Source organism: Mixophyes fleayi, chromosome 10 (genome assembly GCF_038048845.1).
Source record: "Mixophyes fleayi isolate aMixFle1 chromosome 10, aMixFle1.hap1, whole genome shotgun sequence".
NCBI lineage: Eukaryota > Metazoa > Chordata > Amphibia > Anura > Limnodynastidae > Mixophyes > Mixophyes fleayi.
The window spans coordinates 42,025,193-42,097,281 of NC_134411.1; the positions used below are offsets into that span (position 1 = coordinate 42,025,193).

Consider the following 72,089-nt stretch of genomic DNA (forward strand, 5'->3'; position numbering starts at 1 on the left):
TATTTTTTAGTAATTTTATTAGTTGTAGTAGTTGTAGTAGTAGTATATTGTTCTGGCATATTGCACAGTCCTGTACATTATGGAAAGTGATGCAAATAAATAACATACACTGACTTGAAACAGAAGGGGAAAGATGACCTTGTCCTGTGAGCTTACAGTCTAACAGTGGGAGTGGCTACTGTGAACCAGCAGAATTATCAGTCACCAATCATAAAGCAGCAATTGGTGGCTGGTATTTCTGAGCTCCTATATGTCGGAATGAGGAGACAGTGGGAGGTGAAGACACAAAACATTAATCAGACACTGGAGAAATCTTTAGACAGTCAAACATTAAGATTTTTTGATGAATGTTATAGAATATGTGGACTGCAGATATGTTACAGAAGGAAGAGTGGGGTTGGAAATCTGGTGGTGGAGGTTAAGAATAGATATACAGACCCGGCTTCTTGGAAAATCCACCAAGGGGCTCTGTGTGGCGTTTGTATGTTCTCCCCGTGTTTCTGCTTCTCCCACAGCTCAAAGTCACACTAGTAGGTTAATTGGCTTCTGACATATGTCATGACCCTGTGTGGTAGGTTTTATAGATTGTAAGCTCCACTGAGGCAGGGACTGAACTGATTGATAAAAATATTATCTGTAAAGCGCTCAATCATATGTAGGTGCTATGTAAATAGCTGTTAATAATAAAGGATATTAAAAAAGAAAAGGTTTGAGATTTGGCTAAATTCTTCAATAGCGGAATCAGTACATCCCTACATTCTAGGTGGGGATAAAGTTGTATCTACTGCTCATCCTATATAGTCTTCTTTACAACTTGAACTGGACCCATAATCTGATCTGCTCCTCTAGCCACGAACATTCAAGTGCTGTTTCCATGTACAAAGAGAAATGTCCTATGGTGTAAGGATGGACAAGATTCTCACAGCTTCTCAGAAGCAATAATGTGATATGGCAGCATGCAGCCACGAAAACTCCAAAACAAGACTCTCCATGAAACGCGTGATGTGTCTATTAAGAGGAACTTCCCCCACGTACATCCTTCCTAGTATCCACCAAACAGCACACAGCATACCTTCTTTGTCTGAAAATCATTTTATTTAGGTATAATATCAGCATCACAGCTGCACAGTGCCAGAACGAGCCGATGCCCGTTCCCTTCTAGTTGTGCTCTGCCGCCCTCTGAATCATGCCCAGGGCCTCCCACAGGCACTCCTTCTGGTAGCTAAGCAGAGGCATCTGTGCCACGAGTTCTTTGGTCTTGGCTACTCTCTCCGGGACACTGGCACAGCGTCGCAGCTGTTTCAAACCGTCCTCACAGGCCCGCACATCCGTCTCATTCCCCTCAGTGTCCTGGGCAGCACACCGGCTTTTGGGCAATTCCCGATATATAGTTTCTTCTTCTGTGTCATAACTGGACAGAATATACAGGTGGTCTCTGGTGGAGCAGATACGCCGGGCACAGACGGGAACCTGGCAGGAGATATACATGTGAACATTTCATGTACTGGCCACAAAGCTGCCTGACTCTTACCAATAATACAACTCTCACAGGGCCTGATTCATTAAGGCACGCAAGACTAATTTATTGTGGGTTTGTAAAAACACACGTAAATCTGGTATACACATGTCCGTCCGTATTCAACAAGGAATGGAAGTAAAGATACATCTGTTGGTGAATTCGGGTCTAGGAGTGGTCTGGTCTAACAGATAATACATTGCAGGATATGTCCAATACATGTGTGGATTATAATGTCCCAAAAGAACGCGCAGAAAAAAATATATATTAATATCACCTGTTAATAATAAAGTCATTAATAAAAAAACATTTAGAAATAGAAGAGAAAAAGTTTTTTCTTATTTTCATTTAAATATATTTATTAGGATGTTATGAATGTCTGCAGTGCATAAAATGCATTTTTACAGTTGCTCCTGATTGCAAACACATCTTCTACCATGCATACATGAGCGTCATCACAATCAATCAGCATTTACACCTGACTTGTAGCTGGTGCAAGTAAAACAGCAGAAAAACACGAATCTTAGAAATGCTATGCTGTCTCATGTACTACAGACAGCCCCCATGTCCCTTCACTCTCAGGACACATGTAATACAGACAATCCCAATGTCCCCTCACTCTCAGGACACATATAATACAGCAGCGTCGGACTGGCCCAGCGGGCTACCGGTGAAATCATCGGTAGGCCCGGCTACCTTACAGCCACACCCCCTTTTACACATGGGCGGAGCTTACCTGGAGGCCCGTTGTCCTCACCAGGGTCCTCTCCGGCGTCCCCGCTGCTCAATTGCGATCCCGCCACCTCTCCCTGTCAGCTGATGTTCCCGCCGCCGGCTGAAGGGAGAAGGAGCAGAGAGGCTGCAGCAATCACCATATGGGTAAGTAGACTCTTTAACCATCTGTTTATATTGTTCGTGCTATCACTACATATATATATATATATATATATATATATATATATATGTGTGTGTGTGTGTGTGTGTGTGAATTGGGGGGACACTTGCGTGGCATAACATTGGGGGCACTACTGTGTGGCATAACATTGGGGGCACTAATGTATGGCATAACATTGGGGGCACTACTGTATGGCATAACATTGGGGCACTACTGTGTGGCATAACATGGGGGGGGCACTACTGTGTGGCATAACATTGGGGCACTACTGTGTGGCATAACATTGTTTTGGGGGCACTACTGTGTGGCATAACAATGTTTTGGGGGCACTACTTTGTGGCATAGGGGGGCTGCCTATCTATACTAAACTATAGGGGGGCTGACTATACTAAATTATAGTGACGGGGCTGCCTATGCTAAACTATAGTGAGGGGCAGCTGCACAGAGAACACTATAGGGAGGGGGTGATGGGACCTTTAATGCTGTGGTGGTTTGGGTCTATAATTGAATGTGGGGCTGAGTGTGGGGAGGAGGGCTATCTATTAAATGTGAATATTAATTATTTAATGCTAGGAATGGTCGTGGGAAATGGATATATTAAACGTAAATGCTATTAATTTATTGCTGGGGCTGTTTGGAGGGAGGGTAATAGGTTTATTTATTAAATGGGAATATTATTAATTTAATGTTGGGGTTGGTTGGAGGGAAATAGATCTATTTTTCAAATGTGAGCACTATTACTTTAATGTTGAGGCTGGAGAGAGGCCTAATTATTAAATGTGAGTGCTGTTGATTTAATGGCAGGGATGGTTGGCGTTTCTAAATGTACCCATTATTTTTTCCAAATAGGGCCCTCAACATTCCAGGAACCAGACCAGCCGCAACTAAAGAAACCAGCAGCCACAGGTGGTAAAAGTGACAACAACAGGTAGGACAGTCTGTCAAATGTTCTGAGTCTAATCCAGGCTTGGCTAACCTGTGGTACTCCAAGTGTTGTGAAACTACAAGTCTCAGCATACCTATACAGCAATAAGCTGCTATATATTGGCAAAGCATGCTGGGGCTTGTAGTTTTGCAACACCTGGAGTGCCACAGGTTAGCCAAGCCTGGTCTAGTGGGACAATCCTGATTTTTGGTGACTGTTCTGCCCAATCTAAGGGGCAGGTCAAAACTGTGTATTCTTTATACACACACTGTATGCTTTATATACTACACTAAGGTGCTAACTGTCTTTCGTGGACTGACTACTCCCCCTCTAGTGTCAGTTCCCGCCTCTATGATGGCTGACCACACCCACTCTGGTGGGCCCCTAGTGTTGCAGTCCCCCGGTGGACCCTTCATGCCACAGTCCGACACTGTAATACAGACAGTCCCGATGTCCCCTCACTCTCAGGACACATGTAATACAGACAATCACAATGTCCCCTCACTCTCAGGACACATGTAATACAGACAGTCCCGATGTCCGCTCACTCTCAGGACACATGTAATACAGACAGTCCCGATGTCCGCTCACTCTCTGGACACATGTAATACAGACAGTCCCGATGTCCCCTCACTCTCAGGACACATGTAATACAGACAGTCCCGATGTCCCCTTACTCTCAGGACACATGTAATACAGACAGTCCTGATGTCACTTCACTCTAAGGATTAATTTAGGAAAAAAATGAGGATAAGCCCAACAGATTTTCAATTGAATAACGTGTGTTGGTCCTAAGGTAGACCTAGGTCGGACTTCAAGGTTGCGTTTCAGAGATTTCCAACATGCACATTTTCAGGTCTATACACAAACCCATAAGGCTGGGTATAGATTTACTCTCTGGCTGCTGTTCCAAGAACTGTGAATTGGGGGTGAACTTTGAAATCCACTACAGGCAGACTTGTGAACGTAAGCTTTGCGGGTCCACTCTACTTGCAGTTTGTAAATTACCCTTACTGAGTCATTGGGCTCATTTACCAGCATTCCATTTAGACAATTATAGGAACCACCACCAAATCAGACAATTGCTTTCATTCTCCAACTTTCATTAGACAGATATAGGCTAGCTGCTGATTGGTTGTTGTGAGTCTATATATATTGCGAATGAATAAGGCTTATTGTCTCCAAATGGTGGTAAAGATCTATGGACAGAGAGAGTTAGTTGGGACACTGGAGGTAAAACCTGATAACAAAATGACCCCTCAGAAGTTCCTCACCTTCATCAGCAATTTAACAAACAAGGGGCTCCCTTTGGGCCATCCTGGAAGGCGTCCCCCAGCTCCACATCCACAGCCATATATCTCCTTCACAAAGTCTGCACTGTGCATGAGCACTAACGTATGGTTGAGGCCACAAAAAATATCAACCGGATTCTTTAAATAATGGACCTACAGAGGGTAGAGAGTGGTGTGAGAGGAAGGATCTTCTTGCATGTTGTGTACACATCATGATAACATTATTATTGGCCACTCTTCAATTCTTGGACAATTCTAAACATAATACATTATAGGTGATGTCCATCCACGTCTCTTATGTTTAGATGTTTAGACGGTCTCCTCCTTCTGAAGCCATTCAATTCAATGAGACAAATCCCGCCACTTATAAATTGAGAATTCTATGTTTGGGGGTGGCCCATTTTAGAACAGTATGGATTCTATATATGTTATCCTTATCTTTCTATAGAGAGGAAACAGGAATTGTAGGTGGACATCCCCACTGTGAAGGAGTCTTCAACATGATTGTAAATCCCAAAGACATTCACCAATTACCAGCACTATGAAACACGGTTGTGGTATGGGCAGTCTGGAGAAAGATAATTTATTTACAGTTTTGTGGTGTTTTAGATATCCACAGTCCAAGCTATAAAAAGGAGACCTCAAATACCTTCTAGGTTACTCAGAGAACAGAAGTACAATTAGTATGTCAGGATCTCCATTGATCCCTGTTTTTACCTGGCTTGGCTCTGCTCTATCTTGTCCCCAGTTCCCAGTTGTCCAAAGCGGTTATTTCCTTGCATGAATATTCTCCCAAACTCATCTACCATGGCCATGTGATTGTACCCGACCGAGCAGAGCACCACCTGGAAGACAGATAGAGCTCATTGACCAATGGAAACAACATCTAATGCAGCCTCCATGGGGAAAAATTCCATAAATGTGGAGGTAAATGGTCTTTGAATTGGAGGTAAAATAAGTCAAACAACCTTTTCTTTATAAGTTTCAGATAAATGTTGGTATTTTTACTTATTTCTTCATAAAAGCACAGATGTGTTCATTGTATAATGACTGAGTACCAGCGGTCAAAGTGGAAATTAAAAGTGTTGCTATAGACAATAATTTTGCCCAGCCAGGCAGCAAACACCTATGACTACTGGAAGTACTGAGACAGTCAATTAGTTACATGTCTGTTTAGCAGACTTATATCAAATTTAGATGTCACTCTACTGAGATTTAAATGTAGCTTTAGTATTACATGAGTGATAGCACAATATAACCAGGAGCAGGCTGGGCATATGCCCCCCAGGGTGGTCCCATAGTGCACTACCTTGGGCTGGGTCACTGGGCCACCTGCATTTTTTTCCTTTTAAAATAGGCTGCTGAGTCATGTCTTGCCCCCAGGGCGTAAATTTGCCAGCCCTCCCCTGAATGTAACCAGACATAAATCGTAAACAGAAGTGCATATCTTATCTAAGGGTGTGCACCGGGCACTTTTAGTGTTTTGGGTTTTGGGTTCTGATTAGCTTGAGGTTTTGGGTTCTGATTTGTTTTGCCAAAACACCTGACAAAAGGTTTTGGTTCTGATTTCGGGTTTTGGGTTCTGATTTATATTTAAAAAAGCATAAAAAGCACTAAAATCCAGTTTTTTGGTTTTTTTCCACTCCTACGCTATTATTAACCTCAATAACATTCAATAACAATCATTTCCACTAATTTCCAGTCTATTCTGAGCACCTCACACCTCACAATATTGTTTTTAGTCCAAAACATTGCACCGAGGTAGCTTTCTGGACTGCGTAGTGGAGTGGGCCCGGTACCCAATTTGGTACCGGGGCCACAATACCTCCTCCAACCATGGTACAGAGCATTCATCATTGAGATCCCATCAAGTATGTAAAAGACAGACAGGGTCGAAGTGTTATTTGTTGACTTTGTGAACAAAAAAACTGTCCCTGTTGCAAATCTTCGTGCAATGAAGAGTGACTTTTTCATTTAAAGGCTCAAGCTTTCAAGTGTAGTGTTTATAAGTTATAAACACTACAGTAGTTCTAGCATGTCAATACCTCTTGTTTTCGACGACCATGGTACAGAGCATTCATCATTGAGATCCCATCAAGTATGTCAAAGACAGACAGGGTCGAAGTGTTATTTGTTGACTTTGTGAACAAAAAAACTGTCCCTGTTGCAAATCTTCGTGCAATGAAGAGTGACTTTTTCATTTAAAGGCTCAAGCTTTCAAGTGTAGTGTTTATAAGTTATAAACACTACAGTAGTTCTAGCATGTCAATACCTCTTGTTTTCGACGACCATGGTACAGAGCATTCATCATTGAGATCCCATCAAGTATGTCAAAGACAGACAGGGTCGAAGTGTTATTTGTTGACTTTGTGAACAAAAAAACTGTCCCTGTTGCAAATCTTCGTGCAATGAAGAGTGACTTTTTCATTTAAAGGCTCAAGCTTTCAAGTGTAGTGTTTATAAGTTATATTATACTTTTGGTTTAATTTGTTTAATTTGTTTTCAGAGGACAATTTCCTGACCAGCAGGTCTTTGCACCTATGTAGACTTGTGTCTGCCGGAAACAGAGACACAACATACGCTTTAAACCGAGGATCGAGCACGGTGGCCAGAATGTATTCCTCTGAATTTAAAAGAGTGACCACCCTCAGATCCTGGCAAAGCGTACGAAGGGCTTCATCCACAAGAGCTACATGCTTGGTGGAATCGCAATGGTTTACCAGCTCCTCCCTCACTTTCTCCAACTGCTTCTGCAACAGCCTGATCAGGGGAATCACCTGACTCAAGCTGGCAGTGTCGTAACTGACTTCTCGTGTGGCAAGTTCAAATGGCTGGAGAACCTTGCACAACACGGAAATCAGTCTCCACTGCGCTTGACTCAGGCGCATCCCCACTCCTTTTCCTATGTCGTAGGTGGCTGTGTAGGCTTGAATGGCCTTTTGCTGCTCCTCCATCCTCTGCAGCATATAGAGGGTGGAGTTCCAGCGCGTCACAACCTCTTGTTTGAGGTGATGGCAGGGCAGGTTCAGACTTTTTTGATGTTGCTTGAGTCTGCGGTAGGCACTGGCATAATGCCAAAAGTGTCCAGCAATTTTGCGGGCCACTGCAAGCATCTCCTGCACACCCCTGTCACTCTTGAGGTAATGCTGCACCACCAAATTAACGGTGTGGGCAAAACATGGGACGTGCTGGAAATTGCCCATATGTAATGCCCGCACAATGTTACTGGCGTTGTCTGACACCACAAATCCCCTGGAGAGTCTAAGTGGGGTAAGCCACTCCGAGATTATTTCCCTCAGTTTTTCTAAGAGGTTGTCAGCGTTGTGCCTCTTACTAAAACCTGTGATACACAACGTTGCCTGCCTTGGCACGAGCAGCCGTTGTGGAGATGCTGCTACTGATGCAGCTGCTGCTGTTGATGCAGAAGGCGATGCATCTACCCAGTGGGCTGTCACAGTCATATAGTCCTTAGTTTGCCCTGAACCACTTGTCCACATGTCCGTGGTTAAGTGGACAGTGGGTACAACCGCATTTTTCAGAGCACTGAGGACACTTGTTCTTACTTCTCTGTACATCCCGGGTATCGCCTGCCTAGTGAAGTGGAATCTCGGCGGGATTTGGTACCGGGGACACAATACCTCCATCAACCGTCTAAATCCCACTCCACTGATGGCGGCCACCGGACGCACATCTAACACCAACATTGCTGTTATTGACGCTGTTATCCGCTTTGCCATATGATGACTAGTGTCGTACTTGGTGCTCATGGCAAATGACTGTTGGACAGTCAATTGTTTGGTGAAAGACGTAGCGGTCTTACGACTTCCCCTCTGGGAAGATGACCGACTACCAGCAGCAACAGCAGCAGTGGCAGTAGTAGGCGTATCGCTGCAGGATTCCTCGGATGAATCCCGCATTGAAGAGGACTCTGGCTGGTGACATGGCCTGCAGGACTAAATCTGATGGAGATCGTGGAGGAAGTTGACGAGGAGGGTGTTGGTGGTATGTATCCAACAGGACCAAGGGATTTAGGTGTCCCTGGACTGCTGACGGTCCTAGCCACAGGTCCTGAACTAAACACTGAATTATGAAGGTTCTTCAGGTGACGTATAAGTGAGGATGTCCCTAGGTGGCCAAGATCCTTACCCCTGCTTATTTGAGCTTTACATAAGCTACATATGGCCATACATATGTTGTCCGGATTCGGATAAAAATAACTCCAGACAGAAGAGGTGGATTTTTTGGTCTTCTGACCAGGCATGACGATGGGCTTTTTCATCCCATGGACAACAACTGTTTCCCCCCTGGTGGCTCATTTATGATAACCACATCAGCATCCTCCTCGTCAAGTTCCTCCTCAGCGCCAGCTACATCAATATCCTCCTCCCGGTGTACAACATTCACACTTTTATTAGCCAAATTTGTAACTGGACTGTGGATGATCCTTCCAGCATATGCAGAGGGCGTGCTGCAAATGAAGGAAGGAGCCACCTCTTCCCGTACAGAGATGGGAAGGTCACGCTTCGCAACCACCAACACCCTTGGACTTGCCTTGGGGATTTGTGATGTCATCTGTTTAGAAGGCAGAGTTGTTTACTGTGTTATTGATGACAGCTTAAGTCTCTTAAATTTTTTAGAGGGGGGGGGGAGGAGGAGGAGGGCTTAGATCCTTGGGTGAAGCTGAACCACTAGTCCTGAACACGGGCCAGGGCCTAAGCCGTTCCTTGCCACTACGTGTCGTAAATGGCATATTGGCAAGTTTTCGTTTCTCCTCAGATGTTTTTAATTTTCTTTTTTTGGTAATTTTAGTCAACTTTGGGTTTTTGGATTTTACATGCCCTGTACTAGGAGATTGGGAATCGGCCTTGGCAGACGACGTTGATGGCATTTCATCATCTATGTCATGACTAGTGGCAGCAGCTTTAGCACTAGGAGGAAGTAGGTCTTGCTCTTTCCCTACTTTATCCTCCAAATTTTTGTACTCCATTATATGCAGCACTAATGAGTGTACCCCTAAACCACACACACTTTGGAAATGCTTAAAAATTGAACGTAGTAAATGTAATATAGCTTGCAGTACCTATTCTCTGGAACTGCTTAAAGAATGAACGTAGTAAATGTAATATAGATTGCAGTACCTATTCTCTTGCACTGCTTAAAAATTGAATGTATTAAATGTAATATAGATTGCAGTACCTATTCTCTTGCACTGCTTAAAAATTGAACGTAGTAAATGTAATATAGATTGCAGTACCTATTCTCTGGAACTGCTTAAAGAATTACCGTAGTAAATGTAATATAGATTGCAGTACCTATTCTCTGGAACTGCTTAAAGAATGAACGTAGTAAATGTAATATAGATTGCAGTACCTATTCTCTTGCACTGCTTAAAAATTGAACGTAGTAAATGTAATATAGATTGCAGTACCTATTCTCTGGAACTGCTTAAAGAATGAACGTAGTAAATGTAATATAGATTGCAGTACCTATTCTCTGGAACTGCTTAAAGAATTACCGTACTAAATGTAATATAGATTGCAGTACCTATTCTCTGGAACTGCTTAAAGAATGAACGTAGTAAATGTAATATAGATTGCAGTACCTATTCTCTTGCACTGCTTAAAAATTGAACGTAGTAAATGTAATATAGATTGCAGTACCTATTCTCTGGAACTGCTTAAAGAATGAACGTAGTAAATGTAATATAGATTGCAGTACCTATTCTCTTGCACTGCTTAAAAATTGAACGTATTAAATGTAATATAGATTGCAGTACCTATTCTCTGGAACTGCTTAAAGAATGAACGTAGTAAATGTAATATAGATTGCAGTTCCTATTTTTTGGACTGCTGAAACAGTGAACGTAGTAATATAGATTGCAGTTCCTATTTTTTGGACTGCAGAAACAGTAAATGTAGGTATTGCAGTACTAATATTTCAGGACTGCAATAATATATTGCTCTAGAATTTTTTTATACTTTTTAAATTATTTTTTAATATTTTTTTTTTACTTTTTTTTGTATCATTTTTTTTTATTTTTATTTTTAATTTTTTTTGGGAGTTTTTAATAATTAGACAATTACTATGGACTTAGCACAAAAATGCACAGGACTAAAGCACCACTGGACTCAGCAGGACAGACACTGGCCAAAGCACCACTGGACTCAGCAGGACAGAGCACAGGACAAAAGGACCACTGGACTCAGCAAGGACAGAGCACTGGACACAAGCATAAAGCACAACTGGACTGATCACGCAGGAGTACCACTACCCTACAACCTCCCTCTACCCTGATCACAGCCCAAATGAAAATGGCGGCCGCTAGCTAGTCTCGCGAGATCCGACGCGAGACTTGGACGTCAGAGCCTCAGTTTCATTTTTTTTTGGTGCCGGAAATACCCAAACAGTGCTCGGATCTTTTACATAATTGTTGATTAACCTCATATATAGGAAAATTGAGACTGTATATTTTGCTTTATGTGAAGTATTATGTATTACCTTGCTTTGCAGTGATATCGTCAGCGGCATCTGAAGGTTCAGGGAGTCAAAGGCTTGGACTGTCCCAAATAAATATCTATAGACACCAGAGGAATGAACCTCAAGATCTGGGGACAGAACAATAGTAAAACATGAACTTATCTCCCCCATCACCCTGAGGTGTAAGATCCATAAATGTTTTCTACCAATGTCATAGCTAAGAATTGGAGTGGTGTATAGGAAAAGCTATTGTGGCATCATAGCTAAGAATTGGAGTGGTGTATAGGAAAAGCTATTGTGGCATCACTAAACAACCAATACACCATATGTGAAGAGTTATACACACATAAAACGAAATACCACTCAAAGAACAGACCCACCTGTTCTATATTAATAGAACAAACACACTTAACACACCCATAATCCACAACCCTCCCCCCACGTAGACACACCACAGACACACCAGAGCTATAAATGTTTCATACCCACATACAGACCACAGCTATAAACATTAGCTCCCACTAGCAACAAGAACAACTACCAAGAGCTATATTTCAAGAGCTATAAACTCCGCTATAAACACCTTGCTTTTCTCTCTAAGGGAAAAACAGGGAGCTAAAAACCATATACCCCCTATACATTGCAGCCAATATACACCGCAATAGAGCTATAAATGTTTTAGCAAAAGAGCTTTAACATTAAATATCCGCAAAAGCTATAATCACCCGGGTGCAATACATAGCACGCCAGTATATTGTCTGTACCGCAACTATTCTATACCTGGTTTTTTTTTTTCCACCCACCTCCTATCTCTCTTCCCCTCCTACACCCTCTTTTCTGCACCCCCAGGACCACCAAGTTGCGCCACGGCAGAACCAACAAAACACAAGACTCCATCCAACCGTGACACCCGTAACGGCAGCAACAACAACCAAAACACCAAGAAGAAGCGCAGACTTCCAAGGTAAACCCCCTAAAAAGGTTCCCTACAACCTCCAGGTATTTTTTACATGTCACTGTGTTCAGTTTTGTAACAATTATGTAGCTGTAAACACTGTCGGTGTTTACAGCATCGTGAATACCACTGCCACCGGACTGATCATCTCAACTGTTAGAAATAGGATTTTGCTATTCTTTAAGGTATTCCCTGAGAGTAAGACCTTTTGTTACTGATGTTATCATTTACTTTCAATGGGACAATGTTTGCTCCTTCCAGCTGCAGCAAGTGCATTATAAGACACATGACAATATATGATGCCAACTTACTATTGTACATTATATTATCTTAAATTACTCTTCAACGACCACTACAAGGCCAAGGCTTACATTAATGAACAGGGCTCTCAGGAGACTTTTTATCTTTGTAACACATTGAACCTTTAATTTCTGAGCCATAATAGCTTTTTAGTTACTGCATTTTATTTGTAGATTTGTGAACATGACTTTTTTATTGAAACTCACTTCAGTTCTCTCAATGTGCAGAGATAATGCTAAAGAACCTGATTGACCTGCTCCATTTGTCCATAAAAACTGGGGGTGTTACACAGAAATAAAATACAGTATTATCTCCAACTGTGTACAGAGCCCCTTTCACAATGTAGAAATAAATTGCACTCCCTAATCAGATACAATATGGAGGGTTAGACTATGTAAATGATAGATATCTTTCACAAAAAGTTGTTTGAGAAAAGGTAGACTTAGTAACCCCTTGATGGAAATAAAGCGAGACATTTAAGAAAATCGATCTACCATAACCTAGATGACTGAAATCCTTTAAAAAGTGGAAAAGGAAGATACAATCCATGGAAATGTGGGTTCAGGTAGTAGAAGATAATGGACAGTAATTACCTTATTAAGGAACTTAATTTTCAGTGCAAAATGGACAGGATGAAACCAAAATTGGTTACATCCTGCTTTAAAATGAGCCATCGATGAGCTCTGGTGGGAGGTCCCAGTGTTTTCTTGATAACCAAATTGTAATGAAGTTTTGAAGCACAATATGGGAAGGTTCAATGACATGATAGGGTTCCTGCAGACATGAAGAATGGCTGGCATACCATGTATTTCATCTCTGATATAAGACTGTCCCTACTTTAATCAAACATACATTTACCTACACAAAGTAAGGTGCTATAGGCAACATCTCCACTTTTCAAACCCACCTGAAAAATCTCAGCTTGATACATTTACCCTCATGTCTTTTAGCCAGACACAAGAGTTTCCTGCTTCTTGGTGAGGGCCATGATGGGACTGATAATTGAAGAATAGTTTTTGATAAATTTGCAAAAGTGTTGTGTGGCTTTAAGGCAAATTTCTTGTGGCCAATTCAGAATAAAATATGCCTTTTCTGGATCAATTGCAATATTGTGGCACCCTGAAAATAAAGAATGACTACTCTAGAGAATAGATCGAAGTGTCATATATGCATATGATGAAAAATTGACAAAAATAGTCCTAATTTTGTTAATGAATTGCAGAAATCCCAGCCAAAGCATTTCAAAGCCTGAAATGGGTTCATGTTTCACCTGTTGCAAATGGTCTTCCACTAGTTTTCTTTGTTAATGTGGAAAAAACTGTAGGCTTCCTGTAACTAAAAAGCTATTATGGCTCAGAATTTGGAACAACCAGGTCCTTTCAACAAGAAATTAAGTAGTGAATCAAAATTGGTTCACTTCCTCTTTGCAATACATCTCATCATCATCAGAATTTATTCATATAACGACAGCATATTCCGTTGTGCTTTAGAATTGGGAACAAACACAGTAATAAAACAATTCTGGGTAATACAGACATAGAGGTTAGAAGGTCCTGCTCGCAAGCTTAATCTCATGTTTGTTTGCAAACTCTGTACATACTTGTCATGAAGTGTGGATTTCTTGGCTCTGATACAACAATTCACCCATTCTGGAATGTAATGGAAGTGTCACTTTGCATGATCTCTCCCATGTCAACTCCTTCGCCCCTCTCCTTACCACCCTTACCTTATGGTCTTTTCGTCACTCTTTCCATTGTACTAACTTTAAAAAACCTACATTTTATAAAAGTATCCTTTCCAAGGAGGTTCATAGGTTGAATTTAATCTGTGGGTTTTTACAGTTTCTCTTAAATAATCACAACATTTATGTTGTCTAAGACGTTATCATCTCAGTGGATGTTCAGTAAAGTCTATGGGCCTGAGTCATTAAGGAGAGCAAAGCATAAAAAAGGAGTAAATTTGAATCTGGGCAAAACCATGTTGCATTGGAGGGGGAGGTAAATTTAAAATGTAGGTACAGATTTATAGTTGGGGTGGGGCATGTCCTAGTTCAACTTTAAATTTCAGTGTTAAAATAAAGCTATCAAGTTTTTGTGTGCTAGATGAAAAAACAGCCAGTATTATTCTTATGTGCAAAATAATAAATTAATTTGCACACCTTCCATTGTAACATGGTTTGTCCCGGAGAACATTTACTCCTTTTTCTTGCCTTACTTTCCTAAATGACTCAGGCCCTATGTGTATTAATATTATTGTGATAATAAATAGTTTTTCAAAAATATACTGTGGCTCTTTAAGTACAATCAAAAAAATTCCAAGATGAGTGGTAGAGGGTAGCGGATGTTGTGGTATGGTAATTTAGTCAGCCTTCTGTAATCGATATAGGATTTTAAAGAAAGGTCCTTTCATGTGCCAAAGAAAACCCAGCTTTGGTAGAAGTAGGTTTCTGGATTTGAATCCCCTTTCCAAATTTTCCTTGATGTGTTCGGACATGGACTTTGTTACAGGTATGGACAGAGGACTGCACCTTGAGTATATAGAAGGACAAGACAGGAATCATAGTCAATATGAAGGTCAAGTTCAGGGCAGAGAGCATTGGTTTAGAATCAGTACAAGAGCCTTGTGTTAGCATCACAAGCAAACAAGCAGGATCCAGAGCAAGTTGGGTCAGTAACTATAAGTTTGGCAACATAATGCTCAAGCTCGGCAAACGCCAACACAACCTCTTGCTAAGGAACCAGAGAAAATACAAAGCAGGTTTAAATAGAAAAATGAGTGACATCAGCCCACTCCAATGCATACTCCCACAGCAAAAGGAACATCTAAATGACATTATCTCTAAACTAGGTACACATTTAAGCATGTGTCTAAAACGAGGTCTGCTCAAAGTGCCTGAGACAGTGGGAATTCAATAACATGTTTGTTATAGTAACCCCACATTTACGGGAAGCCACCGGGTGTCCTCTGTTAAGTTTGAGAGGGCGATTTAAACGTTATTTTGATAAGAAATTTAATTAGAAATTGCTTTGGTGTATTTGACTGTTGGGCCTTTCGAAGAAACAGGAAATGGTTTTGGGAGTCTTGGATGAGCACCACATGCAGTGAAGAAAGGAAATTTGCCGGATGAGTCATAAAAGTAGTTATTGTAGGCAAACTCAGGCCAAGGAAGTAAACTGCTCCAATCATCCTGATATTGGAAATATAGGACCTCATATAAAACTCTATAAAGTAGCTGTCTCTCTCACTTTAACCAAAATAATTAAGTGTAAAAACTCATTAGTACTTGGCCCATTATTGTACCCCACCATCCGAGGTGATTTCCTGTGGGAGTAAACTAAAACATTTTTTATTAAGATGTCAGGAAGAAAGGAGGTAGTAGGAAAGCCTTCCAGAGGGATGTAATGGGACATTTTGGGAAAATTGTCTACTGTGACCGAAACAACAAAAAAGTCTTGTAGGCTTAGAGGTCATTCAGGAGACTGGAGAGATACCTTGCTCTGTGCCTATCTGGAACAAGATGGAATGTATTCAAAAATGTCTTTCCGAATGTCTAGCCCCCAATAACTTTGACAAAAAATCTCCCACTAAACTGTGAATTGTGCACCCAAGAAAGCATCTTAATCTACACTTCCTCAGCTACAAAGGATTTGTGGAGGGGAATCTTTCAAGATAGCATGGAGGAAAGGATTCAAGATGGGTCAGCTATATGAGGCAGTACTTTATGTTTTTGTGCCATTTACAGGTATCACAGATTATTGGTGATAGTAAATATTCCCATTTGATGTCTCCATTACTCTAATGACAGTTTAAGGGACAGAGGCTCCACATCTCAGTTGGAGTAATTTGTTCTGGGAGAGAAGATAAGGGGATCGTAAGAATACCTAATGGGAAAAATAACACAGAAACCTAGAACAATACATTTCTTTTCCTATAATATATAGTAATTATTAAAGGAGAAACTGACACAAGACCTTCACCAGACTTTCTGGGGCTGGTTCCTTCCACACTATGAAAAGTGAAAAGTTAGGTTTCCCACTCTCCTTCAAAAATTAAGTACCTGTTCGAACTGTGACATAGGTGGTCAAGTGATTCACCCAAGCTTGTACCTAAGAGATACTATTCGCAAAGTATTGAACTCATCAAGAGATACTGAAACATCACAGCCTGATTGGGCCTGCCTGAAAGTGTCGACCAGGGCTTCAGCGTTCAACCCAAGTACTGAGGCCAAGGTATGAAATCGTAAAGCATACTGTTCCACGATGATCGTACCTTGTCGTAAGCATCCCAGACTTGAGTACATGAGTACGCTGAAAGTACAGCGGCCAAACTTAGTTCTAATATAGTTCACTATAAGCACGCACCATACTTAAACTGCTGTTGAGATCTATGGGAAAGTTTGTCCGGTCAAATTGTATAATTTTCAGTCTGGGTAAAGCTGTTCTTTAGTATGTCCTGGACAAGCTGTTTGCCCCCTAGGCTGCCAAGTTGCTAGTTTGTTAGTGGCAACTTTCCAGCCAAGCTGTTGCTGCAATCTTCATGTCTTGTGAATACTGTCCCAGAGCTCTCTACTGAGATCGTAGGGACCTGCACCCCAGTCACCCTACTCCAGAATGCACACCAGGTGAATCTTCACGTGCAGCTCCAGATGTAGCAGAGTTGCCCCCCATAGCAAGATGTTCTTCTGAAGATGCAAATAAGATGCAAGGTTTAAAGCAGGAATCACAAGTGAGCTGGTAAAAAAAACAACACTCTAACACCAGGTGCAGTAGAACCACCAACACAATTTGAGTCCCATTCCCACGACTTTCTAAACTGTCCAGATCTAGCACAGTGAAAATCCTGCCCTGTAGGATTATCCCAAGTTCACTCTAGATGTAATGGTTATGAAATCTTTAGGAGATGGAGATGGGAGGAGAGAGCTGTCATCTCCTCATTGTTTCCCTCCTTCTAGTTTGGAGCCCAGGAGTTTGGTATAGTACCAAGTGAGAGCAATAGTTGCTCAAACTAGTTGTTGATAGATTTAATCCAGGCCTTGAAAAAGCGAATAGCGAAACTCGCGTTGGCGTTCGCCTCGCTACTGTATGTCCTCACTCTTTGCTGACAATTAATTTAATAGAGACTATAGATAGTGGTGCAATTTTGCAGGTTAATATTCAGTGGGTAGTTAAGATCGTGGCAATATATACGATCGAGGTTAGGCAGCAGCTATTAGCAATTTACCAGGTGTTTTTAAGAGAATCCTCACGGAGCTGCTTATCACAGCATGTGTATATGATTTATTTCAACAGAGGATCACCTGTTAGCAGCCGTATATTACACCACCAGATATCTGCAAATTAATCTTCAATCGGCTAGATATTATAATAGAGTGTGTGTGAGATTGTGAATGACGGAAGGACTGACTAATTTTATTAAGCCCATATGATTGTGGCAATATACGATCAAGGTCAGACAGCAGCTAATAGCAATTCACTAGGTGTTTCTACAAGAATCCTCACGGAGCTGTTAATTACAGCATGCATATATGAATCATTTAAATAGAGGATCACCTGTGTAGCAGCTGAATACTACACCACTAGATACCTGCAAATTGCGCTTTATCTTTAATCCGCTAGATATTTCAATAGAATGTGTGTGAGATCGTGACTAACGGAAGGACTGATTAACTTTATTAAGCCCATATGTAGGATTAAGCAACCATGAATTGTAGTAATCAGTCTGAGTGATATTTATAACACAACGACCATCTATCATACATTTGAATCTCTACTTAATAAAGTCAGCATTAGTAAATAACGATATAATAATAATAGAGCTTGGACAGTATGATTAATTGAATCAATGGTATTGGTAATATACAAAGTAGCGGGGCATAGCAAATTTATTTTGCTATTTTAACTCACATTGTTTCACTGTATTGTTTTTATTTCGCTATTACAACTTGGAGGGACTATAATTGTATTTTAAGTATAACTAATAAAGAATTGAATATTTTATCACTAAGAAGATCGCTGAGTGCCTCCATAAGCACATTTCCTCTTTCCTTCTCTCCTCTTTGATATTAATCCAGTTTAAGTAAGAGAGTGTCCCTGTTTTAACCCATTCCAAGATTTTATGATAAAGAATGGTCTTTGGATGGTGCAGATTTCCTGTTCTTACTGTGGGGGACAGGGAATAGAAAAGCAACCACTTTGTAATCCACGGAGATACAGTTAACCCACCTGGCCTTATTTAAGAACTTGATGGGTATCAGTCCAGGTCGCCATCCGGATGTATGAAATCCAACAGAACATATTTTAGTTCATAAATGAATCAATCTCCATATCAATATATGTAATCAGCAGTACGATCTTTATAATGCTGTTTGGACGGATGACTTATGGTCTTCCCTCACACAAGCTTTGAAAGATATCACGGCAGTACACGGGTCTGAAGATAATCTGCATCAGGAGTTACCATGAAAATGCCAGTGACTGTACAGGTGGTTGGTGTGGAAATGCCAATGACTATACAAGGAATAAATGTCAATGGTGTGCGGTGTATGTGTGGGAAATCAGTGACAATGTTCGGAGGTGCAGGAACACAGAGGCTCAGTATCACAAAGGAAAAACAAGGATAGTGCAATAACATTTTCGAGGGCTTGGTCTTACGTCTTTGACGTTCTGACACAGTGCTACATAGCGGCAGGATATGTTAAACTCCTCGCTGACGTGGCTGTAGTCACAGGTTACCAGAGCACTGCGGAGGAAGAAGAGTGTTCCTGCGTAGTCCAGAATAAACACATTTGTCTTGTTGACCAAGACAAATGCGTTGGAAGCCATTGGAGAAGACAGGAGCTACTACGGTGTTACCGTACACACGCCGCCAGCGTGCAAATGCATGGAAATACATGCCCTTTGTGTCTGGAGAAAACAAAACAAGAAGGTGGTTAGGTGGAGAGATTAGGGTGACAAAAAATTAAGAAAAATAAAGAACAAGTAAGCAAATTATCATATTATTTTGTTGCCCTAATCAAAACACTTTTAGCAACTGATTTTCACACCGATTTCTTACTTTACGCAGACTTTGCCAGTACTGTTTTCCTAGCTCATGACCTTTACTGCCTGATAATAAACCCAATATTTCCTCGCCCCTTGCCTGTCTCCCATGTCTTTGCCCCATCTCACAGTTCAAGATGGCCAATCTCCTCCAGTCGTTGGCTTATTTCATGCAAGGACAGATCTTCTCACATAAGTTCCTCCAGATTCTTTGGCCATTACACAACTGGTGTAGGTAGCAACATGTCTCTCCTAATAACACGACATCCCTAACCGATAGGTAGGAAACTATTTTCTCCAACTGAGGGGGAGAGAAAAAGACAAATGATGGGAAAATGCAGTGAGAAAACGTGTGGGCACTGGATTGGGTAACTAGAGGTGAGGAAGATGAAGTATGAAAATCAATCACATTAACAAGGAAAATAGAGATTTCAGTAATATATGGCAGAGGAAAGTAATGGATGTTGGATGGCAGAGTGTATTATTTGTGATTAGATGTGGTGGAACATCATGTCTCTGTAGAACATCCACTGACTATTTGTATGTACCTCCTAACTCTTTCTATGGTGTGGAGGAGAACAGATAGGAGGAAGGTTGATTTAAACTGGATCTCTTTAACATTACTTGGGTTAACCAACTTAGACACCCCTTCCTTAGAAGGAGGATTCCCATTTCAGGTCTATCTTAGAGTTTTCTTTCTGTAAAGTTGAAGAACCTGTTTCATACATGTGTAACTAATTTACTGAGTTGTGTGGTGGTTTAAGAAGAGATTATGGAGTGTATGTTTGAATGAGTAGAACAAGTGATCAGTCTGAGGGTGAGAGGGCAGTGTTTCTCCCCTGATAGGTCGTGTTTAAAGATAGACATCGTGACATCCTAGCCTTCTTCTCACCAATTCTGCTGATAAGTCCTGAAGGCTGGTTGTACTCGTCTTTGGGATGGGTTCATTTGGCAAATGCAAATAACTTCTTTTCACCTGGATGGAGAGACAATTAGTTTAGACAAACTCAGTGGACTTGTAGATTCATCACCAGGCACATGCCCAAATAGGAACATCCATTACCATAAAGAGTAACACCCAGGGCATATCAGCTGGTGGCTGACTGAAAGAAGGAGGAGGAGCTACTGACTGCTGGAGCAATTGGTTGACTGGGTGGAGGAGGAGCTACTGATTGCTGGAGTAGGTAGCTGACTGGGAGGAGGAGGAGCTACTGATTACTGGAGCAGGTGGCTGACTGGGAGGAGGAGGAGCTACTGACTGCTGGAGTAATTGACTGACTGGGTGGAGGAGGAGCTGCTGATTGCTGGAGCAGGTGGCTGACTGGGAGGAGGAGGAGCTACTGATTACTGGAGCAGGTGGCTGACTGGGAGGAGGAGGAGCTACTGATTTCTGGAGCAGGTGGCTGACTGGGAGGAGGAGGAGTTACTGACTGCTGGAGAAGGTGGCTGATTGGGAGGAGGAGCTACTGACTGCTGGAGCAGGTGGCTGACTGGGAGGAGGAGGAGCTACTGATTGCTGGAGCAGGTGGCTGACTGGGAGGAGGAGGAGCTACTGACTGCTGGAGAAGGTGACTCCAAACCGGAGCATGCAGAGGAAATCCATGTAATCACATGTGAACAAACAAACCACCACAAAGATAGGGTTCTGGTTGGAATTCAACCCAAGACGCCAGCGCTGTGAGACAGCAATGCTATCCATTGTGCCAAAGTGCTAAATATATACATTCTAATAGTCTGATTGGCTACATACAATTCTATCCCCACCCACTTCAAAACTGGATACACATGGACGTGCAGAAGTTGAAGACTGGAGAACATAATTGTGCCCTGGTCCTAGTCCATCACACCTGAAGAAAGAGATACTCTGTCCCTGTACTCACCAAGAGATGCTCCTCAGTAAAGGAAGGCTTTACTCCCCGAAATCGTAGGATGTAGTAAGTGTCCTTTGCACTCATAGGCACATGGAACAGGAACTTTTTACTTTGGCAAAACCATGGTGCATTGGAGGGGAGGTACATTTAAAATGTGATGGCAGATTTATAGTTGGGGTAGGACATGTTCTAGAATCTAGATCAACTTTAAATTTCAGTGTACAAATAAATCTATCAAGTATTTGTGTGCTACATGAAAAAACAGCCAGTATTTAATTTATGTGCAACATAAAAAAAATAATTTGTAACATAGTAACATAGTTGATGAGGTTGAAAAAAGACACTAGTCCATCAAGTTCAAACTATTTTGGATCTCCTGCGATCCCTCACTTATATTTGAAATTGATCCACTGTCAATTTGTTTCAGACAGGAAAAATCCCACCAGACCCAATATTGCAGTCCTATTTTTTCCCTATATCCACTACTATTCTTCATTTTAATTAATGGCCGTATCCTTGGATACACTTTTCCACGAAAAATTTGTCTAAGCCTTTCTGAAACATATCAATTGAAGCTGCCATCACTTACCAATTGGTCTTACCAATGATTTATATAGTGGCAAAATTACACTGTCTTCCATTGCATCAATGCCCCTTTTTAAGCCCCCCTTGCATTGTAACATGGTTTTGTCCAGGAGAAAACGTACAATTTTTTTTACTTACCTTAATGAATCCAAAGCTTTGACACATCATGTTGTGACATTTGGGATGTTGACAATAATAATGAACATATCGTTCCATAACACGTGGGCTGTGGAAATGGACCATGCACATCATCCTGTAACATGTGGGATTTATACACTACAAGTGGACAATTGATTCCATAATATTCACATCTGAACAGAGATAGTGGTCACATTAATACTATATTATACATCTAAAAATAGATGGTTTATAACTCACGCTCAGCAACTTGTTTTCTGATTGGCTACTGGTGTGTTTCCTCTTTCCCATCCTATATTTTCTATAATAAATACTGTTCTGCCAGGCTAGGGTAGTGAGTAAGAGATTCTGACATTCCTTTCCAGGGCTGTGAGCACCTGCTGTTATCCATACACTGAGGTCCTAATCACAGAACACGGCAGCATTGTGACATCACACACTATTGTGACCAACCCAAGATGGGAGTTCTCAGAGGATTGTGTGTCCGGCTGCCACACATCACCCTGATTCGGTGCTATTGGTAATCACCTAGGCCTGTGGAAAGGTCATTAGGTTCGGGTCTAGGGGGGCAGAATTTCATGGGCGAATGGCCAGGGGAGGGCTGGCAGACTTTAGCCCGGGGGGCAAGCACATATCACTAGCCCATAAGCAGCGGCCCATTCATAAAGGGTGGTCTTCGGTACGATATATATATATCAATATAAAAAGAGACTATTTTAGGGTTGCTTAACCCAGCGATACTTTATTATTATAAATCATAAATCTTAAATAATGAAATAAAATAATGCAACAAAAACAAACCTCACTTTATATTGAATTTTATTTTATATGTTGCTTCTCCCTACATCACTTTTGTTTTTGTTTTTTTTACATACCTGGCTAATTATAATGGGGTATAAATCATATTATAACAATAGATTACATAATGTTCTATTACAGTACTGAACACAGGGGCTGATTTATCAAAATGCAAAAAGCCCTTTTGCTTTCAAAACCTGGGGCTAGATTTACTAAAGGGCGGATTGCTCAAACCGCCGCTTTTCGGCTAGTTTTACGGCGGTTTAGAAAGCGCCGGATTTACTAAAGCCCAAACCGCCGTCAAAACGGCCAGAAATGACATTTTTCAAAACAGCCGGATTTACTAAGCTGGGGTTTTCAAAACCGCCTCAAAACAGCCATCCAAACGGCCAAAATGAAAGAGGTGGTTGCAATAGGCGAGATTGATCAAACAGCATGCTCTCTAATGTTCTGAATGGCAAAATAGTTCAAACAGCATATTTAAGCTATCCAGCCATTCTGAAGCAGGTATTAAAACTGTCCTGTCCTGTCTTTTGGACAGTGTTTTTTTGATGGCGGTTTGGACAAAACCGCCGGCGGTTTAGCTTTTTCAATCCGCCATACATCGCCAGTCATTTTAAATTGAAGCCTCAAGCCGCCCTATAGTAAATGCGGCGGTTTGAACCACTAAACCGCCGGCGTTGGGTGGCAAAGGCGATCCCCGTGTGAGCTGGCATCGCTAACCACGCTGTAACGATTATCCTCAGAGGCAGTGAAGTGCAGCATAGCGGGAGCTAGACGTTTCATTCGCTTAGCAAATTTCCTCAGGGGAGCATCTGAGGAAATTCGCTAAGCGAATGAAACGCGTTGGAACACGCCCCCTCCTTCTGACGTCAAACAGGAAGTGACGTGCGTTCCACTGTGGAACGCGCGCCGTCTATCTCCTGCTATTCTGCACTTCACTGCCTCTGAGGATAATCGTTACAGCGTGGTTAGCGCTGCCAGCTCACACGGGAATCCCTTTTGTTTTGATACCTAGGGTATTTCTTAAAGAGGACCACTGGACTCATCTACTCCTTTGTGGATCATCTGTATTACAAGGTTGGTCACAGAATGGTTCTCACTGGACTCATTATAGACTTTATCCTGGCACCATTATTTTCCCTGGACTCAATCACGTAGCCTCCATTGGCATCTTATGCATATTATTTGATATGGCCATGGTTTTCATTATTTATGTGAAAACAGTACCACATTTGTAACGTTTTTACTTACCGGTATATGTCACGCCTCTGGTCAGATTTTATGTTTTTATCATTTTGATTCATGATATATTAAATGCTTGGTATTTTAATGCACACTGATTTTTCACTCTGTACCAATATATAAATACCAGCTTGGTTTTTTATTTTATTTTATTTTATTTCACCTTGTTCAAATTAATTTTATTTTATCTTTTTTATTTGTACATTTTAGCTATACTGTGCCTTGTTTCCATCAATCAATCATTGACAGAGGACAAATTGATCGCTATCATTATACTATTTTAGTTGCTTACTAGGGAAGGGATATTCCCTTTAGTGAAGCTGCTCTTGTCCCTCAATAGAGTAGAGTTGAGCGCTACCTGTTCTCTTTTTGATTTGTGTCCCTCCAACTAGCCCTGACATTAAATTAACAGCATACACATTTAATAAATAGAACTATTTCCCCCAACATTAAATAGCATTCCCCTTTAATAAATAAATATATTCCCCTACCCGTAATAAATTCAATAGCATTTACATTTCATAAATATAACCATTTTCCACAACCATCCTGCTCCCACCTATACTACTCACACTGGTACATCCTCACACCTAGCCTACTCCCTTCTATACTACTCACATTGGTACAACCTAACAGCTACCCTTCTCCCACCTATACTACTTACACAGGCACATCCTCACACCTACCCTACTCCCACCTATACTACTTACATTGGTACACCCTCACAGCTACCCTTCTCCCACCTATACTACTTACATTGGTACACCCTCACACCTACCCTACTCCCACCTATACTACTCACATTGGTACACCCTCACACCTACCCTACTCCCACCTATACTACTCACATTGGTACACCCTCAAACCTATCCTACTCCCTCCTATACTACTCACATTGGTACACCCTCACACCTACACTACTCCCACCTATACTACTTACATTGGTACACCCTCACAGCTACCCTACTCTCACCTATACTACTTACATTGGTACACCCTCACAGCTACCCTTCTCTCACCTATACTACTTACACAGGCACATCCTCACACCTACCCTACTCCCTCCTATACTACTCACACTGGTACACCCTAACGGCTACCCTTCTCCCACCTATACTACTTACACTGGAACACCTTCACACCTACCCTAGTCACCTACCCTGGAACACCTTCACACCTACCCGGAATCCGGGAGTCTCCCGGACATTCCAGGAGAGTTGGCAAGTATGAAGTAAACTGTATAATCTATATCTAGCAATAGTGACATACTGCAGCTGTCTAATAGTCTGACAGATCTCTGATCTATGTTTATGTAAATGAAGCATCATTTTTTAGGGGTCCAACTTTTCAGACTTTGGGTATTATTATTATTAACCTTTATCTATAGGGAACCACATGAGGTCTGCAGTGCCGTACAGAGGGCAAACAGCAAGACAGTTCTAATTCCAGCCTCAATATATCCTTGTGCTCATCCTAAGAGCGCTTTATATAATGCACCTATCACCTATATACAATGCTGGCAGCCATTTTGTAGTCTGAGCCAAAATTCATGAGAACAAACATATCAATGTACTAGTAAGCAGTAAAACATGATGATCGTTATTCAGGAATTATGCATATTGTTCATTAATCATAACTCCATGATCAGTCTTTTTGCTGGCAATTGTGTTTGTTCTTGCTTCACCCTCTATATTAATAACCCGGTAACTTTGCCGGTTTTTGAATAGGTGAGATCTGTATGAAGTATCGCATGGGAAAAGTAACAAAGCTCCATATATTCTTGTAACACTGTAATTGTTTTATTAAATAATTTATTTCCAGTCAAGTCACAAGGAAACAGGGCTTTTGATGTGCCCCCCCCCCCACCAAATAAAAGATGGGGGCATATGACAGCTATAATATATATATATATAATATATATATACAGGGACAGACTGATAGGGAATCATACACAGATATGGACAGACTGGAGAGACAACCAGTGTACTATATTTACATAGGGACAGTCATTCAGACACAATAATAGACAGCAGACAGGCAGGCAGGACAGATGATAGAGACATAGGGCAGACATATAGATGTTTAGAGATATCAGGTTAGACATCTATGACATCACCTACCACTGCTGCCCCCTGCTGGGCTCCTGCAGTGGTGAAATCTCCAGCACTTGTGCAGGATAAGCTCCTCCCCTACACAGCCAGCCTGGGCTGCTCCTCCTCTCACTGTATCAGTAACTGTAAGAAGCCTCTGGTACCATGTGACCTCCTTATTCCTCCCCCTCTGCTGTAACTGCTGTCAGTCATCCCCTATTACTTCCTGCTCCCTCTTACTCCTCCCTCATACATGGGGCTGTAGTGTAGATCACTGCACAGTGTCATCTATTGGCTGGGAGATTCATATGTGCAGCAATGGTCATTGGAGCGTGTGTCTCAGTCACCCCTGTTATCATCTGACACAGGAGTGGGAGTACATGGAACCAGGGGTATATATTATATGTCTGACATGAAGTATGGAAATGTTTAGAGGCTGAGTTATATTTTCTTCATCATTTCCTGGATAAAGACTAAATATAAGAAGTGACACCCTATTATCTTTTAGATCTGAGTCTCTTGGAGGTCATTCCACATCAGATCACCCAAAAAAACATGAAATGTCCACCACCCATCTCAGATTTTTTTTGTCATTTTTTTAGTTAAGAGAGGATGTCAGAACAACTATTTCTGCCAAATATCTCGACTGTCTGACAATTAGTTGATTAAATATTGATTTTTCAATTTATTAAATAATCTACTAATCGCGGCTTCTTTATCCAGTTTATTTGAAGTACCGTGGGTGTTTATTAAGGAATCACCACAAAATTTGGACCCCTAAGGTAAATCTTCCTCACGAATCCAAAAATCCAAACCAAATTACTTTATCTACCTCATGTTTTGCGTTACGGTAAAAACGCATGTTTTTCGATTAGAATTAAAAATGCTAGGTTCAATTGACATTAGGGATCCCATTTTTTGGGGGCTGTTTAAAAAAGGTATACATTACTACCACAAAAAAATCAAGTGGGTACTCTGTTTCATAGTGGAGAAAACAAATAATGAAGTTGATGTTCGATTACTGTTGTACCGCATACATAATTAACACAAGAAACCATGAAACGTAAAACCTTTAGCATAACTTAAGTCCTTAACTGAAGCTGAGTCAACAATCTCATTATTTTTCCCTTGTTTGGAACAGGATCTAGAAAACGACTGTACCCGGGGCGATTTAGGGGGGCGATTTAGGCCCCGCCCCTTTCTAACAGTTTAGGCTGCCGACGGCTGCACAGTATGTGCAGGTCCGTCCAGCCGTGACAGGCAGGGACAGTGTGCTGCCCGGCTACTCTGATTGTGTTTTAAACACAATCAGAGCAGCCGGGCAGAACACTGTCCCTGCCTGTCACGGCTGGACGGACCTGCACATACTGTGCAGCCGTCGGCAGCAAGTGTCTGCTAGGGTAGGCGATCGCCCCGATGGCCCCCTACCTGGATCCACCACTGGTTTGGAACTTGTTGTAATGGTCTGTAATTTTTCTTAAAGTGTCAGCAGAAAGTGTATACTGCCTTCCAGGACTTCCTTGGATAGTAGGCAGTTCCGTTACACAGAGGACGTGAATAAAAGGAACAAAACACTTATCCCTTGAAGGCCAGGACAGCACATTTGTTGATTGGTTTCGTTTCATGAAGTGTAACAGCACATCTTGTTCCTCCTCATTACATTGAATGATATACCCAATGTACCAGATGTTATCATACACTGCTGCTATGTATATTCCAGGTTGCAGATCACTTTTGTCCATATTTTTTGTGACTGTGGTCATAGTGACATTAACTTGGTTCCTTCTGTCTTTATGTCGTCAGATGACAATCGATATGTGTAGCTCATGGTTACGAATAGGCCGAAATCTGTGATGAGAACATGTTCCTGCCACAGTGTTAGCTGTTTCTAGACGGCTATGCAGCTTGGTTCTGCAGTCTTGTGTTTCATTTTGTAACACGTAAAAAACTTTATGCCATGTACATTTTCATTTGCCCACGTCCAAAGGTGTCAAGATGTGATGGGTTTCCACTGCTTGCAGACTGGTGCGTGTGGCTAGACGTTTAACCATCCCTCCAATGCCATCACATGGACTCTTACCATGAGATGTGGCAAAAAAAAAAATCATTCTGCTTGAATGTTGAAGTCATCCTTGTGGAAGCATAAGTTAAAAATTGTTTTCAGTTCTTGTATTGTGCACTAGCACCATTACTAAAGTAATAAATATACTCCAATAGTTTTGCTAAGTGTTTCATAACTACCATAATGAAGGCATGCACAGTTATAGCTATAGGTCATGGGTATCGCTAATAACGCACAGGCTCACACAGTTTGAAGTGTCACAATCATCTTGCCTAAAATTTACAACAAGCTGACAGTCAACATGTTTGTTGGTCCACTTCAGTGACATATCATAATCATCATCATTTATTTATATAGCGCCACTAATTATGTAGTGCTGTACAGAGAACTCATTCACATCAGTCCCTGCCCCATTGGAGCTTACAGTCTGAATTCCCTAATATAGACACACACTCACACACAGACAAAGAGGGAGAGACTAGGGTCAATTTTGATAGCAGCCAATTAACCTACCAGTATGTTTTTGGAGTGTGGGAGGAAACTGGAGGAATCCCATGCAAACACAGGGAGAACATACAAACTCCACACAGATAAGGCCATGGTTGGGAATTGAACTCATGACCTCAGCACTGTGAGGCAGAGGTGCTAACCACTTAGCCACCGTGCTCCCCCATAACTTTTAAGCTTTTTCTGGCTCCTTTTTTGCGAGACAAGAACGGATTACAGCATGTTTTCTGAAATTCTTCATATCTTAGCAGCAGAAGCTTTTCATGATGGTAGCAGACTTAGGTTTCAGGATCATTGGTTACTGCATTTGAAACTTCAGTTCTCAGAATCAAAAGCTCTTTTTCTTCATCTGTAAAGTGGTCCCAGCTATGTACTTCAATGGTTTTTGAGTAGATAGTAATATGGCAGTCTGGATTTAAAAGACTACCAAATGAGCAGCTGCCATGATTGACTCTTTCTCATACTTGCCAACTCTCCCGGAATGTCCGGGAGACTCCCGCATTTTGCGAGAGTCTCCCGGACTCCCAGGTGAGTGTGGCAATCTCCCGAATTCTGCCCACTTCCTAGGGAAGTGGGCAGAATTAGATCCCAAACGCCGCGATTCCCGGTGAATCGCGGCCTTTGGCCTCCCCAAAATGACGCGATTTTGGCCGTCCCCCTCACGCCCCCCTCCACTGGCTGGCTCCCGGAAGGGAGCTGAAGAAAGTCGGCAAGTATGCTCTTTCTGTGTCTCCCTCTCTCTTTCTCTGGAAAGTTTCAGTTTTGGTCTCTCTAAAGGGAATCCCCTTCCCATCAGTTTCTGTTTGTTTCATTTCCTGTATGGGAGTTTTATCCCATTGTCTCAGTTTAGTTCACTTTTTTGGTATGGTTTTTAACAATGTGTAAATTATGTATGCGGTACAACAGTAATCGAACATCAACTTCATAATTTTTTTTTCTCCACTATGAAACAGGGCACCTGGCTGATTTTTTGTGTGGTAGTAATGTATACCTTTTTTAAACACCCCCAAAGAAATAGGATCCCTAATGTCAATTAAACCTAGCGTTTTTAATTGTATTCGAAAAACATGCGTTTTTGCCGTAACGCAAAACCTGAGGTAGATAAAGTAATTTGGTTTGGATTTTTGGATTCGGGAGGAAGATTTACCTTAGGGGTCCAAATTTTGTGGTGATTCCTTAATAAACACCCGTGATACTTCAAATCTTCAAATAAACTGGATAAAGAAGCCGCGATTAGTAAAGTAATTAATAAATTGAAGAATCAATATTTAATCAACTAATTGTCAGACAGTCGAATTTGGCAGAAAGAGTTGTTTTGACATCTTCTCTTAACTAAAATTTTTTCGTAGAAATCTGAGATGGGTGGGGGACAACCCTGGTTGAAGTGACATGGAATGACCCTTGGACCAGAGCTGGATTAAGGCTCTGGGGGGCCCGGGGCACTTTAGACAGGGGGGGCCCCTAAGGTGTACTATGGCTATAATTTTATACATATACACAGACAATACTGTGTGCACTACTGTTAGTTGCACACAGCTCTGCCTTCACCAGCAGTACAGTGTGAAGCGGGACATACCTCCCAACTGTCCTTGTAGTCGGACCAAATCCTGACTAAGCAGGACAGTTGCCCAAATTCAGGACTGTCCCAACAGGTTCAGGACAGATGACAGACTGCCTGCTCTCTCCTACCTGTTCTTGTCACTTTCATCACCTGTGGCTGCTGGTGTCTTTAGCTCAGTTGTTGCTTGTGTAGATCCAGGAATATTCGTGTAAATCTAAAACAGCCCTGGCATCACATCAATAGCACCCACATTTAAAAAAAAACAAAAAACTATTTCCCTCCCCACAAAACAGCCCAGCAATAAATTAATAGCATTTTCATGTAACAAATAAACCCATTTCACACAACCATTGCTGACAATTAATATTTCATATTGACGTTTAATAAATTAGCCCTCCTCCCCAAAATTAGACCTAAATTGAATAATAAATTAAAAGTCCCGAAACCAGCACAGCATTTAAAGATCCCATCAACTCACCTTAAATGAATTGGCCCCACTATTAAATTAAATATTACACTAATACCTGTAAAATAAATTCATAGCACCCACCAGCAAAACTACACCATTAAATTAATAGTCTCTCTCTCTCAGCAAAACTACACCATTAAAATCTCTCTCACAGAAAAACTACACCTCTCTCTCTCTCTCTCTCAGCAAAACTATACCATCTCTCTCTCTCTCTCTCAGCAAAACTATACCATCTCTCTCTCAGCAAAACTACACCTCTCTCTCTCTCAGCAAAACTACACCTCTCTCTCTCTCTCAGCAAAGCTACACCATCTCTCTCTCTCTCAGCAAAACTACACCTCTCTCTCTCTCAGCAAAGCTACATCATCTCTCTCTCTCTCTCAGCAAAACTATATAATCTCTCTCTTTCTCTCAGCAAAACTATACCATCTCTCTCTCTCTCTCTCTCTCTCTCTCTCTCTCTCAGCAAAACTATACCATCTCTCTCAGCAAAACTATACCTCTCTCTCTCTCTCAGCAAAACTACACCTCTCTCTCTCTCAGCAAAGCTACACCATCTCTCTCTCAGCAAAGCTACACCTCTCTCTCTCTCTCTCAGCAAAACTACACCTCTCTCTCTCAGCAAAGCTACATCATCTCTCTCTCTCTCAGCAAAACTATACCATCTCTCTCTTTCTCTCAGCAAAACTATACCATCTCTCTCTCTCTCTCAGCAAAACTATACCATCTCTCTCTCTCAGCAAAACTACACCTCTCTCTCTCTCAGCAAAACGACACCATCTCTCTCTCTCTCTCTCAGCAAAACTATACCATCTCTCTCTCTCTCTCTCTCAGCAAAACTATACCATCTCTCTCTATCTCTCACTCAGCAAAACTATACCTCTCTCTCTCTCTCAGCAAAACTACACCTCTCTCTCTCTCAGCAAAACTATACCATCTCGCTCAGCAAAACTATACCTCTCTCTCTCTCTCAGCAAAACTACACCTCTCTCTCTCTCAGCAAAACTATACCTCTCTCTCTCTCTCAGCAAAACTACACCTCTCTCTCTCTCAGCAAAACTATACCTCTCTCTCTCTCTCAGCAAAACTACACCTCTCTCTCTCTCAGCAAAACTATACCTCTCTCTCTCTCTCAGCAAAACTACAACTCTCTCTCTCTCAGCAAAACTATACCATCTCTCTCAGCAAAACTATACCTCTCTCTCTCTCTCAGCAAAACTACACCTCTCTCTCTCTCTCAGCAAAGCTACACCATCTCTCTCTCAGCAAAGCTACACCTCTCTCTCTCTCTCTCTCAGCAAAACTACACCTCTCTCTCTCTCTCAGCAAAGCTACATCATCTCTCTCTCTCTCAGCAAAACTATACCATCTCTCTCTTTCTCTCAGCAAAACTATACCATCTCTCTCTCTCTCTCAGCAAAACTATACCATCTCTCTCTCTCAGCAAAACTACACCTCTCTCTCTCTCTCAGCAAAACGACACCATCTCTCTCTCTCTCTCTCAGCAAAACTATACCATCTCTCTCTCTCTCTCTCAGCAAAACTATACCATCTCTCTCTCTCTCTCAGCAAAACTACACCTCTCTCTCTCTCTCAGCAAAACTACACCTCTCTCTCTCTCTCAGCAAAGCTACACCATCTCTCTCTCTCTCAGCAAAACTATACCATCTCTCTCTCTCTCAGCAAAACTACACCTCTCTCTCTATCAGCAAAGCTACACCATCTCTCTCTCAGCAAAACTATACCATCTCTCTCTCTCTCTCTCTCTCTCTCTCTCAGCAAAACTATACCATCTCTCTCTCTCAGCAAAACTATACCATCTCTCTCTCTCAGCAAAACTATACCATCTCTCTCTCAGCAAAACTATACCATCTCTCTCTCTCTCTCAGCAAAACTATACCATCTCTCCCGTCTCTCTCAGCAAAACTACACCTCTCTCCCTCTCTCTCTCTCAGCAAAACTATACCTCTCTCTCTCTCAGCAAAACTATACCCAGGCCCGGCGCTCCCATTAGGCAACCTTAGGCAGTTGCCTAGGGCGCCGGGACCTGCAGGGCGCCGCTGCCGCTGACTAGATTTGAAAATCTAGTCAACGAAGGGAAGTGGGAGAGAGGTGTTTTTTCAACTTCCGCCGCCACTTGCAATTAATTTCGATGCGCCCGGGCTGCCCGGCGCATCGCTCACCTGATCACTGACGTCAGTGATCAGGTGACAGGTCTTTACCTGGCGGCGCCTGTGCTGTGCTGCATTATCACACTGTCTGTAGTGACAGACAGTGTGAATAAAGTTCTTTCCCCCTCCCTTCCCCTCCCAGCATGCATCGCTCCGCCTCCTGTGTGAAGAAGGCGAGAAGCAGCCATAGGAAAGAAAGAAACGAAAAGAGAAAAGAAGAGAAGTGACGAAAAGAAAAGAGAAGAGGTTTGAAGAGCCCCCCTGCATCTACTGATGAGGCTTCAGGAGAAAAAAGAGCGAGGTAAATAAAATCGAATTATTTATTTATTTAGCGTTTTTGGCGGGGGCGGCGGGGCAGGGGGGGGGGGGGGGCGTTGAATTTTTGCCTAGGGCGCCTAAAACCCTAGCACCGGCCCTGACTATACCATCTCTCTCTCTCAGCAAAACTATACCATCTCTCTCTCTCTCTCAGCAAAACTATACCTCTCTCTCTCTCTCATCAAAACTATACCATCTCTCTCTCTCTCTCAGCAAAACTATACCTCTCTCTCTCTCTCATCAAAACTATACCATCTCTCTCTCTCTCTCAGCAAAACTATACCTCTCTCTCTCTCTCATCAAAACTATACTATCTCTCTCTCTCTCTCAGCAAAACTATACCATCTCTCTCTCTCTCTCAGCAAAACTATACCATCTCTCTCTCTCTCATCAAAACTATACCATCTCTCTCTCTCTCATCAAAACTATACTATCTCTCTCTCTCTCTCTCTCTCTCAGCGAAACTACACCATTAATATCTCTCTCTCTCTCACACACTTAAAAAGGCAACTTAGCAAATGTCCAACACCTAACCATCACTACCTCCGCAAGTGTTGTACTACAACAAAGTTTGGATCACCTGTCATCTTTCTCCTGTTTGTGCGGCTGTCAGCTGTAAATCCCCCTCACGCAGGCGCGCACCTCTCAGCAATAGAAACCCTCCCCCTCCAAATGGACAAATCCTTGGCAGCACAGCGGCTGCTGTACATTTTTACGCCGACTTCTAGTTGCTGCACATGCGCAGTTTTTCTCCTTCCAGCAGGTGGCAGGGGGCCCTCAGAGAGAGGGGGGCCCGGGGCACGTGCCCCCTGTGCCCCCCCCTTAATCCGGCCATGCCTTGGACGTCTATATAAATCAGTTCTCTGTTACTTGTAATGAAAATTCTGCTCGTACAGTCACCTCCTGACAGGAAAAAAACAAGAAAAGACCAGTTACACGACAAGATCCACATTTTATCAGACATCATGGGTATGGGTATTTTATATAGTCAGTGTCTTAATAAGCAATATTATGAGCATCATTTTAGGAGAAAAAAAACGTTGTTATAAATCCCCAAAATGTTGCACAATGTATTTACTGATATAGACTATTAAAATGCAAAATTGGGTGTGTTCTAACACACATAATAACATGAACTAAAATTTGTGATATTTCTATAGATGCTATACAAATGCTAATTAAAAGATATTGAAAAATAAAATAAAGTTAAAATTAATTTTGCTGTACTCTTACTTTACATGGTTACTTTTTGTAGATGGTTGAACAAAATGGGATTGAAGGGAAAGTATGCCTTTTTGAGGATGACACAAAGATATGCAACAGAGTAGACACACCAGGAGGGATAGCACAAATGATTGATTATCTAGGTAGACTAGAGGAATGGTCAAGAGAGTGGCAACTACAGATTAATTCCAAAAAATGCAAAATCGTGCACTTCAGTCTCAAAACCCAAAGGCTAAATACACTATTAATGCACTATAATTAAAATCTACTGAGGAGGAAAGGGATCTAGGAGTCACTATTTCAGGTGACTTAAAGGCAGGTAAGCAATGTAACAAAGCAATGAGGAAGGCAAGTCAGATGCTTGGTTGCATAGGGAGAGGAATCGGTAGCAGAAACAAAGTAATAATACCACTGTATAGGTCATTGGTACGGCCTCATCTAGAATACTGTGTTCAGTTCTGGAGGCCATATCTCCAGAAGGGTATAAATACATTAGAGATTGTGCAAAGAATGGCAACTAAAATGGTGCATGATCTACAGCACAAAAGTTACCCGGAAAGACTGAAAGATCTTAATATGTATAGTTTGGAGCAGAGAAGGGAAAGGGGGGACATGATAGAAACTTTTAAATATATCAAGGGTTATAGCAAGGTACAGGAGGGAAACATTCTACAAAGGAAGAGAAGTATTAGAACACGAGGACATGCACTGACACTGGAGGGAAGTAGGTTCAGAGGAAATTGAGGAAAAATTACTTCACAGAAAGGGTAGTTGATAAGTGGAATAGCCTCCCATCAGAGGTGGTAAAGGCTAATACAGCAGAGCAATTTAAACATGCTTGGGATAGACATATGGCTATGCTTACAAAGAATATAGGATCAAATAAGGTTTAAGGTTATGCATAGATGGGTGGGGTGCTGGGTCAAATAGAAGGCAGTCATGACTTTCACAACATACAAAATTCCAAAAGGGGGTGGTCTGCACATACCAATTTACAGTCAGACACCAACACATTCTTACTTTGTTAAAGGGAAGATAGCTCCTTAGAAAAAAAAGTCTTTTTTTAACATGGTTGAACAGTGGATAGCATTGGCAATGTGCAGACAGTTTTATGGAGAATAGGTACTGGCAACAGAGTTAACGCTGAGGTTACGCTGGGCAAGAATTGGGAGGTGGCATCCACCGCTTATAGCGGTTTTATTTATTTGGGACTATTCTCCTTCTTCTTCTCATGCCTCCTTGACTGTGGAGTTTTGAACACCCTGGCAGTCCAGGCTTGCCACCACTGGGGGGTGGGCGTGACACAGGAGAGTGGCATATGTTCCACTGAATGCAGAGTGTAGAGTATTGTTGGCCGAATTGTAAGCACATGTACCATTAAGCTTGCGCACTTTACTAGGTGTAATAGTGCCAAGCACTCTTCGTTTATTAGGTTTTTTTTGGAGCACTTACATAATACATTTCCTAACTAGCTGACGAGTCTTCTTGATTCACCTTTCTTGTTTTTTCCTTTCTTTATCTAAATGAAACTGATTCCCCTGCTCTGCAACATAGTTCACAAATGTCTTCCCATTCACTAAGAACTCCTGCTCTTGTTTTCCTTCCCAAGATGCAATGCATACTCTTAATTCTTCATCTAGCTTTGGGACCATTTTTTGCAACTTTGCCCGCTACTTTTCCTCTTTCAAAAGATTACCCACATGTTTTGTCAACTTATTTGGATCCGTTGCCTTTCAATCATGCTTTAGAAGGAGATGCCAGGTATCTTGTCACTTTTGTACTCCTTCAAACATCTTTTTGTGTTCCTCATTTTCAAATATAATAAAAGGTGCTACACTGCTGTGGCTGAAAGTACAATACACTATCCAAAATTCAGATTCACACTTTAAGCACTAAGACTAAAGCATCCATAGTTTGATGAAAATATGTACTAAAAACCTCATGTTTGTTCTTGAAGCTACAGATGTGAATTTTGGAGTTCCGAGTAGAACCGAGCCATAACTCTCGCACCAAATTGGAACCTGAAATCGAAATGTAATTTACAGTAAAATGTCAGATCTCATGAGTTTTGGATCAATATCTTCTATATATCTCCCCATTCTCCACTGCTGAAGCGATAGATGTGGGTAGGAAGTTGGCTGCAATTATGTGCTAGGAAAATTGCTTGGATAGAGTGAAAGAGGCAATTTATATTGCAATAGATGTGATTTTTCTGCAGTTTTTTTTAGAGATCAGTCTGCTAGAATTGTGTGCTGATCAATTGGGTGAAGAGTAGACAAACAATAGTTACTGGTTGTTGTTATAATATATTATAATATATATATAGTATAAACATCTGGACTATTTAGTGCACCTAAATCAGGGTGCTCTTTGACTAAACTGCACACCCCCCCAAAAAAATATAATTGTTTCTCATAATACTGCTTGATGCATTGATTTCAGCATCACGGAGGCAGAGCAGGTCTTCACCGTAGTCATCATCTGAAAATGAAGCAGAGGCTTGTCTTTGCTCATTGCTATAAAAACACTTGTCCCAGTAGTTTGATAACTGTTTGAATTACTTGAATAATAGTTTTAATATTCTGTATTCTTTAGCTTTTGAAGACAATCCACTTAATCTTGTAATGCTTTAATATTTTTTCCCTTTGTTCCTTTTCCACAGAAAGTGCAGCCAAATGCTTCCTAAATTGATCTAATTATCCAAGCTTGGACTGTCAACATAAGCGTTATATTTGAGGTTATATAGTACCTCATTAATACAGTGCTATATGCCGACGCAAGAAATCCCAACATCAAAAAACCTACAGAGGTTGAAGTTGATAGCATCTCACCTGAACCAACACAGGGTGAGGAAGGCGTTCATCATGATGCAAGTGAACAAGTGCCAGTCTATCGTCCCTCTGTAATTCGCATGGCTCTGGACAATCAAAGACAATCTTTGGCCAATCAGAATCTCTTTGCCCAAACACTTTTGAACCTGGGAATGTGTTTTTTTCTTTACCAATGTAAAAGCTTGTTTTTTGGATTCCAGTTCCCAGGACTTAAACCCACTATGCCCTTGAGCATAAGCTTTAGTAGATAACATAGAAGGACTAGTAAATTCATGACTGGTGCCAGCAGCTAGTTGGTGCTCCTGCTCTTCTGTTGATTGATCATGATCCATATCAATGAACACACAATTTATGCAAAAACTATAAAAAAAATTACACTTTTTCTGCAAATGACAACTGAGTAAAGAACACACCGCAAGTCAGTGATTTATGTGTTGTGTTGCAGGATAATGAGATTTGAGGGTGGCACAGGAGACTGGAGAGTGACAAGAATGATTTTACCCCTCCTGTGTCTGCGTGAGCAATGAATCTTTTTTAATCCTTTACTTATAGACTTACTGTGTGCCAAACCCTGCTACATTGGACCATTCCTTATTAGTCAATCTTCCTGCGGCTTGCCTTCTTTACCACCACTGGGCTCCTATTCAGTCTCCGGACTGTTACAACCGGTTTCACTAAGATGCATACCACTGGCAACCTGTTAAAAAAACAAAGGGATGTCATTGCAACATGGCTTATCCTGCTCTGACTCTCCTCAGGATATGTGATTTCTGATAACTCCGCCAATTTTGTGAGAGCATTACAGATGGGTGAACACAATCAACTTGGTGGTACAGAGCTTTTCTAAAAAATTACAGGGACGTGCAGGAGATGCTGTCTGTGGCCCGAAACATTTTAGGACATTTTTGGCATTATGCAACATCATATAGGAGATTGCAGCAGCTGCAAGCAGAATTGAATTTGCCCTGCCACCAACTGACGTAAGAGATGGGAACAAGGTGGAATTCCACCCTTTAAATGTTTCAGAGGATGGAGGAACAGTAAAAACCATCCACGCTTACTCCACAAGCCATGACATTGGAAAAGGAGGAAGAATGTAGTTCAGTCCAGCACAGTGGAGAAAACTTTCTGTGTTGTGCAAGGTGCTGAAATCATTCGAAGTAGTCACCTGTGAAGTGAGTTCAGACACTGCTAGCTTGAGTCAAGTGATTCCCCTAATTAGAAATTGACTGAGGAGATGAAACAAAGCACTTCCGCTAAGTATGTTGGACTTGTAGATCAAGTACTTTATTCGCTTCGCCAGGATCCAAGAGTTATCAACATCTTGAAATCGGATCAGTACATTTTGGAGACTGTGCTTGATCGTAGGTTTAAGAGCTATGTCTTCTCTTTCTTTACAACTGACCGAGATCTCAAGAGATGCAATGAGCTCCTGCTGAGTAAGTTGACAGCTTAAGTGGTAAATGACACGACGGCATCTCCTCCTTCAGTTTCTCAATCTCACGTATTGCCGTGTTTACCGCAGTAAGAGACACATAGGGGTAAATGTATGAACGTGTGGGTTCTTCAACACCCGCGTGTTCAGCGTGTTCGGCGATTAAATTTCAAGCGGTGCTGCATTTCATTTTTTATTTTTTTGAGCTCATAATAGATGTCTAAATAGGTTATTTATTAGAGAGATAACAGTGGATAAGACTATAATATATTTCTGTACACTCTCTCCACTATCTCTCAAATTACATATGTATTTTTATGATTATCCGGATATTTTTCTATTTTTTTTTAATACACTAACCCAACGAGGATAAAAAAAATCTATATTGAAACGTACTGGCCAGACACTAAACATCTATGCAATTGACTATTTTTATGTTATTTTATATTTTAGCTTAGTCATATAAAATATTGTTTATTTTATTTATATGTATGACTTTGAAGCTAAATAAATTGAAGCAATATGCCATCTGTGTGTATTTTTCAAGGTGCTATTATATCGGAGCGCATCCCATTTCTTGATATATATTGTTACAATATTTTCATATCTCAATATAGGTTCCCGACGCCATCTGTTTGGTGGCTAAATCTTCACCTTAGTGAAAAAGATATGTAATTTCACTCACAAATATAGGTCATGTATCTGTAGTAAGTACCATTATTACAATATACTGTATATAAAAACTCCTTACTCTAATTCACATATCACTTTCCACTATGATATGTAAATATATCAGCTCCCAAAGGCCATTTACTCGCTAAATATGTTGTGTAAAACTATTCAGTGTACGGGATATGATGCTAAATCCCATTTCAGAATGAAACATTTTTTTTCTCCATCAAAATTCTCTGAACTGATGTGTCTAAAAATGGCTAAATTCAGGAATGACCTCTCATACACCCAGTTAGAACCTCTTTATATCATGCCTTTGTTTACAGTCTAACTGATGTATCCAGCAGTCCGTTGCTGGTCCCTTTCGTTAAGGCATTAATATATATTGCGTAACAGAAGAGAAACACATTTTTAATGCAAGTGAAGGCATATAGAGGTTACAGTTGATAAATATGCATTACCATGTAACGCATCTGTTTTTGACAGATATATCTGTTAGATTAGTACAATGATATTTCCCTCACACTTCCTGACAGTGTATTCCATATTAATGAGGGAGCTGTTTACTGATGTTGTTACTGTCTTATCCGTAACACATTTTTAGTCATTTTCACTTTTTACTGCAAATTATTAAAGGAATACACAATGCAGTGTTTATTAGTAATACATTTTGTGTTAGTGATGAAAAAAGTGTTTGAAAAAATTAAATTTAAAGATATTGTTAAAGACATTAGCACTTCTACAATTATTTTCATAGGCAACAGTTTTAGTTTTATTATGTTATATAGGATAATATATTGAAGGGCTGAGCATTGTGAAATATGTGGTTTACAAATGGCTGTGGTTATAATAGTTGCATAGTTTATTTTTTCAATATGGCAAGTTGCCCATCATTCTTAGATAAGTCCTCATATTTATAACTTTTATATAAAACCACAAATTGGTTTATTTGAAATACATGATTTGTCAAGAACAGGAAGAAGCTTTTTTAAGTACCTTTATTGTAAATAACTTTGATTGTATTTAAAACATTTTTTGAGTTTGTGTATGTACCTATATTCTGATACTTGTGGGGGCATTGACCTGTTTACACACTAACACTGTGGGGACCTTGGTCGTAGTGGGGACAAAAAATGAGGTCCCCACAAAACTTATCAACACTAGTCAATGCAGAGGACCTTGCTAATAAACTCAGCATAAAAATCTGGCATGTCCCCGCAAGCCTTTTTTGTCACACCAAAAGTGTGCCTGTGTGTCTGATGTGGAGGGAAAAATGTGTGCACGCAACCACTAGAGGTCAGTGGAACATAAGTATGTTCGACTACACGTTGGAAGAGACGGAGTTTGCAGCTTTTCTACCCTTTTAAACCAAACGGGGATAAGACATGGTCACATCCGTCTCCTGCTGAAAGTAAAGTGGGGACAGGGGAGCATGACACAGCCCAGTGGTGGTTCCGACTACAACCTGTACAGCAGTGGAGATGAGTATGCTCCTGACACTTTAGAGGAGAGGGGTTAAGACACCAGTGGTGATGTACCATTGCACGGCAGGGGAACAAAGCAAAGATACACAGACACGTGTGCTAAGCACAATGAAACTCAAATTGATGTCAGCGGTGTCTTAAACACAGAAGGTTGGAAAGATTATGTGGTATCTGTCTAAATGCTGTCCAAAAACAGTGATAGCTCCAGAACATATACCAAAAACAAGTATTGCCTGTACTGTGAGAAGCCTCTATAAAAATAGCCTGGCATATGGAGCATGTTCACCGTAATGAGATTGAAGTAACCTGGGCCATAAAATTTCCCAAGCACTCAAACGAAATGTGAATACAATTGGTACATCTTTGAAATAGAGGCAACTTTGCACACAACGCTGAGGCAAAAAGGACAGAATGTGGCATTCTGATATCATGCAAACTTCCAGACAAAAAGATGGTTGCCGAAGTCTTCATGCACTGTGTAGGCTGCCAAGGCTTGTTTGCAAGAAAATACCTGTGGTGACAAATGAAGGGATGTAAGCTAAACCAAAGGGGCAACAAATCTAAACCTGGCAATCCAGGTTCAGTCTCTGTGTGCCTTTGCAGTGGTGGCTTTTGGAAGCTCTTGAGTGACATGACCCCAGATGAAATTTTACTTACAATCAAAAATGACCGATGCATCATGCAGCTAGTACAGCATCTCTTCAGCTAGGCCGGTTCAGATGTTGGCAAACATGGGTTAATCCATTTGAAGCTTAGAGAAATAGGCAGGTTACTGTTACATGCCAGAAGAGTTATCCCTTTAGAGAGGATGGAAGACTTTACCATCCCATCAAACTTTCTGCATGTAGTGGATGGGGTGAAGCTGGTAGCTTGCTATGACGAGGAGACATGTACATTTAAGACACTCTCGCTGGCACTGAAGTTCGGGCATGGCTTGCAAACCATATTAAGGATTGTGGAGTGCCGAGTGATGATGGAGGGCTGCATTGCTGTTGTTGAAAATGCACACAACTTCAGTAGATCTATGAGACAAGATGAAAATAGTTGATCTCATCGGCTGCCTTGAAAAGTCTTAAGGAGATCAAGTGGAACATGCCACAGCTCTTAACTTTCACTGAAGATGTGAAAAAGATACATTTGTATCTCGATGAGAAACAGCAAGCATACCAAAGCAGTTTACCCACCGAACCTACGCTTAACAACTGGATATTGTTTGCAAAAGTCACCCTGGCACAGGCGATCTTGTTCAATCGAAGAAGGGAAGTGGAGGTTTCCAAGATACTTTTTATTACCTTCTCTTCAAGAGATACTTTGGATCCCGTTGAAGGAGTTGTGCTGGCACTTTACATGGATTGAAATCTGGGAAAACAAGGGAAAAAAGTTCCAATCCTGCTGACAGCAGCAATGCAAGGCACAATGAAAGGTTTTGAAAAGAAGCGTGAAGAATGTGGAGTGACTACCCAAAATGTCTATATGTTTGCCAGATCAGCTGTCTTGTCACATTTCAGAGACTCTGACTGTATGTGCCTGTTTGACCAAGAGTGTGAGGCTAAAGAGGCCCAAATGGTACCCTCCAACTTACCAAGATCAGCAAACTTTTAATGGCTCTCAAGAGTGGCAGACTGGCTAACCTCACAGTGGCAATGTGAGGTTAAGTGTTTAAACACTTAGCCTCAGGGGTCCCCACATTGCCCCTTTAAGTTTTCATTCACATACGTCGCAATGATGTCAGCTGGCACTACCGGTGAGTTCTTCAATCGGAATCCCTTGTTGTCTTTATGATAGTTTGTTTGGTCATCTCCACCGTCGTCTTCAAGTTTAATTTCAATTATTTTGAAATCGGTTTTTGATTCTTTCGGTTTTTTTTGGAGTGATTCCTAATGTCGTAATTGTGGTAATCGGTTTTCCGATTACCACCAGTGTGAACAGGGAAGGTATGTGATGATCCTGATGCCTTGAATGTGTGCTATATTTTCCTTTTACAATCATTTTGCAGCCTCCTTACCATGAACATATTAACCTGTAGAATGCAAGATTTGGGGATGTGTTTCTCTTCTATACATACAGTATATATTACTTCAAGTTTATGATCTTATATCGCTGTGTTTTTGTTAAATTGTGCAACATGGTTATTGCAAGATGACTAAGTGCTATTTGTTGCTGCTGTTGTTGAGTTTGAGAAAAAACTATCAAGGTAGTGCAGGGAACACAGGATAATTCAGTCAGCCTGTCCTTCCTTCATATTTAGGAAACAAAATTCAAACTATAGTTATTAATATTGCCACTTTCAATTACAAATCTCACAATTATATGATTATAGTTTGTACTGTTGTAAGAACAACTTTGCTCTGTCATTTTATGCTTCAGAATCATATTGTGAAGTGGTAATTATGTTCGTTACAGCTCATTACAAAACAACCTCATGTTCCAACCAAATCAGCATAATTAGTCTACATAGCAGATCCGTTCATTCAGCTAAAGAGATTGTAACAAGCCACATTACATTTAAACATCTTTATTATACTCACATTAATGGATGATCTTGTTAAAAAAAAAATCAATACACCACAGATATGCAATTATTAACATTCTGAAAATGAAAGTCTTTTACGTAATAGAAACACATTCATGTTTTTGTATCCTTGCATTGAATTTGCTTCTAATTGTCATAGCATCTTAAGGACACAGCACTTAGGCAGCTGTTAATACTGTTCACATATTGGTTTTAATCCCCATTTTTTTACGCCACTGAGCTGTATGCAAATACTGTAGAACAGAACTTTCCAACTGGCGGACCGCAGACTAAATGCAGTCTAAATACTTTACTATATATCATAGCAGTTATCCAGTGAGCACCTTGTTTTATAGCCCTTTTCATCCATACATAGACAGCACATTTGATGTAACCTTATTTTTTTTTTAAATGTGGAAATCCAACCTTAGCAATGTGCCTAAAATTAATTAAATATCTTTCTGCAACAGGAGAAACAGATAGGCAACTGATCAGGGACTGGATGCTCTTTCCCCTAGAATTGAAGATGCTTATTTGCATATTTGCCCCTAGTGAATTTCCTAATCTCTTCCTAACTTTTTTTTGTTGAGGCAGTCAGGCTGATTGTATAGCGTGTCTCATGTTAAACTGATGAACTCCAAGCAGAGTGGAAAGTAGATTGCATGCCCAAAATGTAGTGAACCATTCATTGAGTTGTTTATCTATATGTTTGTTCTTTGGTAGTGGTTTAAAACTCTTCAAAACGTTTTATTGCTTCAGTGGTTCTGTTTTGAATTATTGCAAAAGGGGTAAGTGTTACTCCACAGCAGGGGTTGTGGTGAAGACCGGACCGACCTTTCAGGTAGCAAATGTAAGGGAATTCGTTTTAGAAAAATACTCATTTATAAATATAGATCTGCCACAGGTTTGCTCCACGTTAACAGTAAAAATAATAGATCAACATATGAAAATATAGAATAATATTCTCTGTAATCTCATACTATTGTAATAATACTTGTACTGATCTCACAGTGCTGGAAAGTATCTTGTGTCTGACTAACTATAACTTGCCAAGTTTAAGTAGTCCTATATTATTCAAACATTTTCTACATTGAAGGAATTATTCACTTCACATCTCACTAATCGCACAATTTCAAGGACTGTACGCATGTTTAAAATATAATCTGATTTTCTCTAAAGATCCAAGAATTACTTATGAGACATTTCAGGCCATTCACTTATTATTGTTGTAATAGTTCATTTTATTCACTGGACACAAGGAACCCGCCAAATCCATATTTTAGGAATCTGACCAATATTGAATTGAGTCAGAAAAGAATGTGCCTATTACAATTAAAGGTACTGTCTAGTCAAAAATGGAAATCATTGTCTCCCCACCACCACTTCATGGGTCCCCTCCTCTCTATATCCATTGTCAATACTACCATCTCTTGTCTCTGAAGTCCACTGCCTGAGTATCATCCTTGACTCTTCCCTCTCTTTCACTTCCCACATTCACTGCCTCTCCCCAATTCAGTCTGTCCTCACCAGCGCTGCCCAAATTTTTTTTCCTCACATGCTGCTCTACTTATGTTTCCCCTCTCTGTTAGTAGCTACACTGGCACTCTGTTCCTTACAGAATTTGGTTCAAGTGCCTTACCCTCACCTACGAAACCGTCTGCCACTCCCCCCCCCCCTGTATTACCAACCTTGTCTGCCTCCTCACATCCCAACATTACACCTGTCCCAAGTCCCACCTCTCGCTGCATTGTTTGTAGTTGTTTTGCCTATTATATTGTATTGTTATACATTACACGCCGTCCTTTGCTTAACAACTAGGGTTATGTGGAAGTGCTTCTATAGAGCTCTATTGTAAGCCATGAATGGACTTAGTGCGCCAGTGGGAATTGATTTTCTGCTTCAGGTAACAGGAGCGCTTGCATATCTGCTGTATGGAATGCTCATTTCCTTTTGAAAGTTGACAACCCTCTTAAAGGGCTTAACTGATTAAATCTTAGGATTGTTTTTGGCACTAAGTGATAATGCTTTAATCTTAAGCAATAACTTAGAGTATGGATTTCTAACCTGAATTGTGATAAAACAAATCTTGAACTGAATCTGGATTTCAGTCCAACATTATAAATATAAATAAAAAAGAGTCAAAACCAAATACTTTTCAGAAAGTAGATTTATTTTGCATTAGTTACATAAGAAATGTTAAAGAAGAAATGTCAGACAGACATACAGAGAGCATATTTAAACAGAAGACAATATTATTAAGATTTGCTGTGTATTCACTCTTGAAACTTCTATATTCACTACAGAGAACTTTGTAGGCAGCCATGAATATTGTTAGGCATATTACATGAAAGCAACATTCACTAATAGTGATCGTTTGTATTCTGAGGGCTAGATTTACTAAGCTGCGGGTTTGAAAAAGTGGGGATGTTGCCTAAAGCAACCAATCCGATTCTAGCTGTCATTTATTTAGTACCTTCTACAAAATGATAGCTAGAATCTGATTGGTTGCTATAGGCAACATCCCCACTTTTTCAAACCCGCAGTTTAGTAAATCTAGCCCTGAGTGTCTCCAGTTTTGAAATGCAGAATAAATGAAGTGCTATTTCATTGTGTTCGCCAGGACCCCATTGAACGGAGGTCTGCTGAATGCATGAAAAGTGAATCAACAGTGCATTAAAAGTGCTAATCAGGACAACATTCACAGAAGTGATTGGTATTCTACAAATGCCCATCCCACTTCTCTTAACTCAGTATACAATGTGAACATTGCTGCATATAGAGGCATAATTGTGCAATAAATCCTTATATGAAATGAGCGTCACTTTCATTTGTTACAAAGCAAAAACATTGTTGAAATTGCAAAACAGAAGTTGCCAATAAACATGCAAACCAAACAATTGTGCAGCCTTCATATATTTATCAAAGTTCTATCTATGTGTAGTTTGTATATATTAAATCTGCATATATTTCAGAAGAAGGTTTTCCTGACATGATTAAATGCTCAGCTTCACCCCCTAATATTGAATTCATGAAAAAAAACCTGTTGTGTAGTTAAGTGTACAGTGTTTGCTATCCATTCTCAGTTAACAATAAATTAGTAATTGTTTTACCCTTTTATTTGCTGTGGATTTTCTGTGATCATTTACTACTTCTTATTAGATATTACAGGTGGAAATAAACATACATTTGTAAGTTATCTGCTCACAACATATTTTTTATAATACTTTCCAGACTTCTGTGAGCTACACACAGCATGTCACAAATAGCTGCTTTTGGGATGGGTGATATGATACAATATATTGTGTTGCTCAGGTAAATGCTCATTTCAATACATTAAACATGTTAGTTAAGCATTTCCCTTACAAAGATCACCTTGTCGCTGGTGGGGCAGTTTTCTCTCTTGGCCAAGCAAGCACTAAGCATCTCTGTATTAATCTGAGTTGTTGTACACAGGTAGGTTAAAGTTCAGGACGTCTCTCCTGTTATGTATCATAAATCTTGCTCACTAGCTGCCAGGTGAATCACCCTGTTTAAGTAAATAGACTATCAAAATAAAGAATGCCTAAAATGTTTTATTGTAGAGTAATTGAACAACCATTTTCTTATTGAGTCCTAGATGTACTCCAGAAATTTGAACTTTATTAGGGAATATTATATATTATAGTGTTAAAATAGCTGTAGATTTACAATGATCAAATGATAAAATTATACATATGTATTAGATTGCTATCTTTTTTTTATAGACAAGGAGATCCATGTTTTTGGCAATGGAAATCTTCTAGCATCCTTTATTTTCACAGGTAAATAGCTTTTGTAATCTGAAAAAAACAAACAAAAAACACAATCAATACATCATCACCATCATCATCACCATTTATTTATATAGCGCCTCGATTCTTTCCACGTTTTACTTAATGTATACATTAGAATGTTGTTATATTCTGTAACTGCCCAGATGCCTGCTGTCCTCAGCACTGGAACACTATTTCACAGTTGCCGCAACACCGGTTCTTAATCCTTCTTTCCAACCTGATTTGACACCTGAAACTGCACAGGATGGTTGTCCACTTCAAAATCAAAAGGGGAGATTTATCAAACCTTCTAAAAAGGAAAAGTGGAGATGTTGCCCATAGCAACCAATTAGATAATAGCTCATATTTATTTAGTACATTCTAGAGAAAGACAGGTAGAATCTGATTGGATGCAATGATCAACCCCTATCTTTTTCTTGTCATATTTTGATCGAAAACTTTGTTTTTGAGGTTAAACCTTTTTTGTAATTAGTTTTCAATGATAAACAAAACAAAACAAAAAGTAACACTATAAAAACATCATAATCAAATAAAATAAAAAGAAAATTTTGTATAATACCATATTTAATCTAAGATAATAGAAAACATCTACAGCATTCTACATAAGGTTTTTCAGCTTTTGTCCTTAATTATGCCCAAAGTTCATATTTTGAAGGTTTCATTAAAAAAATGCAAGTAATAACAAATGCCATGTTAAGGATTTGACAATTGTGCAATTTATTGGGAGAAACACCAACATAGCAAAAAAAACATGAAAAGCACAGATAGCTAATCATGAGCCTTGGTAACAGTACACACACAAATCATGCATAGTCTGAGGATCACGTCCAACTGATGCGTGGTCTTGGAGAGTTAACCCACCACCGTGGTGTGAGGTAATGGGGGTAGCTGGAATAAAGTGAAGGACATGTGCCAAGTTCAGGAGACCTACAATCAGTACATGGACACCCTATATATGTAAGAGAACTGAACTTAGGTTCTCAGGACAGGTATATGTGAACTATGGCTTCTAAATTTCCAAATCATGAGAATTGCGTTCTCATGAACCAAAATCCAATTTCCATGAACATGTGATTGAGGGGTCTGTTTACTAAGATCCCTCCGTATTGCAGTTATTGAAATCTTTTATTGAGCAATTTGTCAAAAAATGTCACCGGATAAGAGGATTCGTACCACTTGACAGGCCAGTGGACCATGAGCCGGCATGCATGCTGGCATATATGTGCACTGGAACTAGAAGCCCAGATTTGGACTCGAAGAAAAAAATGATAACTTTTTTTTTAAAGAGAAAAAGTAAAAAAAAGATAAAACAAATAACTAAAAAAAAACCAGGAAAAAAGTATTTCTTTCCTGTGGGCACCCCACACTATCATGAGAGCAATCAGAGGACAGTGACAGTACTTAGACTTTAAACTCCAGTGGTACTGACGTGAAGCACTGCATAATATGTTGGTGCTATATACATAAAGACACAGTTCTATCATGGACACAAAGGTTGCAAAGCAAACAAATAGGCTCAATGCCCAGTATTTCTACAGCTCCTTAACCCCAGTGACTGTAAAATTCTAAATCTCAACTCAATTACATTGGGCCCAATTCACAGAAGTGCTTGTAATAAATGGCAGAGGAAAAACTTTCATCCAATGTGAAATTCATAAATGTTTACAAATATTTTACCAATTTGAAGTTTTCAACTCTATTTAAAAGGTGGTCATAATTTAGTTTTAAACAAAAAAATTGTGGTTTTAAAAAAATATATAAAAAAATACATAAAAAAAAATCTTCTATCAAAACAAAGAGTTTTAAGTTACATTTATAGTGTACTGTTTATAACATTTTTTTAATGAAGGGCCACGTTTATTGTTTGATGCATTTTGTGTATGTTGAGTCGCACATATCTCTAGATACGTACGGCACAAAACACAGCAATATTTCTATATTAGGATTATTCAGCAATACAAATAGTGCAGAGATGTGACTTTACAGTGCAAGTACTAGATGTGAAAATTACATTACCTTATTCCTACACCATATAAATTAATGAAGTGTCATAAGACACGTATTTGTGGATGCATCCAAGTATACAATGTGTATGTGTATGCTACACTTACGTATACACATCCTTAGTGTACTCAACTTACACTTGCCTGCCCCTATTCTGCCTGTCCAGGAGTAAGGGGCCACAAGTCTATAATATGCAGAAATATGGATGCGCAGTATGAAAATGCTGAATTGCCCAGTTCAGCGATGCGTATATTTATGTCCCCAAAATGGTCTTATGTCAAATTCTTTGCACTTTGAATCCACTTTGTAAATCCCTATACTGGCTCCCTGTATTCTCCAGAATCAAATTCAAATTATTGACCCTTACCTACAAAGCCCTCAACAACACTACTCCTGCAAACACCTAAAATCTCATATCAAAATATTCTCCCTCCTGCCCTCTTAGATTTACCTCTGACCTGCGCCTTGTCTTGTCTCTGGTATCCACCTCTTACTCCTGCCTACAAGACTTCTCCCGTGCTGCTCCCCACTTGTGGAATTTCCTACCACGCTCAATCAGACTCTCCCACAGCCTTCATCTTTAGATGCTCTTTGAAAATCCATCTACTTTTTAGAGATGACCTTATCCTTGATAACATTATACACCCTCACAACTGTCCCAATCTACACTCTGAAACACATTTACTCTTCTTGTTTCAGCTGTGCCCTCTTCCACTTAGAATGTAAGCTCTTTAATGAGCAGGGTCCTTCATACCCTTTGTTTTCATGTCTTCATTTATTTTGTCTATCTTGTATGTCCCTGTTTTATGTATGTTCTGTTTTCCCTACTGTAGTGCTGCGGAGCACTGTGGCACCTTACAAATCTACAATATACCGTATATACTCGAGTATAAGCCGAGTTTTTCAGCACATTTTTTGTGCTGAAAAAGCCCTCCTCGGCTTATACTCGAGTGATGGAGATCCAGACCTAAATAATCAGTACTGAAGGGAATGGTGATATATCCGGAGGCTCCAAACTGTATAGGACATAACAATAAGGAACAATGCAGTGTTGGGAGTGTATAACTCACGATTTCTTGATAGCCGTGCTCAGTCCGCGGTGTTCCTTAAAGACTGCAAGCAAATTTTCAGATTGGGTGCGCAGCCTATAATAGCCGTCCAGACACAAAGTCATGTGAAGGAAAGTTCCTAGCTCCGTTTGGTCCTACCACTCCAATAGCGCTGTTGGAAGTAGGGATGTTTCCATTCTTCAGACTCGCCTGCGCAGGAGGTTCCTGATGTCCCGGCTGTTACTGATTTCCTCGTGTCTCACTAAACAGGCTGTCAATGCAGTCCAGCACTGCAGCGGCAGAGAATGAATGGGATGTGAAGCGATGAATCGATGAATAGTAAATGAATCAGATTGTTCCACCATTATACACTCAATTACATCCCTGAGGAAGCCTGCCGGGGGAATATCGATACAAACATCTTGACTCATCTTTATTGTCAAATCTGATTCATTTACCATTCAGAAGTGAAAGGTTCATTTACCATAAAGAAGTGAAAGGTGTCTCTTCTTCTGCAAACCGTGAGTGTACAGGCTTTTTACATTACTGCCAGACGCACAATCCTTGCAATATTCACGGATGTGACTTGCTACCATCTCCCTTTTTTTGAAGTCTCTGTGCATATTTACAAGCTGGAACCCAGTTATTGAGGATAACAGGGTTCGCCATAGGTGGATCTATTTGACATTTGCACGAGTATAGCTGCAAATAGCCTCTGCTTATTACAGGTGGACTTTGTCAGACTGACTTTCCAATAGTCTGTCTGCATTTCTATAGGGATAGGGGTTCCCTATTTCGCTCTGGCAGCTTTACCCAATCCAGACTAGGTGCAGTATAATCTTTTTATATTTTTGCTTTTTGTTCTGTACATTACCTATAAAACCAGACTTTCCCACTCTAGGCTTATACTCGAGTCAATAATTTTTCCCAGTTTTCTGTGGTAAAATTAGGTGCCTCGGCTTATATTCGGGTCGACTTATACTCGAGTATATACTGTAGTAATAATAATAATAATACATGCTATAATAGACCCAGAGTTATTTGTAGTCAAAGTGCTTTGTACCATTTCATTGCTGACCTCTCCAGCGATATACCAGGTTAACCAGATTTGTGGAAAAAACAATAAAAATAAAAGAATGAAACATACAAAACATATTGATATGTTGTGTTGTAATGTTTTGCTACCTTTTTTTAATATGTTATGTGTTTTCTTTTTTATTGTGTTTTGCACTTATGTCAATGAACTGACTTTGTCAGTCAATGCTAACTAGCAATCTCTTTTAAATATAGTAATTATTCCCCCACTTTTAGTATGTAAAAGTGTTTCATTGTGTGTAGAAAAAAAAATCTATTTCCCTAATAAACATATAGTAGGGACACTATAAACCTGTGTGTCCTGGAGATGGGGAGGACAGCTGTGAAATATTCCAAAGTGCTTTGACTACAGTAAATTGTAAGTGCATTATTTTAATAGATTTTTTAAATTTAATAAAGGAATTAATTTGATTTGTTGGTGTTATCTCCTTTTTCTACAGCACACGCCTTGTAGGATATTATTATTTGCACTAGTGTGTCGGTGGGAGACTAAGATTCTGAATCGATTCCTGCTTGACCATTACACCAACAGGGACTGTAATGACATTGTATTCAAATACATATACTTTAATATGGAGTTGGTCCCCTTTTGCAGCGATCACAGCTTCCACTCTTCTTGGAAGGCTTTCCACAAGATGTTGTAGTGTTTCTGTGGGAATTTGTGCCCATTCATTCTGTAGAGCATTTATGAGGTCAGGCACTGATGTTCGACATGGAGTTCTGGCTCACAATCTCCGTTCCAGTTCATCCTAAAGGTGTTCGATGGGGTTGAGATCAGGGCTCTGTCTGGGACAGTCAAGTTCTTCCACACCAAACTCATCAAACCATGTCTTTGTAGTCCTTGGTTTGTGCACTGTGGCATAGTCATGTTGGAATAGAAAAGGGCCTTCCCCAAATTTTTGACATAAAGTTGGAAGCATAGCATTATCCAAAATGACTTGGTATGCTGAAGCATTATGATTACCCTTCATTGGCCCAAACCCTGAAAAACAGCCCCATCCTCCACCAAACTTCATAGTTGGCATAATGCAGTCAGGCAGGTAACTTTCTCCCGGCATCCGCCAAACCCAGACTCGCCTTTCTGACTGCCAAACAGAGAAGCGTGATTCGTCACTCCACAGAACACGTTTCCACTGCTCCACAGTCCAATGTTGGTGTGTTTTACACCACTCCATCTGATGCTTGGCATTGGTCTTGCTGATATGAGTCTTGCATGCAGCTGTTCGGCCATGGAAACCCATTCTATTAAGCTCCCGCTCCCAGTTTTTGTGCTTACATTAATACTAGTGGAAGTTTGGAACTCTTCAGCTATGGAATCAGCACAGCATTGGCAACTTTTACGCACCATAGAAGTCGTTGACCCTGCTCTGTGATTTTACATGGTCTTCCGCTTCATGGCTGAGTTGCTGTTGTTCCTAAATGCTTCCACTTTCTAATAATATCACTTACAGTTGACTGTGAAATATCCAGCTAAGGTGGCATCCTATCACAGTGCCACAGTACCTTCAGAATGACCCATTTTGCATCACTAATGTTTGCAAATGGATACTGCATGGCTAGGTGCTTCATTTAATACACCTCTAGCAATGGGTCTCATTGAAACACCTCAATTCAATAATTAACAGTAGTGGTCAAATACTTTTGTCCATATAGTGTACAATATATATATATATATATATATATATATATATATACAGTGCCGTAACTAGACATTTTAGTGCCCTGGGCGAGACAGGGCATCGGTGCCCCCCATCTAAGTGGGAGTGACATTTGCTGAATGGGTGTGGCCAACCTAATTTGGGGGTGTGGTTGGCACTTTACTGAACGAATTCTGTTACACATATTTGCAATTGCATGATAAACCATATGTATGATTATATATTTAGTACAGTAGTTTTAGTTCTATTTCAGATAAAAGGAAATAACAATTTATGGATTATATTATACTCCCTATGAATTGAGGTAGCTTTAGCTCTTCTCTGTAAAATTAAAGAGACTAGGTCCTAATAACATTGGACATTGTGGTCCTAAATGGAGATTGGTGCTTTATCTCAGTTTCCTTAGGATATTGCATCTTTAGACTAGAAGAACATTAAGGTGTTGGGGTGCTTGTGTGTTTGGAACCATAACGGATGTTGGACTCTATCCGAAGAAAGCCACATGTTGTCAACTGGTGACTAAAACGTAAATTACAATCCAGCAAAACTTGTCTGCAATTCAGTGACAGCTTTTTTAATTCTCTTGTGTCCGATGCTGCTAGATCTACTTGGGTGATTAAATCTGGCAGAGATGACTCTTCAGAGTCAGAATCATAAGAGTACAGCTGTCACCCTCTGCAGGAATCTGCCCCTTTTTGTGATATCTGCCTCTCTGCAAAGAAATCTTGCAGTCCTTTAGTCTGCAATTTCTTCTGTATCTCGTTTCTTCTGCATCATAGAAGCTGGTATTATTTATTTTCTGCAGGACACAGTATAAATCTCACGCTGCGTGTCTCCTGTATTTAATTTATATCCTGTGCGGTCTCCCATCCCAGCGCAGGTATTCTGTGTGGCAGGTGTAATTGGGAGCTACGGTTCTTGTGCAGGAAACTTGGCGAACTTCCGGCATTTGGAACGCATATGAGTTCCAAATGCCGAACTTCCTGCTTTCAGTGGAACGCATATGCGTTCCACTGCTTCTAATGCCGGTAATGAGTTTTTGTGTATGGGAAGCTGGTGATATAGCTGGCTATATCACCAGCTATATATGGTTGTCATTGAGCCAGGGCACATAAGCAAGTAGCGGGCGGCTGCTGCGCCCCCTTGGGCTTGCGCCCTGGGCGATGGCACCGCCCGCACCTGCCTAGTTAAGGCACTGTATATATATATATATATATATATATATATATATCACCATATCTTTTCTTCTGTGAGGATTTGTCTATTATAATATGAAATAGATACGTTTACCACAGCTGACTGTACTTATCTTTATAAATAGGCTGCTTCAAATCACACCCCTTGTGGGTTTTTTTTTAAATAGAAGTGATATTTACTTCTTATATGCTATAGATTATTTTTATCATATAGCTGCTTGCATGTGGATATTGAATTCAGAATCATGTTTATAGATGATTCTTAATCTCCAGCAAATTGATGCTGTTTAAAACTTGCTATATTAAAAATAGGAGATTTATTTTATCAGGAGAGGCAGAGTCCCTGGCTGTTGGGATGTTGTGAGAGGTCTGCCTGAATAATATATTGCCATCCAATGAAATGCACAGCAGCTGGGTGGTCCCTTAGTAAACAATGGTCCCTGGATAATGGTATGTCATGTGAAAACAGTGTGGCCAGCAACAGTGGGACTATGAGTAGCAGGGTCCCTGTGAATGGCATGTTCTGCACAGAGACAAGGACAATCCCTGGATAGTGGGATGTTGAATAGGAGTAGTTGTGTTACTTTAGAGGTGAGGGGGAGGTGAGTTATTATAAAAGTGAGCATGAATGTGTAACTCAGGGTCAGATTGGCTATATGGCAATTCTGGCAGATGGGAGGTTGCATTTAATATGAATGGTCTGCGGGGCACCACCAAGAGTCAACACCATAACCTCATCTTTAGTTAGTAGGTTGTGCTGCTAGCAGTTATGGCATCAATTGTAATGCAGTGGGGTTGTGGATTGTGTGATGTAACATGTTAGGAGTAGGAGCTCCAACAGGGCTCCGTGTGATTTGGGCATTGGCCCTTTTAGGCTTATACTTCGAAAGCATGAGCATCTGATGTCATGCATAGAATACAGTTTGCCTGTCATCAGCTGAGTACAATTCTGTATAGCATGCACATGACGGTGAGTCACTGACTTGTCACTATGTGGAGTTTGGAGGTTAGGTTGTGTAGAAGTGATATCTTCCATGCTTCCGCTCGTGACATCAGTTTGAAGAAGCAAATGATGGACAGATGAACAGAGAACTAGAGAAGCAGGCCAAATGTGTCACAGGGGAGGGGTATGTGATATGAACACATTCATTACACAATAAGTAGTAATTAGTACAGTACAGTACAGTAATAATAGAATGGCAGTCCCAATATGTGATGTCAGCTCTTGAGACAGGTGTCATTATTGCTTAGTAAGTGATTTATGCTACAGTGTAAATTCTGGAGATGTAAATAAAGGACAACTCTCAAAGAGAGAGATAGTCTAATGCCCATTATTTCAACATCTGTTAGCTGTGCGGTATGATTTCTTTATTCATCAACAAATATTATTCAAATCACATCTTGTTTTAAAATGTTTCAGTGTAATGCCACTGTAATACATTTAAGCACAATTTAACATTGAGTCATGATTCAATTACAACAATACTCTTGGACCTCACAGAAGTCTAAATTCCGGAAACATACCCTTGATGAATACCATTTAATTTACACCAAAGCTGCCGCATCCATATGTAATTCTCATAAACACTCCTGGATCTTGATGCATCCACATTAAATTCATGCAAAACTACCATTCACATATAAATTGCAAATATAGTAGTGAATCTTGTTGGATTCTTTTTTTAATTCCCATAAACACTTCTAGATCTCAGTGCATATGGATCTAGTTTTCAAGCAGACAGTGGGATCTTTGTATAGGCTTGTCTGATCTTGCTTGCCTCAAGCTTAATTGGAAAAAAACAACTCATGTCCAAAGGCTGAAATATTACTGGATCTCACAAGATCTGTATCTGTTTAGAGGAAAAGCAATTACATATGGGCTGTTTCCTTGCTTAGATTCCACAAACTCTCCATTGTGGGTTATTAACTGCAACAATTCTCTCACCAAAGTAAATTTTTGTGAGTGTTCTTTAGCCCCCTGATATTGTGATTTGTATCTGGACCGTTTACATAATGTATCATCGTCATCTAGATTTAGAGCATTGCAGTCAATCAGCAGTGTCATTCATTGCCAGTTAGTGATATGAAGGATCTGATCTTTACTGTACATAACACAATTCAATGCTTTCAGTCTGTTCACAGACAATGCCTATGTTTCTACAATGGGGTGGACAAAATAATATGGAATTCAGAAATCATTCATTCAAATCTAGAATCAAGCAGATTATGGAACAGGTGTATCCATTGACCTCAATAGAAATGACTCCCAAAAATTTGGCCCCATCAGTAATTTTTTTAGGTACATTGGCTATCTGGTTCTGGGACTTGCATACAGTGTCCATTATAGCAAATCATCATTTGTCAGTGTTAGAAAAATGATGATGTCAATTGACATCTGGGGGTAAATGTATCAAGCTGAGAGATTTCTGGTGGGTGTGAAAAGTGGAGATGTTGCCTATAGCAACCAATCAGATTCTAGCTATGATTTTGTAGAATGTACTAAATACATGATAGCTAGAATCTGATTGGTTTTTCAAACTCACCGGAAAACTCTCGGCTTGATACATTTACCCCCTGATGTTAAAGTCCAGTGTCATCATTTGTATCAGGTTTCACTAATCATTTTGTTTTTTTAAAGGTAATTCACAGGCCAATAAGAAACTTTGCTGCAATACGATATATTGTACAATGTAGTGGAGGAAACTGATCTGCTGGCATGTCTGCAATACAATATATTGTACATGATGAAATTGTAGTGTGTAAATATCAGCGGTAAGCAATGTCCTCTGTTAGCCCATGAATGACTTTTTAATAGCACCTGATCTAAATACAATATGTGTTTCACACTGTACAATATACTATATATTGTAGCAGCACCCTTTATTTGCATATTAATGACTTTTTAATGAGCAATATGATCACTGCAATGTAACGTGTTGAAGTGACATCTTATTCCTCTTGTAATTGTAGAAAACAAAATGGTAAATAAAACATGGTGTATGTATCATTAAACCGCATTTCTCAACGTTGTGCACACCACTCATCACATCTTACTTTTCATCTTCATGAATACTTGTTTCGAACAAATGCTGTTTTTTTCTCCTTGGGGTATATTTACTAAACTGCGGGTTTGAATAAGCGGAGATGTTGCCTATAGCAACCGATCAGATTGTAGCTATCATTTTATTTAGTACATTCTACAGAATGACAGCTAGAATCTGATTGGTTGCTATAGACAACATATCTACTTTTTCAAACCCGCAGTTTAGTAAATATACCCCCTTGTTTCTCACAACTCCTTCCTTTTTCTCTTTTGGTACCACAGAACATAGTTTCTGCTATCACTATCTTAAATGGTGTTATAGTGAAACTATGGCTATACAAGTGACTATCAATGTCAAATACCATACTTTACTGAACTAATTTCACATGATGTTTATTTGCATGGTAGCACAGTTGTTAACATTGCTGTATCACGAAGCTAGGGTGATGGATTTAATTCCCACCATGGCCCTATCTAATTGGAGTTTATGGGAAGATTCAATTCAGAGCGAGGTGTCTCCAAAACATCCGCTGAGACACCTTGCTCCAATGTTATGGCTGGAATCTGCGCTCAGTTTTCCTCGTACCCCATGGAAGTGTAAGAAAAAATGAGCTAAGATTCCTACCGCAATTGCTGGTTCATCGTGATGTCTGCATGCCACATCGTTAGCAATTGAATCTCCCCCTATATTTTTTTTTCTGTGTTTGTGTGTGGTTTCTGAGTTTCTACCACACAGTCCAAAAACAGTGTAAGTTAATTGACCTCTGGCAAAAATGGATCCTAATGTATACTATTGCACTCCTTTTGCAAACTCTCAAATCTATAGGCCTATGTAACACTGTCCTCTCCTGGGTTCCTCTTACCTTACCAACCGTTCCTTCTCTGTCTCTACTCATGATTCTACATCACCCCCTCTTCCCCTACCTGTTGGCGTTCCTCAAGGCTCCGTTCTTGGCCCCCTGCTATTCTCCCTCTACACCTCCTCCCTTGGTGTCCTCATCCGCTCCTTTGGCCTCCAGTACCACCTCTATGCTGATGATACCCAAATTTATCTTTCATCCCCTGACCTCTACCCTTCCCTTCTGTCTCGTGTCTCCTCCTGTCTCTCGGCCATCTCATCTTGGATGTCCAAACGCTTCCTTAAACTCAATATTTCCAAGACCGAGCTTATAGTCTTCCCCCCTGCCAGGACTCTCCCACCCCCCCCTTTCTATTTCTGTTAATAACACTACCCTCGTTTCTGTCCCCCAAGTCCGATGCCTTGGGGTCATCCTTGATTCCTCCCTCTCATTCAAGCCTCACATTCTGTCCCTCTCTATATCCTGCTACTTCCACCTTCGGAATATATCTAAGATACGTCCCTTTCTCACCATGGAAGCTACGAAAACCCTTGTTCACTCGCTTGTTATCTCTCGCCTTGACTACTGTAACCTCTCTGGCCTACCTCACTCTCACCTTGACCCTCTTAAGTCTATCCTCAATGCTGCTGCCCGCCTCATTTTTCTCTCCCACCGCTCTGTCTCTGCAGTCTCCCTCCAACAGTCACTACATTGGCTCCCCATAGCCTACAGAATTAAATTTAAACTCCTCACCTTCACCTTTAAAGCTCTTAATCAATCCTTCCCTCCCTACATCTCCAATATCATCTCTACCTACACTCCTGCCCGCCCACTCCGCTCTGCCTGTGACCGCCGCCTCACTACTGCACTGATCACCTCCTCTCACTCTCGTCTTCAGGACTTTGCCCGGGTGGCTCCCCAGCTGTGAAATGATCTTCCACGTTCCATCAGGTTAGCATCTACTCTCAAAGGCTTCAAGCGTGCCCTTAAGACTCATTTCTTTATTCAAGTCTATCAGTCCTCCTCCTAACTTCCTTGTCCTGAATCTCTACCCCAGTTAGTACCACCCTCTATGTGTCTCCCCCTTCCCTTTAGGATGTAAGCTCTCATGAGCAGGTCCCTCTTTCCTTGTGTGCTCCTTCTACTGTTCCTTCACCCTCTGTACCTCTTGGCCTGCTTCGCTAGCCCTGTTTTCCCTGTTTTATTAAGCTTCGGCCTTCTTCTTGCTGATTTCTACCATCCCTTCCACTATCTGTCAGATATAATCTGATTTGTGTCTTATTGGGAGAAAAGTGCTATTTAAAAAAATAATTATTTTTATTATAATACTTAAGCTTGCCATACACTATTCATCCAGATTTTTTGTCTTGATTACTGAACATCCAGACCTGTGACCAGTTTATCATGCATGTAAATGGGAGCATAGTACAGTTCTGATTGCTCAGTTGTCAGGCCTAACATATTTATTGTAAGTTTTCGAGCAGGGCCCTCTTTCCTCTCTGTCTGTATGTATTACCCAGTGTTGTTTTATTAATGTTTGTTCCCAATTGTAAAGCGCTACGGAATCTGCTGGCGCTATGTAAATAATTGTTGTTGATGATGATGATGAATTGTTGCAGTATTGCAGAAGCCTCCAGCGCTCACAGGTCCAGCTGGCTAATGAACTCAAATTATAATTTTAATATTAGGACTAGACTGTATGTCCTTGATTTATTATCCACTGACATTTTGATTATGTTTGTATGCATTTTTGGCAATTGAGCGCAATACATTGTGTATATGTATATGATGTGACTTACAGGAAGGGATTCCTGAGTATTGCTGCTCTTACCTGATTTGGGGTTGAGCGCAGCCCTTTCCACTGTATTAATGAACTCAAACACTTGGTAATATAATTCAGAATTTCAATAGTGTTCAGAATTTATTGTAAGTACAGCATACTTGACCACTCTCCCTGAATGTCTGGGAGATTCCCGAATTCCGGGTAGGTCTCCTGGAGAAGCAAACAATTCTCCTGCATCCTGCTCACTTCACTAGGAAGTGGGCAGGATGTAAGCCTCCACGACGTGATTCGCAAGGAATTGCACCATTTTGACCCCGTCCCCTGCGATAAAATATCAATTCCGTTGATGGGGCGGGGCAAATGACACAGTCGGCGCCACCATGTACCCCTCTGGGATCTCTCGGAATTAAAAAACTAAAAGTTGGCAAGTATGAATTACAGTGCAATATTTATTATTATTATTAATTACTCAGAGAATATGCATCAGCTCCTACCCCATTGGAGCCTAGAGTCCCTGTCACACAAACAAAGGGGGTAGAGTCCATGTTTGTCAGGAGCCAATTAACTTAACAGTATGTTTTTGGAGTGTGGGTGAAAAATGGACACAAACATAATCCATCAAACATATAAACTCCACACAGATAGTACCCTGGAATTGAACCCATGACCCCAGCACCATAAGACAGCAATGATAACTACTGTGCCACTAGTTTTATTGAAAGGATGCACATGAACGGATAAAATCTGCCCGTTTGCCTAGCTTTATTTACTAATCCACAAGTTCTTAAAGTAAATGTTTTAAATAATATCACCAATGTACAGTATTGTAATAATAATAATCGATCCAACAATGGAAACCTATGCACATTGAATGCACATCAATACACAATAAGAAATTGATTTACCTTATCTATGACATCCATTGGGTTTTCTCTCTTAATGCCTAAATTCCACAGAATCCTTGTGTACTTGTTTCCAGTTCCAATAACAAAGAGACACCCTTTATAAATAAGTAAAAGTGAAGTTACTTTCTAATAAGCTTAATACAGCAATAACACAATTGCTAAAGTAAAATTTAATTTAATAACACAAAAATAATAACAATTTACATAAATTGTGCTAATGCTTTCTTTATAAGTCACATATAAAGTATTTTAGCACAATCACTTCAAATGTGTAAATACTGTCATCGATGTGGCATTATGCGATACATCTAAACATTTGAGGGCTAGTAATGTCTGGCATTAGGACATTTTTAGGCGTGCCTCAATCTGCTTGTTCATTCCAAGTCACTAGCTTATATCCACAATTATTACCACATCCCCCCTTTTTACCACAGAAAAACAGGGCTGTTGAGGGTACGGCTATGCGACTGTCAGTTTGGGCAAGTGAAGCCAAATACATAGTCACATTTTTATTGAAGCAATTGTCCTCATTTCAGGAAAGAGGAAAGCTATTTTTATTGCTATGCTGAACATTTCTTTTTATTTGACACATTTAACCCCTACGTCTATGAACGTGGAACAAGCCTTCAACTATGCCCTAGTAATAAATCTAAATAAATACATAAAATTTGTCTTACTTAATATAAAAAAAAAATACAGATTGTATGGTTAGTAAAGGGAGAGGGGGGCATTGTTAAGTGAAAAGTAAAAATAAACCTTATGATCCGATCTTCATTTTCAAGTTCAACAGATAGAGACTGTAAGTAACCTGTAACTGAAAATGTTATCTTTCCGTGTCGCTATGAAACAATTTTAGCTGTCTGTGTTAGAAAATGTATGTGAACCTTTAGATTTTGTAACTGGAGCACCTCCTTTATGACTTCAACTAAATGTTTCCTGTACGTATTGATCAATGGAGCTCATCAGCCTAGAGGTGTTTTGCCCCTTTATGTTTTACTGAGGCATTTAATCGGTACACTTATCTTACTTAAACAGTTTATGTCAGTATTTCAAATGATCTAAAGACATTGACATGGTAATTCAATAATGCAATATTATTCTGCTTCATCCATTCTGCTGTGGACTTACTTACGTGTTGGGGATTGTTGTTTTGATTCCTGACTGTTAGAGTAGTTGAAGCCCATCCCCATGCCCTCCTTATTCATATAAATGATGAGTTTACAGATAGGAATTGGACTTTGATATCAATAACAAGGACAGCTCGAGCAGAAGAGAGCTTAATCAGGTGACCTTTCAGGTCAATGGATCCACTGAATGCAGTTAAGTAAAATTTAGTTTTGAATGGAATTAGATTAATGTATCATAATTGTGTGGGGTGTATTCACAAAAGAAAAATGTTATATCAATATTTTCATTGTTTAAAGGAAAACTGAATGAAGTTGTTTATTGATGAGCATAAAGCAGCTATGTTCAATAGCATGGATTGCACGATAAACTACATATTATGTAAAGATACTTACATATATACTACATAGAGAAAATGCAGATTGAAAAATTTCTGCCCTGCTAGAGATGCCTGTAAGTGATGCTATTGTGAAGTGGAATCTTCTTGGAGCAAGTGAAACAGTTATAGGCCACCCAAGTGCACAGAAAGGGACCACCAAGTTCTGAAGTGTGTAGCGAGTAATAAATATCTGTCCTGAGCATCATCAGCACAAGAACTGTTCGTTGGGAGCTTCATGGGTTGGGTTTCCATTGCCAAGCAGCTGCACACAAGCCACAGATCACTATCTGCAATGTCAAAAGTCGACTGGAGCCATGTAAAGCACACTGACAGTGGACACTGGAGCAGTGAAAATACATTCTCTGCGTCAAATTTAACTGAATGTCTGATGGACACATCTGGATTTGGTAAATGCCAGGAGAATTATGCCTACTCAAATGTGTACTGCCAACTTTAAAGTTTGGTGGAAGGGGATAACAGTTGGAGGCAGTTTTTCATAGTTTGGTCTGGGCCCCTTAGTGAAGGGAAATGTGTATATTGCAGCATACAATCACAGTCTAGAGAATTGTGCACTTCCAACTTTGTGGCAGCAATTTTGGGAAGGCCTTATTCTGTTTCAGCATGACAATACCCTTGTGCACAAAGTAAAGTCCATCAAAAAATGGTATCCTGAGTTTGGCATGGAAGAACATGACTGGCCTGCACAGAGACCTGATCTCAACACCACTGAACACCTTTGGAATGAATTGGAACACCGACTGCGAGCCAGGCCTTATCCCCCATCATCAGTGCCCAACCTCACTAATGATCTTGTGGTTATGGATGTGAATTCCAACAACTATGTTCCAAATCGAAAGAAAGCTTTCCCGTAGAATGTTATAGCAGCAATGGGGAGGGGGGAACCTTAATATTAATGTCCATAGTTTTGGAATGAGGTGTTCAACATGCACATATAGATGTGATGTTTGGGTGTTCATATACTTTTGGCCATTCAAATAGATGTTTGAGGAAATGAAAAGATTTGTTTATGTTATATTTATCCAAGAACAACAAGCACATCAACTTATAACATTTCATTTTCATTTTCTGTGTAGCTCTGCTTTACATCCCTATCAATATAGAATATTAATACATTATTATTGTTATTATCAGTTATTTACATACACTTCCAGCACCGTTACATACTTTTAATAATTGAATTCCAAGTGTCCAGATTCAGTTTGTGATATTGTTCCTCATAGTCTGATATGAATCTTCTGCCATCTGTAACGGAACATTGCAAATATCATTAACATGTCTAACATAATTTGTATAGTTGTATTCATTATTTGTTGCTTGGTAGCATATAATGTGAACCATACAGCATTACTCATGAACTTTAAGTGAACTAAATTATTTTAGTCAGTGGCAATTCATAATATGGATGGCTGCTTTTGCAGCCAAGAGATTCCCAATCTAATCCCAGTGACACAAGTATAGCCATGAAGATTTTGCTGAGTATTCCAATGAAAACAAGGGATGTTTTTTTTACTGTAAAATATGAAAAATAAGGGTTTTCCATCTTCAGAAAAGACACTAGTTGTATGCTCAAATGAACATGGGGAGACCCGGGGAGAGGTACCTGCTGAATATTCTAATGACCTTTGGATAAGCAGGTTGTTCAAAATTCTAAAGAAGATAGGAGGAGGTGATTGCTGTATATTTGAGTGAACATGTGGAATTATGTTCATTCTTGTGTAATTTGCTGAGATTACAATTTACTGTAATGTACTTGTATTATACAGAAACTTAGGTACGGAGCTTGTTCTGTAATGCAATAAACTTTATGTGATGAGCTTCCCCTGCAGTCTAATGATCCAGAAGCTCCCTTTGTTTGTAATGAAAATTGAAATTAGAAATAGTGAATATTGGTATTTTGTGCAGTGAAGAAGGTGTTCAGGTAAGCTGCCTTGAAATTAAGTCTACTTGTTTCTGCTTACTGCTAAAGGCTAAGCAAAAGGTGGTCTTAGTCTGCCACTGATTTCAATTGAATACCATCACGTCTTTCCTGCATTAAAGCTGTATCTGTCTGAAATTGCTCAGCGTAATATGTCGCTATATAAATAAACAATAAATGTCAGTGACAGCCACTATTCCAAGTAATGTATCTAAGAGACACTCTATTTGTTTGCCAAGGCACAGTCACCAAAATAAAACATTCTATATGAGCGCTGTGTTACTCAATGTTGCATGCTGCTGCTATGGACTGCAGGTGTCCACAGTAGGAACTGTCTCCAGTGAGGGATCACCATGCTATAACAGGAGATATACATTCCATTCACCTCAGCAGTAAGGCTAATGTCAGATCAGCTAGACAATGACATCAATTTAGCCTGTTCTCCTATTATAATCTATATGTAGTTCTGATTCCTGTCGCTTATGCATCATTTCTTTAGCTCTGGCATTTTGTGGCTTGTGTGACACTAGCCTTATAAATATCTTGTATGATCTGATGCACAAGTCAACTAGCATTAAATAACTGTTACAGGTAATCAACTGAGACAAAAGTTCAGAGTAGGACAAGATCAGGTGAAACAAATAAAAATATAGCAAAAAACACTTTGTTTGTTAAACATTTGCTTAATTACCTCATCTCAACACTAAAGTGAACCCGTCCCCATCTTATTGCTATGTCTACAAATTCCCTTTAATTTTAAAAAACCCAGTAAGTATTTGAAATATGTGTTTTCCTAGGAAAGTCTTAGAATTAGGCAATGAAATGTTTATTTAGAGTATGATATTTACTTTCCTATAATTCAGACTATAACTGCTTTACTGCATTTTGAAATTCAACATAATATTTCAACATGATTTATTGTCAAAGGACCAACCTGGCTTTCTATGTAAAGCAAACAGGAGTCCTGACAAAATGCCAATGTCTAATAGTTAAAATTGTATTTCTCATAGATCGGGAATCTATAAAAGTGGAAAAAGCAGATAGCAAAATGCTCTTTAAAACTTTAGGAACGTAACTCCATATTCTATAAATGCTCTACCACTTTTACCTCTAGTTCACAACCAAAGCACAGTGGTAAAATGGTGTTGACTATTTTGTAGAATATGGACCCCCCTGGTATACCTCTACTTTCTGATTTCTCCAAATCCACTCTTAAGAATGCAACTCAAATTCTATATTGAAAATCATTGCTCTGTCCTTTTGAATAAGGTTTGTATGTTTTTTTAACGCCCTCTTAGTTTTTTAAGTTGTATTTCATGACATTTATATTTTCGAGATATTCTATTTACTTTCCGACATATATGACTGGTGACATCCAATAATATTCTGTTTCTCATGGAACTACTATTAAGTCCACACAGTATCTGTGATTTCCACAGACTGGTTAATTGGTGGTTCAAAATTTAAATCATCCAGCTCCTTTTTAGATCAGATTTGTACTGAAACAAATTTAGAAAACTTCCACTATTCACAATAGACAGAGTTGAGACACATGCCAATGCCTTTTAATGCTATTAAAATGATAGAAATGATAAGTCTTCAACATCATACCCACTAATAACTATTAAATAAGAGCACATCTAACACACAGGTATATTTCAGAAACATATAATACCGGCACACTATGCTATGCCTGGCTATCTTTCCATTCAATCATTTATTTTTTTTCCTTAAGGAAATAAAACATTTAAAAAAAAAATCTGAAAACAATATATAATTTAAGTTAGACAAATGCTGGACTTACGTCTGCCTTTGAGATACAACATTGACTGGGGGCCCCAATTCCTTGCCATTAACTTGTTCTGCAAGTTTAAACAAAGTAAACAAAGCAAAAAACAAAAACAAAACATAAACCCCCCGCACATTAAGTTTAGTAAAAATAAAGGTACCACATTTAATTAAATAAATATGATATATATAGATCACCGTATATATCCCCAGTGTTACCTTAGGAGCAGACATCGATTCAGACAAAATAAATAGGAAGACAGCACATGAAAAGAACAGGACACTTTTCCAAGTCTAAGATAGAAAAACAAAAATAAACAAACAAAAAATCTGAAGTATTTTATATAGTATAAAATTGTATATCTAGATGAAATATAAGAGTTTCTCTTACCATTATAGATGTTCTTGTGAACTAAGTCTATCTGACAGCTTTCCCCTCATCAGTAACAAGACAGATGCTTCGATGTTTTGCTAATGAATATAAGTAATGCAAAGCCTTGATACAGTATTATCAGCGTCCTCTAGTCATGTACTGTTCTTTCACCTATTTGTTGAAGAACAACACTGCATAGTATGAGAGAATTAGGTACATTTATCCCCCAGTAATGATCAAAGCGATCATACTGTGTCAGGCTCTTTTATTCAAGAATACATAATGACGGAAGTGTCCTGTTAAATCTTGAAGAAGCACACACCCAAAAAAGGCATGGTAAAATGGAAACTATAGACAGTGGGAAACTAGGCAAACATAACACAGATCTAACCGCTACATTCAACTGTCCCCAATTATTGAATTAGATAACCTGCAATATTTAATAACAACTCTTATTTGAAAATCACACATTTCCAGATGCCTGGTGTTTAATGAAGCAAAATACTCACATTGTTGGGAGATGTGTGATTAAAAAGTTATGTAAGAATCTGCAATTGTTTTATTCGATGAGCGAGTGTTGTACTTTCCTATAAACTTCACTGGTAACCGTCATTATTATTGTCTATAATGTTCAGTTTAGGGGCCCTACTAGAAATTTCGGGACCTAGAGCAAAATTTTGGTGGGACCTTTATTGTTTTTACGGAGTAGAGATGCTTGAACCCAGACACTTTTTGATACTTGATAGTAAAAGCAAAAAAAATAAAATAAATATATATATATATATATTTATATATATATATATATATATATATATATACACTAGAGATGGGCGGGTCCGGTTCTCCGAGAACCGAACCCACCCGAACTTTGGGTATCCGAGTACCGAGCTGAGCAGCTCGGTACTCTCCCGCCCATTCCGAATCCAAATCGAGGCCGAACGTCATTGTGACGTCGTCGGATCTCGGGGCTCGGTTCTCGCGATACTTCAACTTTATAAATACACGCCTCCACAGCAATCCATCGCCATTTGACAGAGGGAGAGAGCAGGGTGTAGTCATAGGCTAATTAGAGCAGGGACAGAGAATACAATATTGTTCTTGCAATTGCTCTAACCAAAATCGCTAGTGCAGAGAGGAGGATAGAGGTTTATTATTTTTTCTTCATATTTGGCACTCCCCAGCGCTTTTGGGGTGTCCCCCATAATTGTGCATAAATATTTCTGGCTGTCAAAAGTCATATCTGTCAGCAGTATCTACTAAATAATTTTTAGCACTCCTCAGTGCTTTTGGGGTGTCCTCCCTAATTGTGCATTAATATTTCTGGCTGTCAAAAGTCATATCTGTCAGCAGTATCTACTAAATAATTTGTAGCACTCCTCAGTGCTTTTGGGGTGTCCTCCCTAATTGTGCATTAATATTTCTGGCTGTCAAAAGTCATATCTGTCAGCAGTATCTACTAAATAATTTTTAGCACTCCTCAGTGCTTTTGGGGTGTCCTCCCTAATTGTGCATTAATATTTCTGGCTGTCAAAAGTCATATCTGTCAGCAGTATCTACTAAATAATTTTTAGCACTCCTCAGTGCTTTTGGGGTGTCCTCCCTAATTGTGCATTAATATTTCTGGCTGTCAAAAGTCATATCTGTCAGCAGTATCTACTAAATAATTTTTAGCACTCCTCAGTGCTTTTGGGGTGTCCTCCCTAATTGTGCATTAATATTTCTGGCTGTCAAAAGTCATAACTGTCAGCAGAATCTACTAAATAATTTTTAGCACTCCCCAGTGGTTTGCGCTCAGAATGGATTCAAAGCAGTCCACATATGATCTGAATGAGCAACCAGGTTCTGTCACCAGTCCTGATGTTAGTGTTCCCAGTACGTCATCTGGCCAAGGCCAAACAACAGAGTGTTTTCAAATTAGTGCAAAAAACAAAAACCAAAAAAAAATTTACTGTATTGAAGCGAAAAAGAAGTGTAACTGAGCAAAAGTTAAGTGACGATAAAAAAAAATTGCAAGCATGCCATTCTACACACGCAGTGGCAAAGAGAGAATGAGGCCTTCACCTTTGGCTATTAGTGGCAGATCCCAAAAAGTTACCCAGCCTACAATTGGTGCACAACTACTGTTACGCGTCAAAGCCGAGCTGCAAGATAACAGTGAGGCATTACAGGAGAATATTTGCTCTGATTCACAAATGACAACAATCCCTGTGGAGAGTCCATCCAACAGTGGGATGTCTAATCGTGAGCATTCTGCTGATGTGTGCCTTAATAGCCCGAGTGTAGCCGGTGATACCCAAATTGAGGATGCCACTTTGGAATTAGAAGAGGATGAGGGGGAGATTTGTGTAGGCGACGAGGGCGCTAATGAGGATGTTGATGAGGATGAGGTTGTTTGTGTAAGTCCTGCACCAGTGGCAGCAGTTCTGGCACGTGACAAGAAAAAGGCCATTGTCATGCCTGGGCATAAAACAAAAAAATCCACTTCTTATGTGTGGAATTATTTCTACCCAAATCCAGACAACAATTGTATAGCCATTTGTAGTGTATGTGAAGCCACAGTCAGTCGAGGGAGGGACCTTAACCATCTTGGAACCTCGTCTATGTTACGCCATTTAACGAGAGTTCATGGCAAAGTGTTGGGAAAAGCTGAAAGTTCTTCCCAAAAGAATACAAGCACTCCCTCATCAGCTAAGACCCTCCGCTCACCGACATACCGACGGCTACAAAATACACCCACCACACCATCCTCATCAATATCCTCAGTAGCGCTCGGAGTTAGCCCGGCATCCCACTTAAGGCTGGATGACTCCGGCACTATTATTGATTCCTCTGAAGAAAGCGTTAGTCCTGCTGCTGCTGTTGCTGCTGCTGGGGGTGAATCGTCATCCCAGAGGCAGGTTAATAAAATGAGCAGTCCTACATTTCAGCAATTAACTGTGAAACAATCATTTGCGAGGGGAAGCAAATATGACAGCAGTCACCCAGTCGCCAAGCGAATCACAGACGCCATGGCTGCAATGTTAGTGTTAGATCTGCGTCCAATCTCCACAATAAACGCAGCTGGTTTTTCACAGTTAATTGAGGTTTTGTGTCCGCGTTACAGAATTCCATCGCGACACCATTTCTCCCGTAAAGCTATTCCACAACTATACCAAAAAGTGTGTAAAAATGTAGAGATTGCGCTGAAAAATGCCATTCTGCCCACTGTTCACTTAACCACAGATATGTGGACAAGTGGAAGTGGCCAAACCAAAGACTATATGACTGTGACAGCCCACTGGGTTGGTCATTCACCTTCACCAGCAGGAACAGCAGCAGCATGTACACCACTACGTAACATTTGTCACAGGCAGGCCACTCTTTGTATCACCGGCTTCACTAACAGGCATACGGCTGACAATTTGTTACGCAAACTGAGAGATGTGATTGATGCATGGCTTATACCACTCGGACTCTCCCCAGGGTATGTCATTTCAGATAACGCCAACAATATAGTGCGAGCATTACAGCTGGGTGATTTCCAACATATTCCCTGTTTTGCTCACACCATCAACTTGGTGGTGCAGAGCTTCCTACGAAATAACCGTGAGGTGCAGGAGATGCTTTCGGTGGCCCGTAAAATTTCAGGCCATTTCAGGCATTCAGCCACAGCATGTAGGAGATTACAGCAGCTCCAAGAGCAGTTTAACTTGCCCTGCCACCAACTTAAGCAAGAGGTGGTAACTCGGTGGAATTCCACCCTGTACATGCTTCAGAGGATGAAGGAACAGCGCAAAGCCATCCAAGCATATTGCACAAGTCATGACATTGGGAAAGGAGGGGGGATGTATTTCACTCTTGTACAGTGGGGAATCCTTTCAGTGCTGTGCAAGGTGCTGAAACCATTTGAAGTTGTGACATGTGAGGTCAGTGCAGACTCTGCTAGTTTGAGCCAAGTTATTCCTTTAATTAGACTATTGGAAAAGCAGCTTGAGAAAATGAAGGAGGAGCTGAAAGCAAGCAATTCAGCAAAGTATGTTGGCCTTGTCGATCAAGTACTTAATTCGCTTCACAATGATCCTCGAGTTATTAAGATCTTGAACTCGGATCAGTACGTTTTGGCCACTGTGCTTGATCCAAGGTTTAAAACCTACATTGAGTCTTTACTTGTAAATGAGCGAGATGTGAACTTTTGCAAGGAGCTATTGCTCAGCAAGTTGGCCGCTGAACTGGGCCTCGGCTTGACGACGTGTCCTCCTTCACTTTCTCAAGCTGTTGCTCGTAAAAAATTAAATTTCCAAAAAAGAAGCAGGGAAGACACAGGGGGCAGACGAGAACAATTTAACATCTGGGCTGGTTTGAAGGATTTTTCAAAAAAATGTGTCACTTTGCCCATAACTCCATCCAATATGAGTATAAACATGCAAAGGATGGTGGAGGATTACTTTCAAGAGGTAGTTGATATGGAAATGTCAGACAGTCCCTTTCCTTACTGGGAAGAAAAGCAGGCCATTTGGAAACCCATGTACAAACTTGCTTTGCAATACCTAAGCTGCCCACCCTCCAGTGTGTACTCTGAACGAGTGTTCAGCACAGCAGGGAACTTAGTCAGTGATCGCCGTAGAAGGTTACTTCCCAAAAATGTGGAGAAAATGATGTTTATAAAAATGAACTACATCTTCCACGAGGAAGGCCTTCACCATCCAAGACATCCAAGCACTGACTGTTCTCTAATGGCGGATTCAAGCGGCGATGAATTGATAGTCTGTGATGATGACGTACACACTGATGAGGGTGAGGATTAAGCTGAAGATGATGCCGATAACATCTTTTTAAAACTTTCTATGTAAGTGTAGGGTGCAATCTACCCCCAAAGAGGAAAGGGACTTGTGGCATTTCCATATCACATACCATCTTGAAAGGCTGCTGTTAGGGCAATTTATCCTTAAGGGTAGGGTGTCATAGACAGAGTGACCCTAAACTGGCTTTGTCCATTTTTCATAATATTGTACAGTCTATAATGGCTGAATTTTTGGGTATTTTATACAAGTGGAGGGGGGCCTAGAGAGACAGAAACCAAACTGGCTTTTTCCATGTCAATTAATATTGTACAGTCTATAATGGCTGAATTTTTTGGTATTTTATACAAGTGGAGGGGGGCCTAGAGAGACAGAGTGACCCCAAACTGTCTTTCTCCATGTCAATTAATATTGTACAGTCTATAATGGCTGAATTTTTTAGTATTTTATACAAGTGGAGGGGGGCCTAGAGAGACAGAAACCAAACTGGCTTTCTCCATGTCAATTAATATTGTACAGTCTATAATGGCTGAATTTTTTGGTATTTTATACAAGTGGAGGGGGGCCTTGAGAGACAGAAACCAAACTGGCTTTTTCCATTTCTTTACATATTTAACTATAAGTGTAGGGTGTAATATACATTCAAAGACGATGGCTGCATTGCCAATATGCATAGATGGAGAGGAAGACAATCTGTTTTGTGTGTAGAATAGGCCTACCAACGAAGAATTAAACTGTTTTTTTGGATGATTTATTACCTCAACAATTAGATTACTTGTCTCTAAAACAGTTGGAGCACTAAATTGGGTTAATTTAGGCCCAAAAACATGGATTTTCCCAAAAAATAGCAAAACAAAACCAAACAAAACCAAAACCAAAACCAAAACACGCAATGGCGGTTTTGCAAAACCAAAACCAAAACCAAAACACGACGGTAATCCAGATCCAAAACCGAA

General features: G+C 40.2%; 2 protein-coding genes, 1 long non-coding RNA gene and 1 pseudogene across 4 annotated transcripts; all 4 read right to left on the reverse strand.

Moving 5' to 3' along the window:
- Positions 1–1,079: 1,079 nt before the first annotated feature.
- On the reverse strand, positions 1,080–19,017 carry LOC142103469 (F-box only protein 24-like). Of its 2 annotated transcripts, none has more exons than XM_075187518.1 (4): positions 18,582–19,017; positions 5,346–5,473; positions 4,611–4,781; positions 1,080–1,470 (listed from the first exon to the last, which is right to left on the reverse strand). In XM_075187518.1, the coding sequence occupies exons 3-4, from the start codon at positions 4,719–4,721 to the stop codon at positions 1,159–1,161; spliced, it is 423 nt and encodes a 140-aa protein (XP_075043619.1). In that variant the 5' UTR covers positions 4,722–4,781; positions 5,346–5,473; positions 18,582–19,017; the 3' UTR covers positions 1,080–1,158. The 2 variants fall into 2 exon arrangements, with proteins under 2 accessions (XP_075043619.1, XP_075043618.1); XM_075187517.1 differs by lacking the exon at positions 18,582–19,017 and adding an exon at positions 11,127–11,237.
- A 21-nt stretch (positions 19,018–19,038) lies between these two features.
- Positions 19,039–21,306, reverse strand: LOC142103470 (uncharacterized). Its single transcript, XR_012679364.1, has 3 exons — positions 21,278–21,306; positions 20,290–20,373; positions 19,039–19,262 (listed from the first exon to the last, which is right to left on the reverse strand). It is a non-coding gene; the product is annotated as an uncharacterized LOC142103470 (long non-coding RNA).
- Positions 21,307–35,545: 14,239 nt separating this feature from the next.
- Positions 35,546–37,094, reverse strand: LOC142104043 (protein regulator of cytokinesis 1 pseudogene; annotated as a pseudogene).
- Positions 37,095–45,519: 8,425 nt separating this feature from the next.
- On the reverse strand, positions 45,520–66,567 carry LOC142104109 (spexin prohormone 2-like). The gene is made up of 6 exons (XM_075188598.1): positions 66,374–66,567; positions 66,202–66,276; positions 65,999–66,056; positions 63,444–63,521; positions 60,755–60,849; positions 45,520–47,188 (listed from the first exon to the last, which is right to left on the reverse strand). Exons 1-6 carry the CDS (start codon positions 66,374–66,376, stop codon positions 47,165–47,167), a joined length of 333 nt encoding a protein of 110 aa, XP_075044699.1. The 5' UTR covers positions 66,377–66,567; the 3' UTR covers positions 45,520–47,164.
- Between the last annotated feature and the right edge of the window lie 5,522 nt (positions 66,568–72,089).

Coding starts and splice junctions, on each gene's coding strand:
- LOC142103469 (XM_075187518.1), bottom strand. CDS start 4,721: ATGCACAGTGCAGACTTTGTGAAGGAGATATATGGCTGTGGATGTGGA. Junction 1,471..4,610: donor TTGTTAAATTGCTGATGAAG/GTGAGGAACTTC, acceptor ATCTCCTGCCAG/GTTCCCGTCTGTGCCCGGCG.
- LOC142104109 (XM_075188598.1), bottom strand. Junction 63,522..65,998: donor GTTGTATCTCAAAGGCAGAC/GTAAGTCCAGCA, acceptor GTTCCGTTACAG/ATGGCAGAAGATTCATATCA. Junction 60,850..63,443: donor TTGGAATTCAATTATTAAAA/GTATGTAACGGT, acceptor TTATTTATAAAG/GGTGTCTCTTTGTTATTGGA.